The sequence below is a fragment of the Hylobates moloch genome, unplaced genomic scaffold, assembly GCF_009828535.3.
Source record: "Hylobates moloch isolate HMO894 unplaced genomic scaffold, HMol_V3 SCAFFOLD_1, whole genome shotgun sequence".
Classification (NCBI taxonomy): domain Eukaryota; kingdom Metazoa; phylum Chordata; class Mammalia; order Primates; family Hylobatidae; genus Hylobates; species Hylobates moloch.
In genome coordinates, this window is record NW_026652276.1 from 113,636,731 (window position 1) to 113,708,819 (window position 72,089).

Here is a 72,089-nt window from a genome sequence, read left to right on the forward strand (position 1 = left end):
ATCCGGTTTATTCTGCCTCGGCAGGGTGATCCTGAGGGTGGTGGGTGTCACCCTCTCCTGGGCGTAGGGAGGGCCAGCGGGCCAGTTAAGCCAATAGTGGGAGAAGCGCTGGTGGGGGGCGGGATTTAGGGGGTCAGGGGTGTAATCCCGAGAATGCGGTGAAACCAGGCCGAGGCCTGGAGGCAGTTGTGGTAGGCCAGGGCAGGGTGGAAGGCAGTGGACTGGGACTGGGCCAGGGCGATAGGCCCGAGGACCCAGGCCACACGGGCACCCTGGGAGGTGGGGCACAGTGTCACATGACGCAGAACATGAATCACAGGCCCAGGGATCACAGTAAGCACATGGACAAGGGGGCACAGACTCACAGGCCAGATGGACATCCAGTCAAGACCGGGCCAGACGAGTGGACACAGAGCTGGTGTCACATACAGACCACGGGGAGACATGGCCCTAGGGGACACACAGACTTGACGTCACAATGCACAAGGCAGGTCACAGAGCTCAAGGAACCTGGGCAGGGGCCGCTTGGCATTTCTGCACTGGAATTCTGTGAGACAAGTGTGGTGGCCGCTCTGGAGGTGCCTGGGGTGGTCCCCTCAAGGCCCCTCCCGGCTTACTCCGTCTTCCACACTGTTGAGCAGCTTTCCTACCTCATGGCAGAGGATAAACACTGTGGTCACATCCAGGCAGACCCGGCCCAGGTGGGGGACAATGCCATTGTAGAAGGCCTTGAGCCCTTCCTTCCTCAGGATTTGCAGCCGCAGTCCCGTGTGTTCCGCATTTGTGCTTTCCAAGCCCCGCATCCGGGTCTCGATCCCGTGCAGTGGAGCGTTTCCCAAGACACTGGCTGCGCCCGCAATGGCTCCGAAGGCCCCAGCGACCAGCGGGTTCATGGGCTTGCTGGGGTTGTCCCCTCAGTACCAGCTATGCAGGGGGGTCAGGAGAAGAAGCGGATGACCTGTTCCAGCCCTGCTTCAGCGCGGGGGCCGTGAGGCCCCGCTGAATCCCCTTGTTCCCGCACAATCTCCCTAACCCCGGTGGGAGACTCCTCTGCACTGGACGTCTGGGGAGGTCTGGCGGTGGATGAACTTCACCTTGATGGCGTCCATGGGAAATACGACCACCACGGCCTCGGCCACGCGGACGCCCCAGCTGCACGGCAGCCTGCGCTGTTCTAAGGCAGTCCCTGGGCATCCCGCGTCTGGCTGCTGAGGAACTGGAACATTCAGAACCCAAAGCCGCCTTGGGGATAGAGTCGCAGAGCAGGGAGCCGAGGCCGCGGTGCTGGCCCGGGATGCCGTGGCCGCGACAGTGTACTCGCGGAATTCATGCGCTGTGTCCCGCGGGTGCGAGCGGTCGTCGGGCTGCCGCTGCGTCCTCCCGCGCTCCGTGGGCAACGGACGCCGATTTCGATGTCGCGGGCCTGGCCGCCCAGGGTCGCCTTCCCCGGAGCCTCTGCTGGGCCTTCTTGGACGCGGTCGGGCCACGGCGGACGGGAGGCGGGCGCCCAGCATGGTCTGAGGTCCCAGCCTCCTGAACTCTGCACTGGGACCTTAATTCAGTTTTAACACAAATAAATACCTCACTAAAGATAAAAAGGGATGTCTTGGCTTCTAATTTTTGTTAAAAGCAATAGCATATGTTGTATATGTATATGTTGTATAGGATAGTGCATTGGGGTAAGTGGGTTTTTTAGTCTTTTTATTTTTTTCATCAGCCCACTGACATTGAAAGGGGATCGTTTTTAGGTTATCGATGAGCAATTTTCCCTCAGATAGGCCTTAGTGTAGGGGTTTGTGGTCATGTAGATGAGAGGTAGGCTGGGATTAAAAGTCTATATGGCAGTAATAGCCTTCTGAAGACGAGGAAATTCAAATCCCTCTCATGATACTTTGCTAATATCTCCCGGATTTGCTGTGCCTTCCCTTTGTGCCTCTTCCCACACATGGTTTCTTGCACTTGGCCCAGCTATATTCCACTGTTCTTTCGACTCCATGCTTCTTAGCCTAGTAGCAGCGGTGAGGGAGTGCTCCTCCAATGTTCTGAGGAAGCCTCAGACTCAGCACTGTCAACTGGGGTGTGGGGTTACTGACATTTAAAGAGTTTCCTGCCCCTCCTGTAGATGCAATGCCAGGGCAAGAACACATTCCTGTCCCTACTTGTCCATGGTAGGGGAGAGATACTCCTTCTCCATGTTCTTAACTCCCAGTTGAAGTGGGCCTGCAACAGTGCCCTGTAAGTTAATCATTTATTTTCTTTATGGGAGATGCATCTGTGCAAAAATGTAGGTGTTGGCCTTGTTTCTCCACCCTCAGTTCGGGAGTTTTTCCCCAGTGCCTTGTGACTCAGGTTTGGATGCTCTTTCTCTGTAGATTAGGCCTTGTGTCATATAGGGGAGATAGGAGAGCTGTGTCTCCAGAGTTGTAGCAGTGGATGGGATAGTGGTCCTTCCCCATCAGCACTGTGTGGGAGCATTCTCAGGATTCTACCCTATCTTCCCTGACAGGCCTTGTAGGGTTCCTAGAAAAATTATACACCACTTTGGGAGGCCGAGGCGGGCGGATCACGAGGTCAGGAGATCGAGACCACGGTGAAATCCCGTCTCTACTAAAAATACAAAAAATTAGCCGGGCGTGGTGGCAGGCGCCTGTAGTCCCAGCTACTCGGAGAGGCTGAGGCAGGAGAATGGCGTGAACCTGGGAGGCGGAGCTTGCAGTGAGCGGAGATTGCGCCACTGCACTCCAGCCTGGGCGACAGAGCGAGACTCTGTCTCAAAAAAAAAAAAAAAAAATTATACACAACGGTGTAAACCCTATGTCTGTAGACTCCAAGGTTTCACATTCTCCTCACCCTCCCATACACAGCCACTAGGAACTAGTTCAAAAGTTCTGGCTTAATTTTACCAGTTTTCATGGTTTTCAGGGTGCACATAAAACCTGGGGCCTGTGTGACCTGCAGGCTTCTGCATTCCCTGATGTTGCGTTTGTAGTCTGCCCCGTGACCTCAGTTCTCTAAAGGGCTCAGGAGAAACCATCCATTCATTTGCAGTTTCTCCAGGGTTTTGTTTGCTTGTTTAATGTGTAGGAGCAACTCTTTGTCAGGTCTCTATATCTACAAACTTAACTCAGAAACTAATATTTTTAAACACATTATCATACTTTTAGTTCTCCTCTATGCTAATTGTTCTTCAGTATTTTTTATATTTGTATGTCTTTATCTACTTTAAAACCAGGTTTAATCTAATTCATAACTTAATCTAATTCATAATCTTAATCTAAGATTAATTCATAATTTTAATTTAATTCATAACTTTTCTTTCATGTATTCCCGTGTAACTTTCTTTTCAGACATTTAAAGTATTGTTGTGTGTTTCAAGTGGAGGAGGTCAGATTATAACTGACATTTGTCCTTGACTACTAGACATATCACTTCAGCCCTGATGAGTTATACCTGAAGCCAGATCTACCCTTACCATGTATTTATTTTACTATTCAATAAATATTAACTTATCATGAATGGCATATTTTGTTACAGTTGTAGGTTTATGAACCTGAACAGACAATAAAATAAATAAAAACCAAATTACATGGCTTCAGGAGGGTATAATTTTTTAAGTTTTTGGTTCATTAAAACATTTTTGTCTTTTTGTGATTTGCAACCTTGAGTGATTTCCTTGAAACAGGAACCAGAGTTAAAACTGAAGTAGTAGGTGTTGGTGAGATTTTGATGGCTAAGACCATCGGGCTCATTTTGTAACTAAGAGGGAAATTAGAACACATCACCAGTTCCATGTGATCACAGTGCATTTGGAATTATCACCATGGCAACCCATGACTTGTATTTTAGGGGAGAATTGGAAATAAAATGACCAAGCATAAAGCTGACCCAGTCTAACATGGATCTTTGTCTTTAAAACATATCTGCAATACTCATGTAGGCAGTGTATAAATAACTTGTCAGAAATATCATTTATGCCAAGGTTCTTCTTGAATTTTCAGGATTTTGTTTCTCCAGTAGTGTGTGTGTTACTGAGCAAAAGGGGCTTTCTATCCAAAACACCAGAACCCAAAAACTGTGGCACTGGGTTTTTCTTTTTAAGAAAAAAAAGCTTTTTATTATAATTTTTGTTTATAATTATATAATTTTAATTTTATTATGGTTGTTTTATTATAATTTTTATTTTAGTATCATTTAGGGTACAAGTGGTTTTTGGTTACCTGGATGAATTATATAGTGGTGAATTCTGAGATTTTAGTGCACCTGTCACCTGAGTAGTATATATTGTACCAAATAGGTAGGTTTTTCACCCCCATCCACCTCCCATCCTCTGCTTGTGAGTCTCCAAAGTCCATTACATCACTCTGTATGCCTTTGCATACGCATAGCTTAGCTCCCACTTATAAGTGAGAAATAATGGTATTTGATTTTCCATTCCTGAGTTATTTCACTTAGAATAATGGCCTCCAGCTTCATTCAAGTTGCTGCAAAAGACATTTCATTCCTGAGGTGCTGGCCTTGGGTTTACTGGACACATCTCAGAGACAGGGCAGAGGATGAGGGCAAGATCCCTCTAAGACACTCCCCCACGCCCTACCACTCCTGCTCTGGAAGGACCCCTGAAGGGCACTGGAGGGGTTGGAGTTCTCAGTGCAAGCCAACACCCACACCTGTGAGTACCAACAGCCCCAGAGAGCAGCAGGAGCCCCTCACTTCTGAGAACCCCTCCAAGGATGTCAACACTTAATTAAGCCAGGGAGTAGAGAGAATCAGTCTCTCAGACCCAGAGAGGATTCAGGGAAAGGGCACAGGAGGCCCCAGCCCAGAGCCAGAACACAGTTCAGCTCAGTGTGGGAACTCACAGCATGGAGCGGATGGCCCTGCACAGCTGAAGAGACCAGTGTGCGGGGGCGTCTCACCTATTGTGGAGTCAGGCCCTTATATTAGGTGGCCAGAGGGTGAGGTGAGAGTTACGGCCTTTCCCAGCTGAGTTCTGGACCAGGGCTGGAGCCCAGGCCAAATATCCCTGGGGAAAGGGCGTGAGGCAGGAAGCCTTCAGCCAAGTTGAACACTGGGGTGCTGTCCCCGGAGCAGCCTGGGGTGCCCTGACAGCACTCATGCCATAGTCTGCACACACCCCTTACTCTGAAATTAACAGCCTGCAGGGGTGTCGTCAGTATCAGAACAAGTGGGCCACACAAAGCCCTCGAGGACTCCAGGAACCCAATTCCATGGGGTGCAGCCCTGCAAGGGCCAGATGGGCTGGGTAGAAAAGCTGACCAAGTCTTCCTTCCTTCCAGCCAAATCTGGAAGAAAGGCCCCTTGCCTGGAGCAGTGTTCCTGGTATCCAGGCCTCTGTGGGCATCCCTCAGCACAAAGACCCTCTCCAAGGGGGATGGGGCGGCCTTTCCAGGACCATCGGCCCAGCTCTGGAAGCCCACGGGCCATCCCCACGGTCACCTGACTGAGCTGTCCCTGAGGCTAAGGCCCAGCAGCATGAAGGGACTTCCACAGAAACCAGGGCAGTAGGCTGCTCTCTGGCGGCACTGGGGGAGCAGGGTCTGGCTAACCTGTCCCTGGCTCAGGACACATGCCTGGAAATTAGGGTTTTCTCCTCTGCTCTTAACATCTCCTGGGTAAACCAATAATTACCCTCCCTTGTGTCTCAAAATTCACATCTATGTAAAAGTTGCTGGTGAGGGTGACATTTCCAGGAAGCCACAGCCCATGTCACCCCCCCTGCAAAGTTGTGACCTTATCCGCGGGCAGGTCAGGTGGCAGAGTTCTCCCAAAAGCGGGTGAACTGGCGCTCTGGTTGGAGGGCGTGGAGGACAGCAGCACAATGGACAGCGTCTGGGACCTCAGGCCAGTTCCACAGCAGCTTAGGAAAGCATGCGGCTCCCTCGGCTGGAGAAGGCGCGACGCTTTTGAGGGAAACCGAACTGAGCAGCGGGAGGTGGAGTGAGGCTGAGACCCGTCCTATTTGGGCAAAGGCGAGATGCCCTTCGCAGCGTCACACCCTCCTCACTGCCCAGCATAGACCTGCCCCTCAAGTCCCTCTCCGGACTCAGTCTCCTTAGCCAGGGTGGCACAGAATGAGGGGCCAGCATAGGTGTGGAAGCAGAGAAGTCCACACGGCCCTGCACCTCCCTCTGAGGCTGCGCACCACCCCCGAGCCCGGCGCTTGCTGGGACTGTAAGCCGGTAGCCGTGCGACAAATAGCTAAAAGTGGTTAAGAAACTACTCCTCCCAAGCTTGCAGTGAGCCGAGATCGCGCCACTGCACTCCAGGCTGGGCGACAGAGCGAGACTCTGTATCAAAAAAAAAGCAAAAAACAACAAAAAAAGAAACTACTCCTCCCATTATGCCTGACGCGGCGCGCACCGCCCTCTCCAGGTATCATCACCAACCCCATTCCCGTTGCATGCTGGGATTGTAGTCCCGCAGCCCTGCGAACAACGGCCGAAAGCGGTTAATAAACTACTTCTCCCAGCATGCCTGGCGAGGCGCGCCCCGCGCTCCCCCCTCCAGGTGTCCTCACCAACCCCACTCCCGTTGTATGCTGGGATTGTAGTCCCGCAGCCTTGCAACCAACGGCCGGAAGCGGCTAAGACACTACTCCTGCCAAATGCCCTGCAGTAGCGCACCGCGCTATGTCTCCCTCCAGGGATCTGCACCACCCACAATCCTGTTTCGTGCTGGGATTGTCGTCCTGTAAGCCTACAACTAACACCTGGGTGCGGATAAGAGACTACAGCTCCCATCATTCCCAGCAAAGGTCCGTTCGGCACCGAGCTCTTTCAGGATTCCAGTGCAGTTCCGCCGTGCGGAGGGAAGCTTGGCTGTTCACAAACCCTCCTGCACTCGAGGAGACAGCTTGGCCTGGCCAGCTGATCTCACCTTGTCATTATGACACGGTGTCTCCCCAACGTGCTGACTTCACGACTTGTGCCCAAAGTTTACTTTCTCGCAGAACACGTAGAGGCCAAGAACTTCTCAGAGCTTCCGCCTCAAGGTTGCCATGGTAACGCTCCTTTCACCACCACCACCCCCCCCACCCCCACCCGGGTCGACCCCACCCCCTCCCACTGAGGGGCCTCTCTTTTTAGCCCCGCCCTCTACTGTCCCTCCCCCTGGCCACATGCGCAGTGCTGCCCCTTGGTCCGGCGAGGGAAGAAGCTCCCTCGTGAGTGTCCTAAGCCATTAGTTTGCTGCCTCATGTGAAGGCAGGTCTCTGCTAACCTGGCACTTCACTTTTGAAAACCACCTTTTTTTCTGTCTCCCTTTGCTCCCCAGATGCACGTATTGGACCCCGGGCTGGCTGCATGGCCGGCGTCTGGGTCAGGCCTCGCACACGGACGCTCCTGCCACTGTGATAAAGAGGAGAAAAAGTCCCAGGAGAAAGGGACCCCCTAAACTACTTTGAGAGCCACATCCACCACTTCTCTGCCCCCCACCCAGGCTGGTTCCCAGGCCCTGGGGTCCTGGTGTGGACCTGCCTGCCGTGATTAACGCAGGTGCAGGACCTGAGCGCCTTGGTCCCTCCCAACACATGAGAGAAGTTTGTGTGGTGAGGTTTGAACAGTGTCTGTTTCTGCCTTGAATAGGGTTCCCTGGAAAATCTTTATCCCTTTTTAAATACTCCCTTTGGTACCGCTTTTAAGACTTTGCCGGTGGAACTTAACAGTGATCATTTTTTTGAATCCATTTTTATATTTGCTTTTTTAGATTAACTGTTACGTACTCCACGCTTCTGAAACGGGCGTAGGCACAGCGTCAGTTCTGTACAGTGCAGACGCAGCATGACAGAATCTCCCTGGGCATCTTTCTGGAGCATCAATTTTACTGCAAGATTTTGAAGAAACAAATTTAATTGATTTCCAAGTTAAGAAATTAAACCTTGAAAACTAGACTAAAAAGTCATCTGCACCTGACGTAACAGACTTTCTGCAGGAAGAAAACTGTAAGGAGAGCATATTGTCTATTATTATAAATAGTGAAAATGAGAAATCATAGCAAGTCCTTTGAAAACCCTGCCTTGCCAGTCTTCTAATAGAGCCTTGGTATGGTTTTATGTGTATTTTTTTTTGAAGTGTGCTCACCTTTTGAATATACAAATTTGGGGTTTTGACCAAATTTTGTTTTGGTCTATTAGTTGTTTATTTGCTTTTGTATCATATTTAATTTTTCTGTCTCTCCCTCTCCTTCTTGTACTCAGTCATTCCACAGGTCTCTAAGGCACTTTTCATTTCCTTCAAACTTGTTTCACTCTTCAGATTGGATGATTTCTATTGCTGTCTTCTGTTTCTACTCTTGTTTATAAACTCAAGGGTCTTTTTAATTTTTCATTTCATTATCTCTCTATTCCATTTTTTTTTATCATTTCCATTTCTCTGCTGAGGCTCCACATGAGTTAATTCATTTTGAGGATGTTTTCCTTTATCCCCATGAACATACTTACAATAGCTGCTCTCAAACCCTTGTCTGCTGATGACATCGCCTTGGACATCTTAGAATTAGCTTCTGCTGCCTGCTTTTTATCTTGTGTATAGATTACATTTTAACGTTTCTTCACACATTTCATGAATTTTCATATTGTGTACTAGAAATTATAAATAGTAGTTATAGAGACTTTAAATTCTGTTGTATTCCTTTGAAGAGCATTTTTATTTGAAGAGGGGTTAATCTGACTGGATTCAAACAGCAATACCTACCTCCCCTACAGTGGACACAGTTGAAATCTTCATTCAGTTACCACACACACATGCATGTATTGTATATAATTGTGCATTTCTGTGTAACTATATATATTTTATCCAGATTTTATCATTGTTACCTGTGAGAGTGTTCAACAAGCTACTCTAGCATTACTGAAAGTCAGAACCTCAGTTTTGTTTATTGGATTTGAATACATAATGCCTTTGTTTTCTTTTGTAACATTTTTCAATTTGAAGTCTTATTTTGTCTGATATTAATATAGTCGACCCAAATCTCTTTTGCTTATTATTTGCATGAAATATCTGTTTTTCTCTTTTCACTTTCAACCTAGTTGTGTCTTTCAATCTAATGTGAGTCTTGTACAAACAAGTTGCATCATGCTTTTTAGTCTGTTCTGCTGATCTCTGCCTTTTAATTCGATAGTTCAATCCATTTACATTTAAAATAATTATTCATAAGTAGATTTCTGTCATTTTGCTATTTGCTTTCTGTATACCTTATGTTTTTTTATTTTACATTTTCTACATTATTTTCTTCTTATTGATTTTTTTTAGTAAAATATCTTAACTTTTTATTTCCTTTGTGTATATTCTATAGCTTCTTTTTGTGATTACCATCATGGTGATGACATTTAACATCTGAATTTATTTATTTTAATTGCTGCATAGTACTATATTCTATTATATGAACATAGTATAATTTTTAAATCTATTCTACTTTTGATAGTCATCATTGGGATATTTAATATGACTTATTTTTTAGATGAGTATTGAGTGTACACAAACATTGAGTGGAACGTACAGAGTTCCCATGTATCCTCTCCCCACACCCAGCTTCTCCTCTATTGTTAACACCTTACATTAGTGTGGCATATTTGTTACTCTTAATGAACTAATATAGAAAAGTTATTATTAACTAAAATCTAGAGTTTGCATTCAAATTCATGTTTTCTGTTTTACATTCTGTGGATTTTGACAAATGCATGATGACATGACATGTATCCATTATTGCATTATACAAAATAATTTTATTGTCTTAAATATCCACTGTACTCCATCTATTCATCTCACCCCTTTTCCCCCCAAACTTTTGGAAAGCACAAGTCTTCTTACTATGTCCATGGTTTTGCCTTTTACAGAATGTCATATAGTTGGAATCCTATAGTATGTAGCCTTTTCAGACTGTCTTTTTCACTGCCATATGTATTTAAGGTTCCTCATGTCTTTTCAAGCCTTGATAGCTCATTTTTTTAAACCAGTGAATAATGTTCTGTTGTATGGTTGCACCACAGCCAGTTTATTTATTTACCTATTGAAGAACATTATTTACCTATTAAGAACATTATTTACCCGTTGAAGACCATCTTAGTTGGTTCCATGTTTTGGCAATTATGTATAAAATTGCTCTAAACAGTCACCTGCAGAGTTTTGTGCAGATGAAAGTTTTCACCTCTTTGGGATTAAGGCCAAAGAGTGTGATTGCTGGATTGTATGTAAGTGTGTATTTAGCTCTGTAAGAAACTGGCAAACTGTCTTCCAAACTAGTCATAGGTCTTTGCATTTTCACCAACAAGTTCTTGTTACTCTACATCCTCACCAGCATTTAGTGTAGCCCCTGTTTTGGATTTTAGCCATTCTAATATGTGTGTGGCAGTATGCCATTGTTATTTTCAATTTCCCGATGACATGCTGTTGAGCATATTTTCATGTGCTTATTTGCCATGCTTATATGTTCTTCAGTAAGGATCTGTATCTTTTGCCATTTTATAATTGGGTTGTTCATTTCTTATTCTTGGGTTTTCAGAGCTCTGGAATTTTTTTGCATATTTTTGATACCAGTCTTTTATCAGTTACGTGTTTTGCAAATATTTTCTCCCATTCTGCGGCTTGTCTTTTTATTTTTTAACAGTGTCTTTGACAATGCAGAAATGTTGTTTTTAATATGGTTCAACTTAGCAATTTGTCCTTTCTTGGATCATGTTTTTTGGTGTTTTTGTTTTTGTTTTTGTTTGTGACAGAGTCTCGCCCTATTGCCCAGGCTAGAGTGCAGTGGTACAATCTTGGCTCACTGCAACCTCCTCCTCCTGGGTGCAAGCAATTCTCCTGCCTCAGCCTCTAGAGTAGCTGGGACTACAGGCACGTGCCACCACTCCCAGCTAATTTTTGTATTTTTAGTAGAGACGGGGTTTCACCATGTTGGCCAGGATGGTCTCGATCTCTTCACCTCGTGATCCACCTGACTTGGCCTCCCAAAGTGCTGGGATTACAGGCGTGAGCCACTGCACCTGGCATTTTTGGTGTTTTATCAAAGGAGCAAAACCTGAGGTAATTCAGATTCTGCTCTTTGTTGTCTTCTAGGAGTTTTGTGGTTTTTCCTTTTATATTGGTCTGTGATCCATTCTGAGTAATTTCTGTGAAAGTTGTCAGGTCTAGGTTTAGGGTTTTTTTTTCCTTTTTTTCTCTTGCATGTGGATGTCCAGTTGTTCAGTACTGTTTGTTGAAAAATTATTCATTCTCATTTGAATTGTCTTTGCTCTTTCCTCAAAGATAAGCTGACTATATTTTTATCGGTCAATTTCTGAGCTTTCTCTTTTGTTTTATTGATGTTTCTCTATTATTTTTTACCATTACCATGTTGTTTTGATTACTGTAGCTTTATAGTAGTGCTTACAGTTGGGCAGTGTCATTCCTATAACTGTCCTTTTAAAATATTTTCTTGGTTATTCTGAGCCTTTTGCCTTTCCATATAAACTTTAGAATCAGTTTGTCAATATCCACAAACTAACTTTGTGGAATTTTGATTGGGATTGCATTGAATATGTAAATGTAGTTGGGAAGTACTGACATTTTAACAATGTTGAAGCCTTCTTTACTTGAATATGGATTATCGCTCCATTTATTTAGATCTTCTTTGATGTTTTTACAGTTTTGTCTTTTTCTTCATATAGATTCTATGTTTATATTTATTTTGTTATATTTTTACCTAAGAATTTCATTGTTATTGGTGCTAGCCTAAATGTCACTGAATTTTTAAATTTCAAATTCTAACTACATTACTGATATATAGGACAGTAATTGACATTTGTATATTAATCTTATATTGTGCAAATTGCTATAATTTCTCATTAAAATTGGTTATTCTAAGATTTGGTTTTGTGATCTTTTTGTATTTCTCCATAGGCAATTACATCATCTGTGTAAAAAGACAGTTTTATTTCTTCCTTCCCACTCTGTACCTTTTCTATTCTTGTCTTATTGCATCACCTAGGGCTTATAGTATAATGTTATATAGGAATGGTGAGAGGAGACATCTTTGCCTTGCTCCTGATCTTAGCAGGAAAGCATCTAGTGTTTCAACATTCAGTATGAGGTTAAGGCCGGGCGCGGTGGCTCACGCCTGTAATCCCAGCACTTTGGGAGGCCGAGGCAGGCAGATCACGAGGTCAGGAGATCGAGACCATCCTGGCTAACATGGTGAAACCCCGTCTCTACTAAAAAATACAAAAAAATTAGCCTGGCGCGGTGGCGGTCGCCTGTAGTCCCAGCTACTCGGGAGGCTGAGGCAGGAGAATGGCAGGAACCTGGGAGGCGGAGTTTGCAGTGAGACGAGATCACGCCACTGCACTCCAGCCTGGGAGACAGAGCGAGACTCTCTCTCAAAAAAAAAAAAAAAAAAAATTCAGTATGAGGTTAGATGCAGGGTTTATTTGTTTTTTTAGATGGAGTCTCGCTGTGTCTACAGGCTGGAGTGTTGTGGTGCGATCTTGGCCCACAGCAACCTCTGCCTCCCGAGTTCAAGCAATTCCTCTGCCTCAGCCTCTCAAGTAGCTGGGACTACAGGCACGCTGCACCATGCCAGGCTAGTTTTATGTATTTTAGTAGAGATAGGGTTTCACCATGTTGGCCAGGATGGTCTCAATCTCCTGACCTCATGATCAACCCGCCTTGGCCTCCCAAAATGCTGGGATTACAGGCGTGAGCCACCGCATCTGACCAGATGTAGGTTTTTTATAGACATTATTTATGAAATTGAGGAAGTTTTCTTCTATTTCTAGTCTGCAGAGAGGTTTTCTCATGAATGGGTTTTGGATATTGTCAAATGATTTTTCTGAAAGTATTGATAAGATCTTACCTTTTTTTAACTTAATATGATGAGCTAATTTTTTTTAAGACAGAGTCTTGCTATGTTGCCCAGGCTTATCTTGAATTCCCGGCATAAAGTGATCCTCCCTCCTTGGCTTCCTACTGCATTAGGATTACAGGTATAAGCCACGACACCCAGCCTAATTTATTTTCAGATGTTGAACCAGCCTGGCATGCCTGTAATAAATCTCACTAGGTTGTAGTAAATAATTCTTTTTTTACATTTTTGGACTTGATTTCTTAATATTTGGGTGAGGGCTTTTGCATCTTTGTTCATGTGAGATATTGCTCTGCATTTTTTTGTTGTACTGTTTGTCTAAATTTGGTATTATGGTAATTCTGGCCCCATTGAATGACTTTGAAAGTATTCACTCTGCTTCTGTTTTCTGGAGGAGATTGTAGAGAGTTGGAATAATTTCTTTAAAATATTTACATAAATATACTAGGGTTTGGTACTTTCTGTTTGGTAAGGTTATTTATCATTGACCCAATTTCTTTAATAGATGTAGTACTATTGAAATTGTCTGTTTCTTATTGTGTGATTCTGGTAGGTTGTTTCTTTCAAGGAATTTGTCTATTTAGGTTATGAAATTTGTGGGCATAGCGTGGTTTATGTTTATTATTCTTTAATTCTTCATGTGCTCAGTAACGATAGATCCTCTTTCATTTCTAGAATTAGGACTGCGTCTTCTCTCTTTTTCAACTGAAACTAAAAAGGAACATTTTAAAAAGTGAAAGCTATTTTTGATGAACTATCTAATTTCTCATGATCTGCAACTGTGGGTACGTAGGAAGTACATGGAAAAAGATGTTTGGCAGAGCTTGCCAACAAATTCTTTCCTGTATCAAGAAGGCATGCCACTCGGCATGACACTCTTAAGAGGGAGGAATGTGACAAAAGAAGGATGTGATCTGCTCTTGGTGAAGAGCCACCTGACTCTCCCTCAGCTGCACACGGTGGCCTTAATGTGCATCTTGCTAGAAGGGGCATGCAAGCCAGGGGCTGCCAGCCAAGCCATACAGGCCAAGGGCAGTCTCAAGTCCATCTTTTACTTCATCGAACTGTTCTAGTAAGCAGCTAGAGTTTTATGAACACTGTACTCTTTATCATATTTCTTTGCTATTTCTGGAGGATTTGTTCTAGGAGTCCTCTTGTATACCAAAATGCATGGATGCACAAGTTCTTTATGTATAATGGCATAGTATTTACATATAACCTATGCATATTCTCCTGCATACTTTAAATCTTCTCTAGATTACTTCTAATACCTAAATTGTTGTTATACTGTATTGTTTAGGGAATAGTGAAAAGAAAAATAAAATTCTGTAAATGTTCAATACAGAAACATTACTAAAAATATTTTTGAGGCTCATTTGTTGAATCCAGGAATGCAGAACCAATAAATAAGGAGGGCCAGCTCCACCTATGTTTGGAGTCCATGAATGTATCCTCTTCCTGTGTTTGTAAATGGAAATTTATTTCACAAAATGACACGACTGCTTCTTCACTGACATGTTCAAAAACTTGCAAGAAGCAGCCAGGCATGGTGTCTCATGCCTGTAATCCCAGCACTTTGGGATGCCGAGGCAGGTGGATCACTTGAGGTCAGGAGTTCAAGACCAGCCTGGCCAACATGGTGAAACCCTCTCTCTACTAAAAATACAAAAATTAGCCAGGCATGGTGACAGGTGTCTGTAATTCCAGCTACTCAGGAGGCTGAGACAGGAGAATCACTTGAACCAGGAGGCGGAAGTTGCAGTGAGCCGAGATCGTGCCACTGCACTCCAGCCTGGGTGACAGAGCAAGACTCTTGTCTCAAAAACAAAATGAAACAAAACAAAAAAATATATACTGATAAAGATATTTTGTATTGGCAAAGGGTAAACTCATCAGGAAAATATAAAAAAATTATTCACATATATGCAGTTATCAAATAAGCACAGAAATACATGAAGCAAAAATGACAGAAATAAAGGGAGAAATAGATAATTCAACAGTAATAGTTGGAGACTTTAATGCTCCACTTATATTAATGGATAGAACAAGTAGACAGAAGATAAAAAATAGAAAACATGAACAACATTATAAAACAACTAACCCTAACAAACATATACACAGCACTGCATCCAACATGAGAATATATATTCTTCTCAAATCCACATGGAACATTCTCTAGGACAGACCACCTGCTGGGCCATAAAACATCAGTAAAAATGGAGATTGAGATAATACAATGGCTGATTTCTAATTATAATAAAAGAGAATCAGAGATCAATGAAAGCAAGAAATTTAGGAGACTCATAAGTATGTGGACCTTAAATGGCAAAATCCAAAATAATTTATGGATCAAAAGAAAACCACAAATACTTATCAGAAAGTGTCTTAACATAAATGACAGTGTAACCAAAACGTAAAACTTATGGAAATTGGTGAAAGCAGTGTTTTGAGGGAAACCTATATCAGTGAATTTCTTCATTAAAAAAGAAAGACAAATCTCAAGTCAACAACAAAAAAACTCAATAACAAAAAAAACTCAAGTCAATAATAATAAGTTCTCCAAAACTTTTGTTATTTCTTTTTTTTTTTTTTTTTTTTGAGACGGAGTCTCGCTCTGTCGCCCAGGCTGGAGTGCAGTGGCGCAATCTCGGCTCACTGCAAGCTCCGCCTCCCGGGTTCATGCCATTCTCCTGCCTCAGCCTCTCCGAGTAGCTGGGACTACAGGCGCCCGCCACCACGCCCGGCTAATTTTTTTGTATTTTTAGTAGAGACGGGGTTTCACCGTGTTAGCCAGGATGGTCTCGATCTCCTGACCTCGTGATCCGCCCGCCTTGGCCTCCCAAAGTGCTGGGATTACAAGCGTGAGCCAGCGCGCCCGGCAAGTTCTCCAAAACTTTTAAATGAATATACTACCTGGCTTTCCTGGGACAAAATATACTAATAGAGGAAAAAATAATCATGCTAAAAAAAAAAGCCCTAAAAGGAAAGACTGGGGAATGGGACACTTTGGGGACTGGGCTGTGATAATAGTCTAGGAAATTTAGGAGGTCATATGGAGGCTCAGGGCTAGGTATGCGGTCTAGAAAAACCCAGGAAGAGGGCCGGGCACGATGGCTCACACCTGTAATCCCAGCACTTTGGGAGGCCGAGGCAGGTGGATCACCTGAGGTCTAGAGTTCGAGACCAGCCTGACCAACATGGAGAAACCTCATCTCTACTAAAAATACAAAATTAGTGAAGTGTGGTGGCACATGCCTGTAACCCCAGCTACTTGGGAGGCTGAGGCAGGAGAATCACTTGAACCCGGGAGGCAGAGTTTGTGGTGAGTTGAGGTCACGCCATTGCACTCCAGCCTGGGCAGCAAGAGTGAAACTCCATCTCAAAAAAAAAAAAAGAAAAGAAAAAAAAATCCCAGGAAGACCCTCAGTATTCATCCTTGTTTGACCATCAAACTCTGTATCAGCAGAAAGTAAGGCAAGAACCAAGTTGTAACTTTCTGGCTGATTAGTAAAGGCATGCTCCAGCACACACACACACACACACACACACACACACACACACACAAAAGAGAACATTATAAAATTTATTTGGAGGAAGTGGGGAAATAACAAACATTTAAGAAAATCTCTGCAAATCACTAGCTTACCACCAAGCTAATGGAACAGAGATGTCAATGTACATGCATGACAGAGCGCACATCACAATAGGTAGCAACAAAAACACAGAAGAGATGATAATCTGATTTCAAAATTACTATATTATAATATTCAAAATGTCTTTTTTCAACAAAAAGTTGCACGATATGTAGGTATATATTATTTGTTGGTTACACTTGAATTTGTAGTTTCTGTTTTGATTTCCAAGCTGAAAATATATTTTCTATCTGTAAATTTTCTAGCTGTAGGATTTCTGCTTTTATTAAATTAGTGAGTCTTTTGGAGCCTAAAATTTTGCAATTTTCAATGATTTTTTTCTCTAGTATTTGAAAATGTTGTATATTCTGCTTACTTGTTCATTTAATAATTGTTTTCTAAGACCACAAAAATATTCTTTTTGTTATTTAATACATCATAATTTATACTTAAAATTTGGTTTCACCACCTGTACAAAATAGGTTTGTTACATGGCTAGTAATGTAATTTTTTCCAGTAAGCTAACAAAATTTAATTTATTCTGAAAATCTTGTCTTAGGGTTATTTTTATTTGCCATCACTTGTCATTGCCCCACCCAGATTAACACCACCTCACACTCAGAGCTGACTTTTTTGTGAAGACTGTGTGATTCTTTCCGTTTCTTTCTGCATTTTTCAGTTTTTAGCAATCTCACAACACCAAACAGCCAAAGTAGTGCTGGTGTTAAAAAATCTTCAGTTGACTTTTTTATTGCTCAAAGGATAAATTACTTCCACATTTTATTTTATTTTATTAATTTAAAAATGTTAATTGACAAGTGAGGTTTGAGTATATTCGAGGTGTGCAATGCGATGACTTGATACATGCACACATTGTCTAATCATTTTCACAATCAGTTAAATTAACATAACTCCTATTGCTCAAATATTTGTGTCCCTCCCAAATTTACTTTAAAACTTAATCCTCAATACAATAGTATTAGACTTTAGTTGGTTGCTAGGGCGTGAAAAATCTGCCCTTAACAACACAATTAGCTGCCACTGTAAAATGGCTTGAGAAAATTAGTTTGGCCTATTTTGTCCTTCTGCTGTGTGAAGACACAGCAATTTAAGGTGCTATCTTGAAACCAGAGACCAGACCCTCACCAGACACCTAGCCTGCTGGTGCCTTGAGCTTGGACTTCTCAGCCTCCATACCTGCGAGAACTCAAGTTTATATTGCTTATGAATTATCTATTCTAAGGTATTTTATTACAGCAGTTGGAACAGACTAAGATAACATTCAGTAACATCCATGCTGTGCAGTAGACCACCACAACTTGTTTATTTTATGCCTTAAAGTTTGCACTTTTTATTAACAACCCTCCATTTCTCCCACCCACCATCTCCTGGGAACCACTTTGTACTCTCTGTTTCTATGACTTTAACTTTCTAGGCTTCATATATAACTGAAATCAAACAATATTTCTCATTCTCTGTCTGGCTTATTTCACTCAGCCTACTCTTCTCCAGGTTCATTCATATAGTTGTAAATAACAGGATTTTCTTTTTATGGCTGAATAATATTCCATTATATAAATACTCCACAATTATTTTATCCATTCATTTATTAATACTTAGGTTGTTTGCATATCTGTCATTGTAAATAATTCTGCAATAAATATGGGAGCACAGATGTCTCTTCTAGATACTAATTTTATTTCCTTTGGTTATATATCTGGAAGTGGAATTGCTGGATAATGTGGTATTGTAAGTTTTTAGAAAGCTCCACAATGTTTTTGATAATGGTTTTACCAATATTTCTGTATTTTTAAAAAAATGGGCCGGGCATGGTGGCTCACGCCTGTAATCCCAGCACTTTGGGAGGCAGACACGGGTGGATCACAAGGTCAGGAGATTGAGACCATCCTGGCCAACATGGTGAAACCCTGTCTCTACTAAAAATACAAAAAATTAGCCAGGTATGGTGGCACGCACCTGTAGCCCCAACTACTCGAGTGGCTGAGACAGAAGAATCACTTGAACCCTGGAGGTGGAGGTTACAGTGAGCCGAGATCACGCCATCCAGCCTGGGTGACAGAGCAAAAGACTCCATCTCAGAAAAAAAAAAAAAAGTTGTACTCTGTTGGGAGACAATTTTCATAGTCCTGTCAGTTTAATTTTTAACATCCTTTATAAGCTTCTATTTGGACAATCTTTTCGATCCATAGGGGTGAAAACTATTGAAGGCTCCATTGCCAAACCATGGCCTTTCCTCAGTGTTGTAAGGCCTACGCCAAGGAGAAAGGAAGGTCATGCCTTTGGGTGCCCCAGGCACACACCTTTCTGAAATCTTTCTCCAGCCAGCTGCTGCAAACAAAAGATGACATTTCTGGGAAGATGAGGACTTGTTTCCAGACCAGCACCCCAGTGGCCATGAGCTCTTATGGCCCAAAGGCTATGCTTACCTCCACCTGAGTGCCTGGGATGGACCCTTTCTGCATCTCCCCAAGGCTTGGGTGCTGAGCCTGCCTTCCTCACCACCTAACCATAGTCTCGAACCTGTGAGGAAGGAAGAGGACAGATAACTGATTTCTGTTCTTTTGATTCTGTTTTAAAGTTTTCTTTCTAAAAAAAAAAAAAAACCTATCTGAAACTGGAAAAAAAAAAAAAAAAAAAACAAGGAAAAAAAGATGTCATAACCAAAGTAGGGGCAATATTTACATAGGTGAAAACACGTAGATATGTCTATAGGCAACAGACATGTGGCTAATTTACATATAAATTAAACATCTTATTGTCTTAGAGTGTACAGAGCTAAAAAATTATTCAATTCATAATATCAAGCATTAAATGCAAAAATACAATTAACTGATCTGAGAAATCATACCCCCCAAAAAACACAATAAATATAGAATTGAAAATAAGAAGAGAGATTTTAATGCATAAAATGCTGAATACAACATAGATGTACTATGAAAAATAATTCTTTAGATATCTGCAGTTTTTAACTGTGTGTTCTCATGAAGGGAAGACATTGTGAATCATTGGTATTCAATGAAGAGCAGTAAACTTTCATAGAAAATACATTACAATCATTAATAATAGACTAATGAGAAAATTTTCAAATAAGCATTAAAGAGACAGTAGGAGAAGTTTTTATCATGTTCTCAATATATTGGTGGTATTCTTACACAAATATACTGGCTATAAGATGGCATTTGGGAGCTAATAAAAACTATATTTTTAAAATGAACAACGTAAATTTTGCAAAATATAATCAGCATTACTGAAGTATAAAGTAAATATTTAAGTTATTTATTTATTTATTTACTTTTTGAGACAGGGTCTCACTCTGTCACCTAGAGTGCCGTGGCACCATCTTGACTCACCACAACCTTTGCCTCCCAGGCTCAAGCAATTCTCCTGTCTCAGCCTCCTGAGTAGCTGGGATTACAGTTGCCCACCACTACCGCTTGGCTTTTTTTTTTTTTTTTTTTTGGTAGAGATGGGGTTTCACCATGTTGCCCAAGCTGATCTTGAACTCCTGACCTCAAATGATCCACCTGCCTCGGCCTCCCAAAATGCTGGGATTACAGGGGTGAGCCATGGTGCCTGGCTTTAAAGTAAATATTTGGAATTAAAATATACTGGCATTTAGAAACAGATTGAAAATGAATATAAATTTTAATGATATCTTTTTGCTTCCAGTGAGCTTAAAATTATAACGAAATATTGTAATAAATATGTGGGCACCTACTGGTAATTTAACTTACATCTTACATAATGTGTAACTTTTGAATCAAAGTCACAAACGACATTCATTTCAGAAAGTGAAGTGTATAGGAGAGTAACATAAGCAAGATAATGGAACAGGAGGTCCTGCAGGCATATCCCCCACAACAGAATGTAGAAGCCATGCCAAACAAAACTGCATCGATAAGAGCCTTGGGATCCAGGTCAGTTTGTGACCTGGAGGCAAAGACCAAGGGGAACAATTTGAGAGAGTAAGCCCTTGATCAAGTGGCATGCTTGCCAATCATGGTCCCAGCTCCAAAACAAAATACCGCCACATCCCACTGTAGATTTAGCTATAGCTCACTAGGCCTTGGTCCTGCCACTGCAACCATCTGCCAAAAACCCAGGAGAATTTATACTCACCTGAGACTTAGGTGACAGGCCTGCAAAACTTGGTTCTGCCTGTAGTCCCTGAATCAGACAAAACTCACCTTCTTTACTTCTCAGGCATGGTCAGGGAGAAATCTTGTCCACACAGGGACCCTCAGGGAAAAACATCCATCTATTTCCTTGGATGTAGGACAATCAATATTGAACTGAATGTGGATCATGAAATGGTTGGGCCGGGCACGGTGGCTCAAACCTGTAATCCCAGCACTTTGGGAGGCTGAGGTGGGTGGATCACCTGAGGTCAGGAGTTTGACCAGCCTAACCAATATGGTCAAACTCTGTGTCTACTAAAAATACAAAAAATTAGCCAGGGTGGTGGCGGGCACCTGCAGTCCAAGATACTCGGGAGAATTTTATTTCTGTTTGTCGATAAGAAATGTAAGAGTGGAATGTTAATAAATTTCAGTTTAGTTCTGTAATGTCAAGAATTTAAGAATTAAAAAAACAGATTGGTTAAAAAAATTGTGATTCCTTGGACATTCACTAAATCTTCAAGGAAAAACACATTTTTACATTCTTTTTACATTTATTACTTTAGTGAAAGACCATATGAAAAATCATTTTTAATATTGTTAATATTGTTACATACTTTGATCCATTTTACATCATTTTTATGTTCTCGAGGGAAGGAAATTAGGGTTCATTTTATCATTGGATATTCGGGAGGCAAGTCAATCTTTTTTATTTCCTTATAAAATTAACATCTTCAAAAGCTATTAAACAGAGGGTTGTCTTAATTTTTATTGCAGTAGAGGAAATATATTTAAAATATTTGTAGATTTCTAGCAAATAGATACTCATTATTTAAAGGTTAAATAACAATATTTTCTTTTGTTATTTTTGCCAGTTTAAGGCAGTAGCTGCATATGTCATATAAATGTCTTCCTACCACATCAAAAATGTTGCTTTTAAAATGTTTAAAATTGAGAAGGAAGGAATTTTCTCTGTAAGTTTCTATCATCGAACATGCCACCATCAAAAAGAATATTAGAATCCAGCATGAAGATAATGACTAATAAAAATGAGGTACATACTTTCTAAAACCATAAATCAGATTTGAATGAGGAATGCTTTCCACATCCTTGAAAGAAAAACGGTGTCTTGGGTTTTACAGTGTTCTGAGAATGAAGTATTAAGATCCTATTTCTATAGGCAAGATCATACTTACTAAGTATGGCACAACTAAGAGCTAATTCATTCATTCTATGTGTGCCACTAAATAAAGAGATTGAGCAAGTAAAAAAAAAATCAAACAGAAATCCTGGAACCGAAATAAACAACGGCAGAACTGAAAAAATATAATAGAAATGTTTAACAGGAGAATCAATCATAAAGAAGAAAAATTCAGCAAACTCAAAGACAGGCTATTTACAAGTAACCAACCATAAAGTGAACAAATATACACATTTCGGAAATTTCAGAAAAAGAGAGAGGAACAGAGATTTAAATATATAATGTCCTAAAACTTTCCTAATCTAGAAAAGAATATGAACATCAACCTTTATGAAGCTCAAAATACCTTCAGCAAGAAGAACCTAATAAAGATTGCCCTTGGACACATTATGATTGTCAAAATACAAAGATAAAGCACAAATCTTGAAAACTGCAAGAGATAAATTCTTCACATAGAAGGAAACCTTTATAATGGTATCAGTGGATTTTTCAGCAGAAGCTTTGCAAGCAAACTCGGAGACCATATATTCAAATACTGAAAGGAGGAAAAAAACTGACAATTAAGAATAGTTTATCCAACAAGGCTGTTCTTTAGAAATAATAGAGGTCAAGACATTCCAACATTCCAAGACAAAAAAGAAGGCGAGGGAATTTATCACACCTCAACCTGTCCTGCAAGAAATGCTAAAAGGAAGTCTTTATATTGATATGACCGAATACTAATAACATGAAAAATATTAAAGTATAAATATCAGTGAAAATGGTAAATGCATAGTGAAATTTAGAATACTCTAATACTGTAGTGGTTTTGCATGTCACTTTGAACTTTAGTATGAGATCTATAAAAAATATTAAAAATAAAATAGCTACAATAATTTGTTAATGGACACACAACAAAAAATTGTAAATGTGACATATATAGTATAAATGTGTGAAAGGGAGAAAATGTGTAAAGTTTTTCTACACATAGAAGTTAAATTGTCATAATCTCAAATAAGATTGTTAAGATACAACATGTTTTATGTAAGTCTCATGATAACCACTAGGAAAAAACTTCAGTAGATACACAGAAGGAAAAGAGAAAGTAATTAAAGCATGTAAAAACAACAAAAATGAAACAAAAATTTAAGTTTGTTAAATCTGGTGGTGGCTCATGCCTGTAATCCCAGCACTTTGGGAGGCCAAGGTGGGAGAATCATGTGGGAGCCACAGCTAAGGGCTCTGTTGGGTGTCTGCCATAGAATCTCTATGTGTCAGGTGCCTAATAAGTGCTGAGGCAGGTGAGGCTCCTGGGCAGACGGGTGGGTGACCTATAGACCTGCTTGCACCTCAGTGAGCACCTCCACCAACAAATGGGCCAGGCCTCCACTTTTCTTCCTATCTGTCCCATCTCATTTGATGTGCCCAGTCACTCTTTGCAGTTGGCACTGTTTGTTTCTCATACCCATTGTCTGCATGTGGACAGGGAATGCTGGTGGGTGAAGAAACTCATCCAGGTCACACAATCAGTGAAACGTGGAGCTGGAATAAGACCCAGATCACTGGACTCTAGTCAGGGAATGGCTGGTCTAAGACAGCTGGTGCCAGAGGCATGGCCTGACCCTGCCCTGCCCTGCCTTGAAGAGCAGAGCTGCTCACCCCTTCCATCACAGTCAACAGCTCTGCCAGCAGCTGAGGAGGGAACTCCATGTCAGGCAGCTCTGCACTGGGCTGGTTTCTTGCAGTCACAATGCCTCAGAGGAGTGCGCAGCTGAAACCAAAATACCTAGACATGGACGGTGTGTCTATGCTATGGGCCTGTTACTGGGGAGCATAGCCCCCCCCTCAGTGGCTGCAGTGGAGGCTGACAGCTGTGAAACAATGTGGCCCACTTGCCACCTCCCTTCCTCAAAAACAGGGTGGATTCCACTGTCGGGGTGCAGGAAAGTGCCTGGTCTCCACACTTCCTCCTTGGCCTCATGGCAGCAATAGCAGTGGCAGTAGTGACTGTGGCAGGAGCCCTAGGGTGGTCCACTGGCCTCTGGGGCTGGGCTTTCAGAAGAATGTGGGCCACAGTGGAAATGCATATCATATTTTATCAAAAATGTATTATTTTTCCTGTGAGAGTCTAGTTAAACAAGCTACTTCACTCTTACCTGAAGCCAGAAACTCAGTTTTGTTTGCTTTTTATTTTTTTCATGAATGGAATTAGATACTATGCATGCTCTTTAATCTGGTTTCTTGTATGCAACATTGTGATATTCCTTCATCCCATTGTATGTATGTATAGTTTTTTTTTTCAGTAAGGAAATATTTGGTAATCTGACAGGAATATGTAAAGACGGTTTGAAGTTAGAATTATTCTTTAACATCTGTTTTGTTGACAAGGACTGAGAGGAGGCAATTCACCTGTGCAAGGTTACCTAGGGTCAGTGTGTGTGGCGCACAGGGCCCCCGATGCGGGCTCAGTGTGTGTGGGGCGCAGCGCCCTCGATGCGGAGGTCGCTGTGTGGGGGGTGCAGGGCCCCCGATGCAGGGTGTATGTGGGGCGCAGGGACCCCTCATGCCCAGGGCACTTTGGTACACTGTCCAACAAGGCACCCTGTCTCAGAGGAGGGGTCCTGGCAGGTAGCGCGGCAACTCCCTTCTGGAACCCACCTTCAAGCTACCTGCCCACAGCAACCCCACAAAGCCAAATCCCCTGCTGCACCCGGCCTGCAGGGGTGTTCCAGGACAAGCCCAAGTCAGTCCAGCGTGCAGCTGCACTCCTACCCTGAGGATGGGAATGGGCTTCCCAGGGGACATAAAGACGCCAGGCCTGGACCTCCTGAGCGGGAAAAGGAGCGGGTCCTGAAGGCCTGTGCCCCACAGCCCCAGCACCAGGTGGACCGCAGCGCAGTGGGTGGGCCAGCGGCAGCTGGGGAGAAGCCCCCCCATCAGCAGGCTGGGGTCTGCCCACCAGGGCCTCCCCACGTCTGCCTTTGAGGGTGCCTGCCATGCCCTGGGGGATCCTGGCATCTTTACAAGACTAGGAGCAGGAGACAGAACAGTGTCTGTCCCAGGGTGATTTCATCAGGAGACCACCCACATAGAGCTGGACCCCGCAGCTAAAGCGGAAATATGAGACAGGCTGGCATCTCCGGAAAAACTGCCTCTCAGCCTTGGTGTTCCATGCAATGTGGAAAAAAAAAAAAAAAAATAGGTCCTCCAAGTTTACAGCTTGCAATCAGGCTAGTGTGTGACCCTGCAGACCACGAGGGGAGAATTTAAAGTGGCCCCGGCTGGCAGGGTCTAGGTGGCTGGCAAAGGCACATGCACACCCTGCCTGGAGCCCGCCCTAGTGGCGCTGGGCGAGTCAGTCTCCTTACACAATGTGAGCAGCATCCCTGGCCTCTATCCACGAGGCACCACTAGCATGTGCAGGTACATACAAGTGCGTGCACACACAGTTGTGACACCCAGAACTGTCTCAGGACATCAAAATGTGTCCCTGCGGGCAGAAGTGTCCCTGGTTGAGAATCTGCCCCAGAGGAACACCACACCAGGCCTCAGGTTTTGTGTTGATCAAGTTCCAAAGAAAATGAATATCTTGGCTGGCTGCGGTGGCTCATGCCTGGAATCCCAGCACTTGAGACCAGGAGTTCAACACCAGCCTGGGCAACGTAGTGAGAGACTCCATCTCTACCAAAAAAAAAAAAGAAAAAAGAAAAGAAAATGAGATCTCTAGTTTTAAAATTCATAAAAACCACAAGAAAACAATACACTATGAGACCCAGCAGAAACAACAGGTAGACTCTGTAGACACAGATACTGGAATTATCAAAGAGAATATAAAGTAACAGTGTTTTATATACCTAAAGAAATAAAAGAGATTTCTGGAAATATGAAAAAAAAATCTTGTTTTATCACTTATCATTCAAACTGTCCTTAAGTATTAGAAATACACTACAGCATCTCCAAACTTAAATAAACCCAAAGTAGTATAATTACATCACTCTGAATTGGTACAGGTTTGTAGTGTCTTAAAATGTAAAGATTTGCATAAATGCATAATTTGTTGTACTAATTTATTAAAATGGAAAATAGTCAAAATTCAAATTCAAATATAATTACATAATTTCAAATTTTCTTCCACAAATCGATACACTTATATATTCATAATATTAATATTTCATCTAGAAACACCTACTGATTAGTAATAATTCAGTGAGACGTAAGAACAAATCGTGAGAGAATTACAGACATCGTCCCACCTGAGTCTTAATCACTAACTGGTAATGAAGCTGAGAAACAGACGCTCACCCGGCTGAGTCTTGGAGTGAGTCTGTGTGTGAATTGTGGTCCCTGAGCCATGGTTATAAGGAAGGGATGCTGTCAGTTCATCTCCCTCAGGCCCATAATTGTCATGTCACCTGTAGAAGCAGGATGGCACTGGCCCTGCGATTGTTAGAAAGGGGGGCCACCAAGGAGAAAACTAAATGTACCTAATTCCTGAAAACAGCAGAGTAGCCATAGCTGGGTTCTGAAGTTTAGAATGAGTGCCCCACACACACCCCGCATCGGGGGCCCTGCGCCCCACACACACTGACCCTGTATCGGGGACCTTGCGTCCCCAACACACTGACCTCTCATCGGGGACCCTGGGCTGCAGAAACCATCCATGATGTTGCCGTGCCCTAGCTCTGGTGGCACTGGGGCCCTCCAGGCTGGGCTGAGTAGGGGGTCCCCACCAGTGCGTATCCCAGCACCAGCGGGAGTGGGCCTGGGCAGGGGGGCAGGGAGTGACACCAAAGGGGAACTGCCCCAGCCTCCTTCTGTACCCTGGGGGGTTCTCCTTTTCCTTGGCTGAGGGAAGTGGCCTCTCCCCATAGAAACCTGGGGTCAGGCTGGGCGTGGGAGGAAAGGAGGGTGAGCAGGACCCCAGACCTTGGGAATCCTGAGTGGGGGGTGACAGACTCTCCCTATGACGTTCCTGGGAACTGTCTGGAGGCCCAGGCTGACCCGCCTCCTGGGGACAGGGCCCTCCTGGGGAGCCAGGCTCACAGGTTGTTCTGTGGGACTCAACGTGGGGCAGCGTTCTGGCCAGGATGAGGAAGGCCATCACCCCGGGGTCTGCGGGAGGCACACGCAGGCCAAGCTGTCGTTCTCCCGGCTCCCTGATCCGCTGCAGCCAGTCCCTCAGCCTTGGCCGGGACCTGAAGTCCGACCGCCATCCCTGGGGCTCCCCTGCCAGGCGGGCACCCCCTGCTTAGAGGCCATCCCCACCCCCTCCATCTGCTCCCGTCGGAGCGACAGCCTTGTCCTGGTGCCCTGGGTTGAGATGGGCGGGAAGCTGCACTTGTACCCCCAGGTCTCGGGCGCAGCCTCCGCGCAGCATCGGAGCCGCCCGGCGCCCTCTGCTGGCCATTGTCGGAAGTGCAGCCTGGCTTGAGTAGTGCCTTTCCCTGGAGATGGGACCCAGGGCAGCACTGCTGGAAACTGGGGCGGCCAGAGATCTGGTAACCCATGGAGGGGTCCCCCAGTGTCCACTGAGAGCGGCAGTAGTAGCTTCGGACTATGCGAACTCAAGAGAGCCCCAGCCCATGTCAGCACCAGGAGCCAAAACCGGGTCAAGGGCTCCGTGTGGGACCCTGCCGGGGGCAGGCCTGGGGAACCCGGATGGCAAGGGGTGCAGGAATGCGCCCACCCCGGGACTGTCTGGGCCTGCCGGGGTCTCCAGCCAGAGAGGTTGGGTGCGATAGGGCGCCCGCCCTCGAAGGGCTGAGTGCCAGGCCGGCCCTGGGGGCCCGCTCAGCCCACGTGGGCTAAATGAAGGTGGAGTCCAGAGGCCCACCCCGCCCCCATCCGCACCGTCCAGCTGGCTCAGGGCTTGGGCCTCAAACAGCTGCTTAATGAGCGCCGACTTCTGCGCCAGCTGCTGAATGCGCTCACTCTTCTCGGTCATCTCTTGGGTGAGGAGTCAATTCTGCTCCTTCAGCATGAGGATGATCTGCTGCTGCCAGCCCGGGGACGAGGTGGACGTCAGGGCAGGGCAGGGGGGCCCGGAGGAGGACGTAGGCAGGGCCCGGGTGGCACAGGCTGCAGCCAACAGCTCCCCCAGGCACAAGGCCACCTCCTGTACCTTGGGCAGTAGCCGCCCCGGTGGGTAGGGGCTCCCCACGTCCCCAAAGTCGGCGCTGGCTCTGCTCTGGCCGAGGCGGCACTGGCGCTCCTGCACTCGTTGCAGCTGCTGCTGGTACCAATCGCGGCCGCGCGCCATTATCTCCAAACCCTGCAGCAGCACGTCCTCCTCCTGCTCCAGCTCCTTCATCTGCTTCAGCAGGCCGCAGTCCAGCCGCTGGTGATGATGTGCCTCCGGTGTTCCCTTCCGGCAAGCGGGGCCCGACGGGCATCCCCTGAGTCCGCCTCCAGGGCCCTGCAGGCCGCTGCACCTGCGTCGGCGCTCAGGCTCCGTTCCAGCGCCGCGCTCTGGGACAGCTCGGGCTCCGCGGGGCAGGGCGCCGCCTTGGCAGGGGCGCACAACTGCTCCTGCTGCGGCCGCGCAGCTGGGACCGGCCAAAGGGGCGCGCACGCCCAGGGGCAGGGGCTTCCTCTCCAGGACCGTCCGCGGCTCGTCGGCCCGCGCGAATACCAGGCCCCGCGGCGGCGGCTGGTCCCCGGGCCGGCCGGGGCACGCATGGGGTCCCGGGGGCCGCCGTCGGCGCTCAGCAGAGAGGTGCGCAGGCCGGTCAGCAAGCGCTCGAAAGTCGGGCAGCCACTGGCCGGGGCCATCTGGCGCAAGCCCTCCAGCACCACGCTAGACAGCTCCCGCGCGTCGGCGCCCTGCCGGCGGGACTAGATCTCGCGCAGGTGCACGCAGCGGCGCCGTCGGTCGTCCAGAATGTGGAACAGGATGGGCAGGCTCTGCAGGAAGCCGCGCAGCAGCCCGTCCCTGCTGCGCGCAGGCGCGGCGGGAGGCACACGGCCCTGCTCCGCTGTCGCGGCCCGGGCCATTATGGGTCCCAGCGTCCTCTTGCGTGCGTCCCCACGCGGCCCCACGACGGGGCCAGCCCAGCGCTCTCCCAAGATTTTTAATATACTTAACATTAAGATTTTAGATGACCATAATAAAATTATGTTTAATCCTATTATACTAATCGCTAATAGGGAGTTTTTTTTACTACCACAAAACTATCTGAAAAGAACACCTTCTGCTATGTATCTGCTATATAATTTTTATAGGATACATGCAACGTTGCATGCATGAATGTGATACTCAGCATGATGTCAGAGTGATGTGATATGACAGCCACTCAATGCATAATTTTTTTCCAAAATACTTTAGGTGATTGCTTTTCCCATTAGCACAAAATCTACTTCAGTTCAGTTCTACAAACACTCATGATTTATTTCTATATACATGTCACAGTACTTGGTGGTGACAATTAAATGAAGGATTGCAAAAAGTGAAAACTAAGTGCTTAACTAAAAAAGTGTGGAGGAGCGCCTCTGCCCGGCCACCCATCGTCCGGGAAGTGAGGAGCGCCTCTGCCCGGCCACCCATCGTCTGGGAAGTGAGGAGCGCCTCTGCCTGGCCGCCCCGTCTGGGAGGTGAGAAGCGCCTCTGCCCGGCCGCCCCGTCCGGGAAGAAGTGAGGAGCGCCTCTGCCCGGCCGCCCCGTCCGGGAAGAAGTGAGGAGCGCCTCTGCCTGGCCGCCCCGTCTGGGAAGAAGTGAGGAGCGCCTCTGCCAAGCGAGGAGCGCCTCTGCCCGGCCACCACCGTCCGGGAAGAAGTGAGGAGCGCCTCTGCCCGGCCGCCCATCGTCTGGGAAGTGAGGAGCGCCTCTGCCCGGTGAGGAGCGCCTCTGCCCGGCCACCCATCGTCTGGGAAGTGAGGAGCGCCTCTGCCCGGCCGCCCCGTCTGGGAAGTGAGGAGCGCCTCTGCCCGGCCACCCATCGTCTGGGAAGTGAGGAGCCCCTCTGCCCGGCCGCCCATCTTCTGGGAAGTGAGGAGTGCCTCTGCCCGGCCACCCATCGTCTGGGAAGTGAGGAGCGCCTCTGCCCAGCCACCTATCGTCTGGGAAGAAGTGAGGAGCGTCTCTGCCTGGCCACCCCGTCTGGGAAGTGAGGAGCGCCTCTGCCCGGCCACTCCGTCTCGGAGGTCTACCACGAAGGCCAGAAGCAATGTGGGGGCTGGACGTGGTGGCTCACGCCTGTGGTCCCGGCACTCTGGGGGGCGAGGCGGGTTGATCACTTCGGGCTAGGAGTTCGAGACCAGTCTGGCCAACATGGCGAAACATGAAAAATACAACAGACAAACTAACCAACCAACTCAGTGACAACAAAACAGGTCTACCCTGGAGTCATACTCTAATTTTTTCTATTTTCCTCCCTTTCTGATCCTTTATCCCACTTTCTTTTTCTTCCTCTTCCTTCTCCCTCTTCTTTGTCAAATAGAGGATTGAGTTTTTTTTTTTTTTTTTTTTTTTTTTTTTTTTTTTTTTGAGACGGAGTCTCGCTCTGTCACCCAGGCTGGAGTGCAGTGGCGCAATCTTGGCTCACTGCAAGCTCCGCCTCCCAGGTTCACGCCATTCTCCTGCCTCAGCCTCTCCTAGTACCTGGGACTACAGGCGCCCGCCACCACGCCCGGCTAATTTTTTTTTTTTTTGTATTTTTTTTAGTAGAGACGGGGTTTCACCGGATTGAGTTATTATCACTGATCCATATAAAGTCCCTCTCTCATTTATTTTAACTCCCACCCCCCATTTCTATTCCCCGACTTCCCATGTGCAACCTTCCTAATATGTTTGATACGCATCTTTTTGTTTGTATGTATTATTAGAAAATGTTTATTGTTTTTGTGTGCAAAAAAAATTAAAAAAAAAAAAGTGTGTCCTTGGTACTATAGGAGTACGGATAATGTGCGCCCTCTACAGGTGTGACTGTGCATGTGTGGGTGTTCCCTCAACTATATTAATAATTTGGTTTATCATATAATGATCAGGCTGTAGGTTTAAGAATTTATGTGATAATCAACATTAATCAAAATTCATGGGTGGATTTAAAATGATGATAATTTTGACTCTGAAGTAAATTGATGATGGAAGTTCTATTGGTTGTTTTTTTCAGGTACATAAAATATTTCCTCTTTGCCATTAAAATGAACACAGTTTCCACTTGTGTTATCATACAAAAGTGCCTTCTTTGCCCAAGCTGGTGTTGGAGTCTCTACCAACATCCTTCTCTTTTTCTCTTGTATCATGACGCTCCTTCTGGATCCTGAGCTCACTGACCTGACCACCAGTCACTTGGCCCTCGTCCACATCATGATGCTGCTCACCATTGTGTTCTTGGTGTCTCGAGACCTTTTTGAGTCCCTTCATTTTCAAGATGACTTCAAGTGTAAGATGCTTTTCTAGCTGAGCAGGGTGCTGAGGGACCTCTCCATCTGCATCACCTGCCTCCTGAGCACGATCCAGGCCATCACCATCAGCCCCAGAACCTCCTGGTTGGTGAGGTTTAAACATAAATTCACAAATCACATTTCACATGTGCTTGTCTTCTTATGGTCCCTCAGTTTGTCCTGCAGTAGTTACATAATCTTCTACACTGCTTTCTTTCAATAAGACTCAAACCAGTTTTCTGACGCTCAATATATACTGCCTCATTTTCCCAAGGAAGTCCATCATCAGGAGCCTTATTTTTCTTACTCTCTCATTATCCAGAGGTGTGTCCTTTGTGGGAATTATGCTGCTCTCAAGTGAATACATGGTGACTGTCTTGTGCAGGCATCAGAGGCGATCCCAGCACCTTCACAGCACCAGACTCTCCCCAAGAGTCTCTCCAGAAAAAAAGGGCCGCCGAGACCATCTTGCTGTTGGTGAGTTTCTTTGTGGTCATGTACCAGATGGATTTGAGCCTCTCATCCTACTTGATCCTGATATCAACATATGATCCAGTCGTCCCGGGTGTCCAGAGGCTTCTGACCAGTGCCTATGCCACTGTGGGCCCTTTGGTGCTAATAAGGTCTGAAAAAAGGATAATTGATATTCTGCAAATGATGAGACAGAAGTATCTTTTTTTTTTTTTTTTTTTTTTTCTGAGACAGAGTCTTGCTCTGTCACCCAGGCTGGAGTGCAGTGGCGCGATCTCGGCTCACTGCAAGCTCCGCCTCCCGGGTTCACGCCATTCTCCTGCCTCAGCCTCTCTGAGTAGCTGGGACTGCAGGCGCCCGCCACCATGCCCGGCTAATTTTTTTGTATTTTTAGTAGAGACAGGGTTTCACCGTGGTCTGGATCTCCTGAGCTCGTGATCCGCCTGCCTCGGCCTCCCAAAGTGCTGGGATTACAAGCGTGAGCCACCGCACCTGGCCCATATATTTTTTTCTATGAAAATAATTATCTGCAAAGGAGATTCTAACATCAGTTAAATTGTTCAAGTATCAGACTCTGAAAAGGAGATTCTAACATCAATTAAACTATGAATAATTTAATACTTGAAAGTATCAGAGCATTTGATATTTTATTTCATTGCAAACACTGTTATTTTATGTAAATCATTTGGAAACTGTTGCTACCAAAAACTTGATGGATCCTTTAGTTGATTGTCCACCATGATTTCATAGCCCAATATGTTTGCAGTTTCTTGCATTTCATTTTGATTCCTTAAACTTCATTTTAAATTTTGTTTTCTTTTTGAAGTGTATTCTTAATAAGCTCATATTGGTAATAAGATTCCTCATTTTCTTTTACTTTTGGAAATCAGTTAGGGCATCCTTACTTATTCAAAATATGTTAGTGAAGTATCTAATTATTGGTTGAACAGTAACTTCTCTCAGCACTCTTACTTATTTCTCTGTTTTCTGAGTGAACTCAGGCTGCGGAGACTTTGCTCTCACCTTCATTGGTTCTCCCTGCTTTTCTCTCTCACGGTTTTAAATATTTTTTTCTTTTCTTTGATGTTATGCAGTTTGACTTTTATTTCTGTTGAGTATTTTTTCATTGGTGGTCACTTTTAATCACAATACACTTCTGCATTCAAGGGTTCCTATCTGATATTCCGTTTCAGAAATTTATAAATATTTGTTATTAGTGTGATTTGTTATTTGTATGTAAGCTAGTGAAACCAATGTGTTTGATTTCATCTCCTTTTATTCTTTGTACATGTACAATCATATTTGTATTGTGATCATTTTGTTTTTCTGTAGTTGTTTTATTCATTTCAGTATTCTAGTTCGCTAATCCTGTTGTTATTAACTTGGTCTAATTTAATAACTAAACCATTCATTGTATATTTATTTAAGTTTCAGTTGTTCAATTTCCATTTAAGTCTGAAAAACATGACTGTTTAGTGTGTGTGTGTGTGTATAAGGATCTGTCACCCAGGCTTGAGTTCAGTGGTGGTCATAGCTCACTGCAACCTCAAATTCCTGGTCTCAAGAGACCCTCTCACCTCCACCTCCCCAGGAGCTGACGCTACAAGCACATGCCACTGTGCCTGGATTATTTTTTCATATCTGTTTATCGTAGAGACAGCTTTTGCTTTGTTGCCCAGGCTGGTCTCAAACTCCCGTCCTCAAGTGATCCTCCTGCCTTGGCCCCCGCAAAGTGCTGGGAGTACAGGTATGAGCCACTGCCCCCAATGCCCACTTTAAAACTTCATGTGTTTTCCAAATTATTTTGATATTCTCTTTCCCCATTTGTGTTACTTAATTAAATATGTTTCCAATCTGTGAAGTTTATGTGATGTATAACTTCTTCTTTCCCCTTTTTGGGTAGTTTAGTTTCTGTGCTTCATAATTTACAATTTGGTTCTTACATTATAGATATCTCACATTTGGGATGGCGCTGGTTAGTAATTTTCTGTTTATTCCAAGGGGCAGAGTGGACGATCCTCACAGGCTTGAGATCTGTGTAATCAGCCCTGCAATCAGAGCTGTGCCAGAAGGCGGCTGTAACTTCTCGCTTTCATGACTCCTGTAAATTTGCCTCTTAATTCACTTCTGGTCCTGGAAAGTTTCCATATTTTTTTATCAGCTTTGCTGGGGAGTTTTAGAATTCTTGTAAACTTTAAATATTTTTAATTTACTACATTAAATGACCTTTGAGAATATGTTATTCTGTGCTAAAACATCAAATGTCCACATGCATATATGAGTAAAAAATGTTACATAAATATTTTGTGTAGAACAGTGCCCCATGAGAAATTGCAATTTTTCTCATTTAAAACATCTCAATGCCCATGTATTATACACTAACATTATCTGTGAAGTATAAATATTTTCTTTTTTCTTTTTTTTTAGTATCCAAAAGATTTTTAAAGCCCCAGTTATTACAGAGTTAATTTTTCTTTTTTTTTCCACATGTATAGAGTGTGCCTGAATATTTTTTTTTATTATTATACTTTAGGTTTTAGGGTACATGTGCACAATGTGCAGGTTTGTTACATATGTATCCATGTGTCGTGTTGGTTTGCTGCACCCATTAACTTGTCATTTAGCATTAGGTATATCTCCTAATGCTGTCCCTCTCCCCTCCCCCCACCCCACAACAGTCCCCAGAGTGTGATGTTCCCCTTCCTGTGTCCATGAATTCTCATTGTTCAATTCCCACCTATGAGTGAGAACATGCAGTGTTTGGTTTTTTGTCCTTGCAATAGTTTACTGAGAATGATGGTTTCCAGTTTCATCCATGTCCCTACAAAGGACATGAACTCATCATTTTTTATGGCTGCATAGTATTCCATGGTGTATAGGTGCCACATTTTCTTAATCCAGTCTATCGTTGTTGGACATTTGGCTTGGTTCCAAGTCTTTGCTATTGTGAATAGTGACGCAATAAATATACGTGTGCATGTGTCTTTATAGCAGCATGATTTATAGTCCTTTGGGTATATACCCAGTAATGGGATGGCTGGGTCAAATGGTATTTCTAGTTTTAGATCCCTGAGGAATCGCCACACTGACTTCCACAATGGTTGAACTAGTTTACAGTCCCACCAACAGTGTAAAAGTGTTCCTATTTCTCCACATCCTCTCCAGCACCTGTTGTTTCCTGACTTTTTAATGATGGCCATTCTAACTGGTGTGAGATGGTATCTCACTGTGGTTTTGATTTGCATTTCTCTGATGGCCAGTCATGATGAGCATTTTTCCATGTGTTTTCTGGCCGCATAAATGTCTTCTTTTGAGAAGTGTCTGTTCATGTCCTTCACCCACTTTTCGATGGGGTTGTTTGGTTTTTTCTTGTAAATTTGTTTGAGTTCATTGTAGATTCTGGATATTAGCCCTTTGACAGATGAGTAGGTTGCAAAAATTTTCTCCCATTCTGTAGGTTGCCTGTTCACTCTGATGGTAGTTTCTTTTGCTGTGCAGAAGCTCTTTGGTTTAATTAGATCCCATTTGTCAATTTTGGCTTTTGTTGCCATTGCTTTTAGTGTTTTAGACATGAAGTCCTTGCCCACGCCTATGTCCTGAATGGTATTGCCTAGGCTTTCTTCTATGGTTTTTATGGTTTTAGGTCTAACTTTTAAGTCTTTAATCCATCTTGAATTAATTTTTGTATAAGGGGTAAGGAAGGGATCCAGTTTCAGCTTTCTACAATGGCTAGCCGGTTTTCCCAGCACCATTTATTAAATAGGGAATCCTTTCCCCATTGCTTGTTTTCGTCAGGTTTGCCAAATATCAGATAGTTGTAGATATGAGGCATTATTTCTGAGGGCTCTGTTCTGTTCCATTGATCTATGTCTCTGTTGTGGTACCAGTACCATGCTGTTTTGGTTACTGTAGCCTTGTAGTATAGTTTGAAGTCAGGTAGTGTGATGCCTCCAGCTTTGTCCTTTTGGCTTAGGATTGACTTGGTGATGCGGGCTCTTTTTTTAATTCCATATGATCTTTAAAGTAGTTTTTTCCAATTCTGTGAAGAAAGTCATTGGTAGCTTGATGGGGATGGCATTGAATCTATAAATTACCTTGGGCAGTATGGCCATTTTCACAATATTGATTCTTCCAACCCATGAGCATGGAATGTTCTTCCATTTGTTTGTATCCTCTTTTATTTCATTGAGCAGTGGTTTGTAGTTCTCCTTGAAGAGGTCCTTCACATCCCTTGTAAGTTGGATTCCTAGGTATTTTATTCTCTTTGAAGCAATTGTAAATGGGAGTTCACTCATGATTTGGCTCTCTGTTTGTCTGTGATTGGTGTACAAGAATGCTTGTGATTTTTGTACATTGATTTTGTATCCTGAGACTTTGCTGAAGTTGCTTATCAGCTTAAGGAGATTTTGGGCTGAGACAATGGGGTTTTCTAGATATACAATCATGTCATCTGCAAACAGGGACAATTTGATTTCCTCTTTTCCTAATTGAATACTCTTTATTTCCTTCTCCTGCCTAATTGCCCTGGCCAGAACTTCCAGCACTATGTTGAATAGGAGTGGTGAGAGAGGGCATCCCTGTCTTGTGCCAGTTTTCAAAGGGAATGCTTCCAGTTTTTGCCCATTCAGTATGATATTGGCTGTGGGTTTGTCATAGATAGCTCTTATTATTTTGAGATACGTCCCATCAATACCTACTTTATTGAGAGTTTTTAGCATGAAGCGTTGTTGAATTTTGTCAAAGGCCTTTTCTGCATCTATTGAGATAATCATGTGGTTTTTGTCTTTGGTTCTGTTTATATGCTGGATTACATTTATTGATTGGCATATGTTGAACCAGCCTTGCATCCCAGGGATGAAGCCCACTTGATCATGGTGTAAAAGCTTTTTGATGTGCTGCTGGATTCGATTTGCCAGTATTTTATTGAGGATTTTTCCATCAATGTTCATCAAGGATATTGGTCTGAAATTCTCTTTTTTGGTTATGTCTCTGCCAGGCTTTGGTATCAGGACGATGTTGGCCTCATAAAATGTGTTAGGGAGGATTCCCTCTTTTTCTATCAATTGGAATAGTTTCAGAAGGAATGGTACCAGTTCCTCCTTGTACCTCTGGTAGAATTTGGCTGTGAATCCATCAGGTCCTGGACTCTTTTTGGTTGGTAAGCTATTGATTATTGCCACAATTTCAGAGCCTGTTATTGGTCTATTCAGAGATTCAACTTCTTCCTGGTTTAGTCTTGGGAGGGTGTATTTGTCGAGGAATTTATCCATTTCTTCTAGATTTTCTAGTTTATTTGTGTAGAGGTATTTGTAGTATTCTCTGATAGTAGATTGTATTTCTGTGGGATCAGTGGTGATAACCCCTTTTTCATTTTTTGTTGCATCTATTTGATTCTTCTCTCTTTTCTTCTTTATTAGTCTTGCTAGTGGTCTATCAATTTTGTTGATCTTTTCAAAAAACCACTTCCTGGATTCATTAATTTTTTGAAGGGTTTTTTGTGTCTCGATTTCCTTCAGTTCTGCTCTGATTTTAGTTATTTCTAGCCTTCTGCTAGCTTTTGAATGTGTTTGCTCTTGCTCTTCTAGTTCTTTTAATTGTGATGTTAGGGTGTCAATTGTGGATCTTTCCTGCTTTCTCTTGGGGGCATTTAGTGCTATAAATTTCCCTCTACACACTGCTTTGAATGTGTCCCAGAGATTCTGGTATGTTGTGTCTTTGTTCTCGATGGTTTCAAAGAACATCTTTATTTCTGTCTTCATTTCATTATGTACCCAGTAGTCATTCAGGAGCAGGTTGTTCAGTTTCCATGTAGTTGAGTGGTTTTGAGTGAGCTTCTTAATCCTGAGTTCTAGTTTCATTGCACTGTGGTCTGAGAGACAGTTTGTTATAGTTTCTGTTCTTTTACATTTGCTGAGGAGAGCTTTACTTCCAACTATGTGGTCAATTTTGGAATAGGTGTGGTGTGGTGCTGAAAAAAATGTATGTTCTGTTGATTTGGGGTGGAGAGATCTGTAGATGTCTATTAGGTCCACTTTGTGCAGAGCTGAGTTCAATTCCTGGATATCCTTGTTAACTTTCTGTCTCGTTGATCTGTCTAATGTTGACAGTGGGGAGTTAAAATCTCCCATTATTATTGTGTGGGAGTTTATGTCCCTTTGTAAGTCACTCAGGACTTGCTTTATGAATCTGGGTGCTCCTGTGTTGGGTGCATATATATTTAGGATAGTTAGCTCTTCTTGTTGAATTGATCCCTTTACCATTATGTAATGGCCTTCTTTGTCTCTTTTGATCTTTGCTGGTTTAAAGTCTATTTTATCAGAGATTAGGATTGCAACCCCTGCCTTTTTTTGTTTTCCATTTGCTTGATAGATCTTCCTCCATCCCTTTATTTTGAGCCTATTTGTGTCTCTGCACGTGAGATGGGTTTCCTGAATACAGCACAATGATGGGTCTTGACTCCTTATCCAGTTTGCCAGTCTGTGTCTTTTAATTGGAGCATTTAGCCCATTTACATTTAAAGTTAATATTGTTATGTGTGAATTTGATCCTGTCATTATGATGTTAGTTGGTTATTTTGCTCGTTAGTTGATGCAGTTTCTTCCTAGCCTCGATGGTCTTTACAATTTGGCATGTTTTTGCAGGGGCTGGTACCAGTTGTTCCTTTCCATGTTTAGTGCTTCCTTCAGGAGCAGTGTTAGGGCAGGCCTGGTGGTGACAAAATCACTCAGCATTTGCTTGTCTGTAAAGTATTTTATTTCTCCTTCACTTATGAAGCTTACTTTGGCTGGATATGAAATTCTGGGTTGAAAATTCCTTTCTTTAAGAATGTTGAATATCGGCCCCCACTCTCTTCTGGCTTGTAGAGTTTCTGCCGAGAGATCAGCTGTTAGTCTGATGGGCTTCCCTTTGTGGGTAACCCGCCCTTTCTCTCTGGCCGCCCTTAATATTTTTTCCTTCAACTTTGGTGAATCTGACAATTATGTGTCTTGGAGTTGCTCTTCTCGAGGAGTATCTTTGTGGCATTCTCTGTATTTCTTGAATCTGAATGTTGGCCTGCCTTGCTAGATTGGGGAAGTTCTCCTGGATAATATCTTGCAGAGTGTTTTCCAACTTGGTTCCATTCTCCCCATCATTTTCAGGTACACCAATCAGACGTAGATTTGGTCTTTTCACATAGTCCCAAATTTCTTGGAGGCTTTGTTCGTTACTTTTTATTCTTTTTTCTCTAAACTTCCCTTCTCACTTCATTTCATTCATTTGAAATGACTGATACCCTTTCTTCCAGTTGATTGCATCGGCTCCTGAGGCTTCTGCAATCTTCGCATAGTTCTCAAAACTTGGCTTTCAGCTCCATCAGCTCCTTTAAGCCCTTCTCTCCATTGGTTATTCTAGTTATCCATTCGTCTAATTTTTTTTCAAAGTTTTTAACTTCTTTGCTATTGTTTTGAATTTCCTCCCATAGCTCGAAGTAGTTTGATCGTCTGAGGACTTCTTCTCTCAACTCGTCAAAGTCATTCTCCATCCAGCTTTGTTCTGATGCTGGTGAGGAACTGCGTTCCTTTGGAGGAGGAGAGGTGCTCTGCTTTTTACAGTTTTTCTGTCCTGGTTTTTCCCCATCTTTGTGGTTTTATCTACTTTTGGTCTTTGATGATGGTGATGTACAGATGGGTTTTTGGTGTGTATGTCCTTTCTGTTTGTTAGTTTTCCTTCTACCAGACAGGACCCTCAGCTGCAGGTCTGTTGGAGTTTGCTAGAGGTCCACTCCAGACCCTGTTTGGCTGAGTGTCAGCAGTGGTGGCTGCAGAACAGGGGATTTTCGTGAGACCACAAATTCAGCTGTCTGATAGTTCCTCTGGAAGTTTTGTCTCAGAGGAGTACCTGGCCGAGTGCAGTGTCAGTCTGTCCCTACTGGCGGGTGCCTCCCAGTTAGGCTGCTTGGGGGTCAGGGACCCACTTTAGGAATCAGTCTGTCTGTTCTCAGATATCCAGCTGCGTGCTGGGAGAACCACTACTCTCTTCAAAGCTGTTAGTCAGGGACATTTAAGTCTGCAGAGGTTCCTGCTGAATTTTTGTCTGTGCCCTGCCCCCAGAGGTGGAGCCTACAGAGGCAGGCAGGCCTCCTTGAGCTGTGGTGGGATCCACCCAGTATGAGCTTCCTGGCTGCTTTGTTTACCTAAGCAAGCCTGGGCAATGGTGGGCGCCCCTCCCCCAGCCTCACTGCCACCTTGCAGTTTGATCTCAGACTGCTGTGCTAGCAATCAGCAAGATTCTGTGGGCATAGGACCCTCCGAGCCAGTTGCGGGACACAATCTCCTGGTGTGCCGTTTTCCAAGCCCATTGGAAAAGCGCAGTATTAGGGTGGGACTGACCCGGTTTTCCAGGTGCCGTCTGTTACCCCTTTCTTTGACTAGGAAAGGGAACTCCCTGACCCTTTGTGCTTCCCGAGTGAGGCAATGCCTCTCCCTGCTTCGGCTCGCACACAGTGCGCTGCACTGACTGTCCTGCACCCACTGTTTGGCACTCCCTAGTGAGGTGAACCCGGTACCACAAACGGAAATGCAGAAATCACCCGTCTTCTGTGCTGCTCATGCTGGGAGCTGTAGACCAGAGCTGTTCCTATTCGGCCATCTTGGCTCCCATATTTTCTTAATACTTGGGAGAATTTTTATGTTTTGGACAAATATCTGAAGTGATCATGTTCCACTTTAATGCATAACTCCTGTACGTTGGCTGAATTGCTGTTCTTCTATAAAATTAAGAATGTTAATTAGTAGAATTGAATATATAAATTCAGGTCTTTTGGTTTCAGTCACAAAGCTTCCTCAGCATTTCACTGGTGCTGTAAAAGTAATCTGTTTGAATTTTCTATTTAATCTAGATGTCATTTAAAACAATCTTAGGAATAAAAGACTACGCATTGGGTACAGTGTACACTGCTCAGGTGATGGGTGCACCAAAATCTCAGAAATTACCACAAAAAAACTTATTACAGGCACAGTGGCTCATACCTGTAATCCCAGCACTTTGGGAGGCCGAGGCGGGCGGATCAGGAGGTCAGGAGATTGAGACCATCTTGGCCAACACGGTGAAACGCCGTCTCTACTAAAAATACAAAAAAATTAGCCAGGTGTGGTGGCGGGCACCTGTAGTCCCAACTACTCGGGAGGCTAAGGCAGGAGAACGGCGTGAATCTGGAAGGCAGAGCTTGCAGTGAGCCGAGATCTCACCACTGCACTCCAGCCTGGGAGACAGAGCGAGACTCCATCTCAAAAAAAAAAAAAAAAAAAAAAACTTATCCCTGTAACCAAACACCACCTGTTCCCCAAAAACCTATTGAAATAAAAATTCACATAAAATTAAAAAATAATAAAACAATCTGAAAAGAAATTTGCATGTGGCTACATGTTACTTGTTGGTTACACTTTTAATTTTTATTGTCATTTTACAGTGTTCAAGAAACATTGCTTATAGGATTTCTGCCTTTGTGAAGTTAAAGACACTAATTTAGGTTTAAAAGTTTGCAATATTAAATGATTTTCTTGGTGCTGGAAAATTATGTCCATCCTCTTTTTAGTGCTCAAAAATGCTGATCACTTCTCCACTTAATTAACTTTCCAATAAAGTTTCAAACTTCCTATTAGTCACTTAAGACTCCTTATTTTTTCTATACCAGACAGTTGATTTCCCTGATCATTTTAATATCAATTAATATTGTAAATGTATCAATTTTTTATTTAATTTCTGTGTACACATTAAGCTCTTTGGTATTAAATCTATGTGTACATGGCTTGAAATTGCACATAACACATCATTAATTATATCTAAGCATTAACCACTCTGATTAATCAGATTTTCATCTCTTTCTACCATTTTGCATTTACTATGTCATTTTGTGTTTATTAAAATTTGTAATTCCTTTTCCTTAAACATATTTCCAATATATGAAGTGTATATGATGTACAAGTACTAACACTTAGGAGGTAGTTTCAGTTTGTCATTTAGACGATATCAAGTCTAATGATGCAGTTTTCCAATTAACTTTATTCTTTGTTACCTATTTATAATATTTAAATTTAATGAGCCCATAATTATATATATATATATATACATATCAATGATGACTACAGTAAAACAATTTAACATGTGCATGAACTCATGTAGTTTCCTTTTGGTGTCAAAGCACCTAAAGTTTACCCTGTTCAAAAATTACCGGTATATCGTATAAAAATAGTAACTATAACCTTTAAACTGTACTTTAGTCCTCCAGATTCATTTATTTTATGTAACTGAAATGTTGACTTGTGTCTCTTTTCCCCCCAGTCATCATTCTATCCTGTCTCTATGTATTTAATCTTTTTAAAGATTTTATATATAACAAAAATTATGCAGTATTTTTCTCTCTCCCTATTTCCCTTAGCTTAATATCCCCCAGGTTCATTTATGTTATTAAAAATGGCAGTATCTTCTCCTTTTTAAAAGCTGAAAAATATTATATGATATATTATACACACACACACACACACACACACACACACAAACACCTCCCCCACATTTTTTTTCTCCACTTGTCCATCAGTGCACAGCAACTTGATCCCATAGCTTGGCTGTTGGGAACGATGCTGTGGTGGGGCACAGAGAAGAGGGGAGTGCAGATATTTCTACAAAATGCTCATTTCATTTCCTGTTGATATATAATTTATAAGAGGCATTGGTGAGCCATATGGTAGTTCTAGTTTTAGATTTTCAGGAACCTTCATACTGTTTTCCATAATGGCTGTACTAACTTAAATTCTAACCAGCAGTGTACAAAGGTTCCCTTCTCTCCACACCATCACCAACACTTGTTATCTCTTGTCCTTTTTATAACAGCCATCCTAACAGATGGGAGGTGATATCCCATTGTTATTTAACCAAAAACTATAAAACCCCTGGAATAAAACACAGGGCAAAAGCTCCTTGACATTGGTTCAGATAATAATTTATTAAATAGGACATTAAAAGCACAAGCAAAAAAAAAAAACAAAAATACAAGTAAGAGTACATCTAACCCTAAATCTTCTGTACAGGAGAAATCAATCAATGAAATTTAAAAGCAGCTTATGAACTTGGAGAAAATATTTGCTAACAATATCTCTCATAAGGGGTAATATCAAAATACATAAGAAGCCCAGACAACTGAATAGAAAAGAAAGAGAGAGAAAACTCACCAAAATCTAACAACCTAATTTAAAAACAAGGAAAGAACCTGAATAGACATTTATCTTTTAAAAAAGATATAAAAATGGCTAACAAGTGCTTAACATCAGTAGTCATCAGGAAAATGCAAATCAAAGTCCTCATTTACTTTAGATTCTATATTTCACACAATAAATATGAATGTGTACAGCAGGTACAGTAATCTCCATCCTACAACAGAGGACCCTGAGACTGGTGACTCGGGGATGCATCTGCATGGAGTCGGCCGGGGGTGGGGGAGGATGGTAGTGAAGAGGACAGCAGATGACATAGAACCAGGGGCAGCGACTCACCTGGGACGCCCTCAGCAGAGGAGTCTGGGTTGGTCCCCAAAGCTCAGCAGCACCCTCTGGGAACCTGCTCCCTGCTGGCTTGGTCAGCACCATGGACAGAGGACACGTGGGCGAGGCTGAGTCAGAAAAGAACAGAGGGGACAGCCAGGTGCCCCAAGCCAGGGCTGCTGGCTGACAGCCCTGAGAACCCCCTGAGGCTAGTGATGGGGTAAAGGGCCAGGCTGGCCACCTGTGGGGCCCTCAGTCACCCTCACTGCCTGTCGTGCCACCCCAGCAGTGCACAGCAAAGCAATGAGTAATTGGACCAGGCAGGCCTGTGGATGGATCTGGGGAGTCTTGCTTAGGAGCTCTGACAGGACAAGGGTAAAAGAAGGGCCACTGTGGCTGGAGAGAGGGTCACAGCCTCTGGGTCAGATACAATGGAGAAATGAGGAAAAGGGAAGGCATGGTGGCCGATATGCAGGAGAGGCAGGTGGACACGGGACGGTCAGAGTCTATTAAGACAGGATGGGCTCCAGGTGCATCCTCGGTGTACTGGGCACTTCTCAGCCTTCCTGGAACTGAGCCTGGTGATGTGGTCACTTTTGGGGAGACTGTTGTCAGGGCCCAGCCACACACCCCTGGGCAGCACTGTCCCATTTCAGGACTGGACTTTCTCAGCTCCCATAGCGGATGCTGCCTGCAGCCCAGGAGGGGCAGCCCCATTGTGCAGCCTGAGCCCCCATGGATCCTCAGCAGCCCCTGCCTGGCCCTGCGCTCCCTCTGCTCTCTTGCCCCGGCCCCTCCTGAGTGTCAGCCAGCATGGAAGCTCTGTCTGTCCTTTCTTCCCTATGCAGACTCCTGGGCTGAGACCTGGGTTGGATGAGGATGGGACTGGTCCTTCACTGAGGCCTGCTTGGGAAACGGGATGGCCCCCAGCCTGGTCCGGGTCCTCGGCTCTCCTCATTGCCTTACAGTGAGACAGAGCTGCCCCTGTCTGTGCCCTGGAGGTGGAGGTAAGAGCCTGACTTTGCTGCATGGGAGCTGCTCCATGGATGCGTGACTTGGCAGGGGTTTGGTTAGGCAGAGGCCGTGGCCTGTGGGCATGGGTGCTGGTGAGTGGGAGTGACACACCGTCACTGGGAGAGCCACAGCTCCTGCTGGATCTCACACTAAACTCCAGCCCTACAGGTGTTTTACCACAGCCACCACCGAGAATCACAGTAGTGTCTCAGGAGTCGCTGCCTACTGCCCACCAGGCCCTACCTGGAGGCCAAGACCCAACCAAAGCCCAGGGTGTCTGTGCCCTGGGAACACTGTGTCCTGTGGTCATGAGGCCAGACTACCAGTGCCCACTCATCAGGGGTTGGGTTCTGTCCTATTCTCGCTCCTTCCAGTTCAGTCCCATTGAGGCCCCTAAGCACATGACCCAGCATCCAAGAATCACTTCAGGAAGCCTGGCAGCTCAGCTCATTCCATCACTTATCTACAGCAAAAACATTAGGGCATGAGATGCACAGACAAATGGCTATGAATGCTTAACAAGTGAAATAAATCTAGGAACAGTGAGAAGGCACAACGGTGAATGAGGGTCCCCCGTGACCACTCTTCAAGGTTTCCTTGAAGGCTTGGAATCTTCCCCCATTTGATGGTGAGTCTGCAGCCATGACAATCAATGTACAATGTACATTTCCGCAGCCTGCCCTGTGGAAAGCTGATGAGAGCACACTGCTGTCTCTGCACAACAGTGACCATCCGAATCTCGCCAACAGGTAGAGATCATTTCTTAAATCTGTCTCAGTAATTGTATCCCCCAGACCATCAACATAGACGGCGGGCAGACTTCTCTGCCAGTGGGTCCAGGTGATGCATGGTTGAAGCCTGCTCTAGAAGCTTATCTGCTACGGGATCATTGTTTCCATACATCAGTCTTTAATATGCTGATCAGCAAGGGAGGTCATCTGGATCTGCAGGCTTCTCATGTCTGTGCGGACACTCCTCTCCTCTCTCACCCTCTCCCTTTACCCAAAAAGAGCAAATGTGGGGCTTATTCCTTAGGTAGTAGAGTGTGGTCTGGGCCAGGTTAGGCAGCATGTCACTGGTGGATGCGGCTTTCCCCAGCAGGACAGCTGGTCATGTTCTATCAGGGTTAGAAATCCCTCTCTCCATATCTGCAGTCGCCTTTTAAAGACAGTTCTGCATCATGAACCTAGATGGGCAGTCATACTCCACGTGTGAGACGCAGGTTTGACGGACATTTCCTGCAGGCTCAGCACCCTTCAATCTTCTTGGAATGTACGTACACCCCAGAGCCCCAACCAGACACTGAATGACCTGGCACAGATTTTGCATTTTTTCTCATCATTTTCTTTGGTCATTCAGATATACAGGTTTTCTCTAGGACATGTGTGACACAGAAGAGAGAAGCATTCTCCCAGTTTTGCCTGTTTTAGGTGCTGGAGACCAGAGAGGTCTTTTCTTGAGAGGGTCGGCAGGCAGCAGTAGCTTTTCAAGTGGGAGAGAGGACCCCCACAATCCCACCAGCCCCAGCTCTTCTTTCTGGCTCTGTTCTTGAGACCCTGGGCAATTGCTTTTGACCGCGTGTGATTCGTCTTTCTTGACTAAAAATGAATCTCGCTTCCAAGGAATCCCCATTCTTTGAGGAAACTTTTGGCTTCCTGGTCTCTCCAAGTACTGGCCTGGAAGAGACAGAGAAATGTGGATGTACCTTGAAATACTCACAGTGTATACTTGGTGCTTTACAAAGACCCTCCCTCTACACCGACAGAGCTTAAGGAGATCTTGTGTCTGCTGCTAGGAGATGGCAACACCTTAAATGAGAAGGTCAAGAACGAGGATCACTGGAAAAAGAAATGTCCAATCTCTAAACTCATAGACGTGTCGGGAAACATCTGTGTATCTGGATATTTATTGTGTCCAATGATGGATAAAGACTCAAAAACTCGCCAGGCACAGTTGCTAATGCACTTGATCCCAGCACTTTGGGAGGCCGAGGCAGGCGGATCACCTGAGGTCAGGAGTTCAAGACTAGCCTGGCCAACATGGTGAAACCCCATCTCTATTAAAAATACAAAAATTGTCGGGGCACGGTGGTGTGAGCCTGTAAACCCAGCTACTTGAGAGGCTGAGGCAAGAGAGTCATTTGAACTCAGGAGGCAGAGGTTGCAGTGAGCCAAGATCACCCAACTGCACTCTGGCCTGGGCCACAGAGTGAGACCCTGTCTCAAAAAAAAAAAAAAAAAAAAAAAAAAAACCAACCAACAAAAAGAAACCTCAAAAGCAAAAAGATTTTGGCTAAGTACTCCTGGCCTGGAAGGGCTCTTCCTTTGTTTTAGGCACAGGTGATCTGTCCTGAAAAGAGGCCTGTGGCCCCCTCCTGGTCACAAAGTCTTCCTTGGTAAGAGCCCCAAGTACACAGAGACACAGGCCCATCATCCATGGAGCTGCCTCTGCTGACCAGGATGGAAACTCAGGGTAAAAGTGACTGAGGCTAGAACAAAAAGATTAGAGAGAAAAAAATGAAAACTAATTTTAAAAAATTAAAGAAAAATACTCTAACATGAAGTAATTCTTTTATTAAAGCCTTGTCTGTGAATAAGTTAAATATGGCTGATCACAGTACTGTACATGATAATCTAAAATTTTAACTATTGGCCAAGCACAGTGGCTTATGCCTGTAATCCCAGTGCTTTGGGAGGCCAAGGTGGGAGAACTGTATGAACCTAGGAATTGGAAACTAGCCTGGGCCACAGAGTGAGACCATGCCTCTACCAAACAATAAAACATTAGCTGCACATAGTGGCATGGCCTGTGAAACAATAAATAAACATGAAATTCTAACTACCACAAACTAAGCTACAATATTTATGTCATCACAAAGTAATAGTCAATTTATTTCAGCCCAAAAGAAATAACCAAGAATTGATTTCAAAATCAATTCAGAGCTTTGCCTTCTCTGTATGGTGGAAGAGCAAGAAACAGACTCCTTCTGGCACCAAACACATAGGAAGCCAGACCAACCACATGAACCAGATGTTTCCAAACACTAGAAGCATCTGCAACGAGCACAGGACTGAGGTCTGGAGGCTGAAAGTAAGAGAGGGGACCGTGTTGCTGCCCCAGCTTAGAGCCTGCAGAGCCTCCTGGCAGTGCATGGTGGGAGGATATAGGAAACACATGGAAGTCCACACGTTAAGGAGACAGGGTTGAGAATGTGAGGAGAGAAAAACACGGGGCTGAGTACCAGAAAGTAGGGAGGAGGGGCTGAAGTATGGTACAATTGGAGAGTAGAAGACAGGGGCTCATTGAACCATTGGCAGGTATAGGGGTAAATACCAATCAAGATAAATAATGTCAGATACTACAAAAGGAAAAGGCACCCTACACTTCTTTTTTTTTTTTTTTTTGAGATAGAGACTTGCTGTGTCGCCCAGGCTGAGCACAGTGGTGCGATCTCGGCTCACTGCAACCTCCACCTCCTGGGTTCAAGTGATTCTCCTGCTTCAGCCTCCTGAATAGCTGGGACTACAGGCACACACCACCATGCCCAGCTAATTTTTGTATTTTTAGTAGAGACAGGGTTTCACCATGTCAGTCAGGCTGGTCTCAAACTCCTGACCTCGTGATCTGCCTCCCTTGGCCTCCCAAAGTGCTGGAATTACAAGTGTGAGCCACTGTGCCCAGCCCACCCTACATTTTTTTCAGAGCATTTTCACAAGAAAAATTGTCATTATGAGTTTAATACTGTCCAAAAGTAGAAGAAGAGAGAACATTTCCCAATATATTTTAGGAAGCTAGTATTACTCTCCAATAGAATCAGGGAAAGGCAGTACCAAAAAAACCCTGTGAAACAGTATGCCTCAGGAAACTCGATGTGGAGATCTCCAACAAAACATTATTCAACAGAACCACATGCTTCACCCATGGGTGCATTTCTTCTAGTAAGGGAGGAGACCACCCCTCATATTGTCTCATGCCCAATTTCTGCCTCCAAATAAGAAGTAAAAACTAAAAGGCAGAAAAGAAATCCACAAGCAGACAGCCCGGCGCCACACCCTGGGCCTGGTAGTTAAAGATCGACCCCTGACCTAATCGGTTATGTTATCTATAGATTACAGACACTGTATAGAAAAGCACTGTGAAAATCCCTGTCCTGTTTTGTTGCGATGTAACTACTGGTGCATACATCCCCTAGTCACGTACCCCCTCCTTGCTCAATCAATCACGACTCTCTCAAGCGAACCCCCTTAGAGTTGTGAGCCCTTAAAAGGGACAGGAATTGCTCACTCGGGCAGCTCGGCTCTTGAGACAGGAGTCTTGCCAATGCTCCCAGCCAAATAAACCGCTTCCTTCTTTAACTTGGTGTCTGAGGGGTTTTGTCTGCGGCTTGTCCTGCTACACTAGGAATCATAAAGATGTGGGGAAATCAAAGGGAATCTTTTATTAAGAATTAAAATTGTAGACTCCTATCTTGAGTTGATTACTTTGAATTTTTGGTCCCAAAATACATACAGGACCAGGTCTAATTCTATGATCTTTATCACATGCAGCCAGATGCTGAAGAGAAATAGATACAACAGCGATATGGGAGTTATCCTCTCTAAAGCCCAACCGGAAAAACCCAGAGTCAGAAGTTTTACAAACAGAAAAACAACATACTTATTCTGAACCAGGGAAGGGGAGGTAATTCAAACATTTAAATTTAAATTGATATGAGAATACTGACTTGTTAGAAACTGAAGGAGCGAGCAATGCTTCTAAACTCCACACTTTTCCATCAGAATACAGAGCTAGACAACCTCAAAGTGCAGTTTCTTCACAATCGTCTTTATCTAGTCATAACATTAATTTCTCTATGAATCAAATCATAAAATAAATATTAAACTCATGACATATTCTCTGACTAAAAGGCGGCAAGATAAACTGAGCAGTTAGTTATCAGTGTAATAAGTTATGTACAAGAATCTTATTGCTGCATTTTTTAATAATGATGAAACTAGAAATAATCTAAGTTTCTATCAAAGAATAAACAGTGAAACAAGTCTTGTATACCCATTCTTTGGAATATATTTAAGACATTAAAAATAGAGGCCAGGTGCTGTGGCTCATGCCTGTAATCCCAACACTATGGGAGGCCGAGACGGGAGGATCACTTGAGGTCAAGAGTTCGAGACTAGCCTGACCAACATGGTGAAACCTCGTCTCTACTAAAAATACAAAAATTAGCCAGGCATGGTGGCACATGCCTGTAATCCCAACTACTTAGGAGGCTGAGGCAGGAGAATCACTTGAATCCAGGAGGCGGAGGTTGCAGTGAGCTGAAATCGTGCTATTGCACTCCAGCCTGGGCAACAGAGCAAGATTCCATCTCAAAAAAAAAAAAAAAAAAAAAATCTCATGCACTGATATGGAATAGTGTAAATGATATATTGCTTGTGAAATAGCAAAATAAAAAACAATATAGTATGATATAATGTGTTCAAAAACTGTACAGGTATTTATCTCCTCTTTATTTTTTATTTTTTTGGAGGCAGGGTCTCACTCTGTTGCCCAGATGGCAGTGCAATGGCATAATCACAACTCACCGCAGCCTCAACTTTCTGAGCTCAACGGATTATCCCCAGTCAGCCTCCCAAAGTGTTGGGATTACAGGCATGAGCGACTGCACCTGGCCAACTTTATATGTATTTATAAATTTATAGAAAACATCCAGAAAAATAAACACCAAGCTATAATAATTCCTTCTAAGAAGGGAGTGAGTTTGGAACAAAGAGGAAGACATGGGAGATTTTCACTATGTAAAGATCTCTATGATCTGATATTCTTAAAACAGTATGCATTTCTTTTTTTTTTTTTTTTTTTGAGACGGAGTCTCGCTCTGTCACCCAGGCTGGAGTGCAGTGGCACGATCTCGGCTCACTGCAGGCTCCGCCCTCCGGGGTTCACGCCGTTCTCCTGCCTCAGCCTCCCGCGTAGCTGGGACTACAGGCGCCTGCCACCTCGCCCAGCTAATTTTTTTTTGTATTTTTTAGTAGAGACGGGGTTTCACTGTGTTAGCCAAGATGGTCTCGATCTCCTGACCTCGTGATCCGCCCGCCTCGGCCTCCCAAAGTGCTGGGATTACAGGCATGAGCCACCGCGCCCGGCTGCATTTCTTTTATAATTAGAAAAAGAGGAAAAATGTAAGCGTTGTTACCATTTGGTAGGAGGGCAATAGTTTTATTTTCATCAGTATTTGTATTGCATGCTAGTGCACAGCACAAATCTAGAAGAGAAAGCCCAGAGGAATAATTAGAAGAAAAAAAAATCACACCTAAAAAAGTGAGAGGTAGTTATCTTTACAAAACAACAAGCGTTCCAGGTGAGGGCTTTACATAACAAGTGTTCCAGGTAAGGTACTGCTGCTCCAGCTCCCTCAAATCATCTATGCTCCGCCAAGGGGAAGGTGGAGGACAGGGAAGGCCAAGTCCCAACGAGTGCTCTCCCCCAAAAATGCCTGTTTCTGCAAGTTTCCTCTTACTAAGAAAATGGAGTCCTCATGAGATTTGGACCCCTTTGGGATGCTGGCAGAGAAACAAAGTAGAATATGCCATGATCATGCCTTAGAGGAAGACTTCTAGGTTGAGACTTGAAATTCATCAAAAGCTTGTGTGAAGTAAATAAAACTACTCTACCTCTCTGAGTGTCAGTCCACACCTATAAAATGGGGATTGCATGCCAACTTCATCGAGTTGTTGCCAGAGTTAAATTCACAAAGATATTTAAAAGTGACTGTTACTGCTAGGGTCCACATTGTTTTTTTTTATTAAAAACAAAAAACAGCATCGGACTTCAAAATACAGAAAAGTAACAATGTCCATGTGTCCAAAGACGAGATGATCAGCTTTCTAATAAGCCTGAAGCACGTAAGAACGAGATCTATCCCTAACTAGAACTCTTCACAGCTCCACTTAAGAGGACACATGCAGGGCTCCAAGAAGCTAAGTGCATGGCCAGTGTAGAGTGACTGGTGTAGTGAGGGTAGAATCTCTTAAGACCCTCTGAAATGCAGTTACATAACAGGGTCCCAGGACACTGGAGCAAACCAGGCAGCTGAGCAGATACTACCAGGAATGGCAGAGCAGAGGAGGGTCGGAGCCATAAATCTCAGCAGAATACACCAAACCGCAAAGAGCTCCTGGCTCTGTGAACAGCAGCTGCGGCTACATCAGGACCAATCTTCTAAGACAGCTGCTGGGGACAGCTGAGATCACGTGTTTTGGCAGCAACATACCCAAAAGCAGTGCCTCTTGAACACAGACCACAAAATCCTCTCCGTTTATCTTTAAGGTGATGGATGATGGATGCCTTTACGTTACAACATCCCCACCAACACTTGCGGACAAGTGTATTTAGAAACTTCCACCTAAAGAGGGAACACTCAGGAGTGGAATGAGAATATTGGGCGATGAGGGAGAAACGCAGGTACTTGACCCCACAGACTCTATCGAAAACAAGAGAAGAACCGCTGCGCTGTGGCTCTTCCTCATCTCGCCACATCCACAGACACCACATGGTTCTTGTTCCTTTGTTTACAAAGGTGCTGATGAGCCCGTGTGCAATTAATCCTGAAGGAGTAAATTCTTCACAAAGTACAATAACAGTGTCTAATATCCATGACCAGGGTTTTTAGGGTTTTTTTTAATAGTAATCCACATTCAGGAATCACAAATGAAGCCTGTTGGAATGTGCGATATGAACAAGGTCTTATTTTCATGTAGATTAACACCTTGGTTTTTACAGATTAGACATAAAAGCATAAAAGCTGGCGCCATTCCAGAATCAAAGGGACTGTCCCTGAGGACATACGGAAATTAGGGACATCAATTATTAGGAAGCTACACGAAACTAGAAGTGATCCCAGAAGTTTCCACTGTCTAGACAGAAAAAGTCAACAGATCAGCCCGAGAGAGTACAGGTACCTCCGGGAGTGCCGGAGGTGATGAGCTTTCCATTCAAAGCAAAGATGTGAAGCCTGAGGAGTTACAAAGACTCCCCAAGTGGTCCACACCTTGAAAGTCGCTCCCACAAAGCTGGAGCACTACCCGTTCCTGAGGATCAGGTTGCCATCTGTGTTTGAGACACTGGCCAGTCAGACATCTGTTGAGATGTGGCCAATGATATCACGTGTAAAATGCCTAAACCATCCTAATCTTTAGGTAGCTATTTGGGGGACTTTCCACCAAATGGGTTGGTGAAAAATGGCGCACCAGAGACACACGCCTGGGAATTGAGATTTTCTCCTCTGCTTTTAGCATCTCCTGGGTAAGCCAATAATGGCCCTCCCTGCCCCCTCAATATCCACATCTGTGAAAAAGGCGCTGGTGAGGGTGACATTTTCACGAAGCCACAGGCCATGTCACCCCGTGCAAAGCTCTGAACTTGTGCACTGGCGGGCCAGGCGGCGGATTTCTCCCCACAGCGGCGCAACTGCGCTCTGGCTGGAGAGAAAAGAGGGCAGCGGCACAATGGACAGCTCCTGGACCTCAGGCCAGTTCCCACAGCAGCTTAGGAAAGCAGGCGGCTCCCTGGGCTGCAGGAGGCGCGATGCCCAAGAAAGACCCTGGGTGCAGGTGGGAGAGGGAACCCAGCTGAGCAGCGGGAAGTGGGGTGAGGACCACACCCGTCAATGTTGGACAAGGGCGAGGTGTACATTGCGGCGTCACACCCTCCTCACTGCCCAGCCCGGACCTGCCCCTCCTGTCCCTCTCCGGACTCACCTTCCTTGGCAAGGAAGTGCACGCGATCAGTAGCCAGCATCGTTGTGGAAGCGGCGAGGTCCACACTGCCGTGTCTAACCCTCCTGGGCTGCCCGCCTCCTCGCATGTCGCGTGCTGGGATTCCAGTGCAGCCGCCTTGCCACCAACGGGCGGGGAACCGTTAAGAGCTACTGTTTCCAGCCTGCCTAGTCAGGCTCTCACCGCCCCGCTCCTCCCACGAGACCTGCGCCCCGTCCCCGAGCCCGGGTTATGCTGGGATTGTAGTCCCGAAGCGCCTGAAACAACGGGCAGGAGCAGTGAAGAGACTACAACTCGCAGCATGCACAGCGAGGTCAGCACAGCCCGGCTTTCCTCTTCAGGACTGCGCGCCGCCCCATGTTCATGCAGGTTGGGATTGTAATTCGGTCGCCCTGCAATTAAAAAACTGGAAGCTAATCAAAGACGACAACTCCCAGTATGCCAGGCGTAGCTCTCGCCCACCTCCCGACGTCCAGAGCAGTACTGCCATGTCAAGGGGAGCCTGGCTGTTCCCAAACCTCTCCTGCCTGCCAGGCGACAGTGGGACCAGGGCGGTTGGTCCTACCTTGTAATTATGTCACTACCTCTTCCTAAGATGCTTCATGCTTCGTCAGTGCCTGAAGTTTGATTTCTCACGGAGCGTTAGGGGACCGGGGGCTGCTCACAAACCTGTCAGGGTTACCACAGTAACGCTACTCTTCCTGTAGCTGGACTCGCCCCACCCTTTCTCGCACGCTTCTTCCCTTGGCCGGGCCTCTCCCCTCAGCACCTCCCCTTCTCGCCCCGCCTCTTTTCTCGGCACCGCCCCTTATCCTCGCTCCGCCTCTGACATGCCCCTTCGGACACGCAGCAGTGTAGTCCCTGCGTAGGAATGGGGTTAATGGCCAGATGTCTGACAGTTCTCGGACTTTTTGTGACCCCACGCGGGAAGCTCCCTCCTGAGTGTCTGAAATTGTCAGTTCACTACCAGAAATGGATATAAGCGATCCCTGATAACCTGGCACTTGCCTTTTCAAAGCCGCCGTTTCCTCCAACCTCTGGGTTGTCACAAATCCTCCTTTGCACCCCAGGAGTGCCCCTTGGACCCTGAGCTGGCTGCAGGCCCACACCTGGGTCAGGCCTCGCACAGGGACGCTCCTGCCACTCTAATAAAGAGTAGAAAACGTCACACCGAAAGACCTGACCCTGCTGCATCCAGTCAGAGGACCAGCCACAGGGAAGGGAACCCCCTAAGCCATTCTGGGAGCCACATCCACCACTTCTCTGCCCCTGACCCAGGCTGGTTCCTAGCCCTTAGGGTCCTACTGCGGACCTCCCGGCCATAATTAACGCATGTGCAGGACCAGAGAGCCCCTTGGTCCCTCCCAACACATGAGGGAACTTTGTGTGGTGAGGTCAGGTACAGTGTCTACGTTTCTGCTGTGAATAGGGCTTTCTTGGAAACAATTTTAATTTCCCTTTTTAAATATCCCTTTGGAACCACGTTTAATAATTTGCTGGTGGAACTTAACAGTGATAATTCTTTGAATCCATTTTTCTTTTCTTTTTCTGACACACAGTCTCCCTTTGTAGCCCAGGCTGGAATGCAGTGACTTGATCTGGGCTCACTGCAACCTCCACCTCCCGGGTTCAAGCGATTCTCCTGCCTCAGCCTCCTGAGTAGATGAAATTACAGACAACCACCACCACGCCCGGCTAATTTTTGCATTTTTTAGTAGAGATTGGGTTTCACCATGTAGGCCAGGCTGGTCTCGAACTCCTGACCTCAAGTGACCTGCCTGCCTTGGCCGCCCAAAGTGCTGGGATTACAGGCGTGAGCCACTGAGCCCGGCCTGAATCCATTTTAACATTTAGTTTTTCAGATTAACTCGCAGTACCCCACAATTACACGCTAATGAAACTAGAGGAGGCACAGCCTCAGCTCCATGCAGGAGGGATGCACAAGAGCAGAATCTCCGTGGGATGCCTTTCTGGAGCATCAGTATTACTGCAGGATTTGGAAGCAACAAGTTCAAATAATTTTCAACGTTAACACACTGGAAATTTAAGAGAAGTCGGGAAAGTCATCTACCTTTAAAAACTGTCAGTCATCTGTGCCTAAGTCAGACTTTCTCCAAGAAAAAAAAAAAAAGAAACTCTAAGGAGAACCTATTTTTCATTCTTCTAAGCAGTTAAAATTAGAAATCACAGCAAGTCAATAGGAAGCTATCCTCTGCCAGTCTCCTAAATCACAATATGGCCTTGGTAGGGTTTTATTTGTATTTTTCGGAGGGGTTTGTTGACATGTTGGGTATAAAAATTGGGGGGGGGGGGTTGACCAATTTTTGGAAGTTTTCAGCCATTAGTTGGTGATTAACTTTGTACCTCATTTAATTTTTCTGTTCCCTCTCCAACTTGGACTCAATCACTCTACAGGTCTCTAAGACTCTTCATATTCTTAAAGCTTTTTCACTCTTTTATTCGAATGGACAACTTCTATTGCTCTGTCTTCTGTTTCTAATCTTTGAAAAAGCTCAAAAGTATTTTTCAAATTTCCTTATCTTCCTATTGTTTCGTAATTTCCATTTCTTTGCTGAGGTTCCACATCTCTTCATTGTTAGAATATTTTCCTTTACCCCCATGAACAGATTTATAATAGCTGCCTTTAAACATCCTGAATTACAACATCTTGAATATCTTAGGATCACTTCTACTGCCTGCTTTTTTAATTGTGTATGGATTCTATTTTCGTGTTTCTTCACACGTATCATGAATTTTAAAGTTGTGTACTAAAACTGTAAAGAATCATTATAGAGACTCTCACTTCTGTTGTGTACCTTTAACAGCAGTATTATTTTTTTACAAAAGGTGTTAATTGGGCTGGATTCAAACCTCAATACCTATCTCCCCTACAGTGGGCACAGCTGAAATCCTCATTCAGTTCTTATTCACACATAGGTCATATTTGTATTAAGCAGCTGTGTTTCTATAACAATATATATTATGCAGGTGTCATCATTATAATCTGTGTTAATTCAACAAGCGAATCCAGTATTACTGAAAGCCAGCACCTCAGTTTTGTCTGCGTATTGGATTTTTTATAAATCAAATTATATAGTATGTACACTTTTTTTTTTTTTTTTTTTTTTGAGACGGAGTCTCGCTCTGTCGCCCAGGCTGGAGTGCAGCGGCGCGATCTCGACTTTTACATCTACTTTCTTTTATACAACATTATGGAGTCTTGCTCCGTTGCTGAGGCTGGAGTGCAGTGGTGCAGTTTTGGTTCACTGCAACCTCCACATCCCGAGTTCAAGCAATTCTCCTGCCTCAGCCTCCCAAGTAGCTGGGATTAGAGGCATGCACCACTGTGCCTGGCTAATTTTTGTACTTTTAGTAGATACAGGGCTTCACCATGTTGGCCAAGCTGATCTCAAACTCCTGACCTCAGGTGATCTGCCCACCTCCGCCTCCCAAAGTGCTGGGATTACAGGTGTGAGCCACTGTGCCCGGCCAACAATTTTTTTTTTCATTTTAACAATTTTTAAGTGTGCCAGTCAAAGGAATTAAGTATATTCACACTGTTTTACCAGCATCCTCCACATTTATAGGGAGTGTTTTTGCAAAACTCAAACTCTGTACCCATTAAACACCGCACCTACCTTCCTGTAGCCCTGGGAACCAGTCTTCTACTTTGTATTTCTCTAAGTACCTCGTATGAGTGGAATTATACAGTATAGTGAAGAAATCATGAAGAAGTATAATACACACTATATAACATATGTTTATTCATTTGAACACAATCACTAACAGAGATCATTAGTACATGGTGATTATAGAGGAAGATAGATTAAAAAAAAGGATTGGATGAACACATTAAATTTATGAAAACGATGCCCAAATACTACAGCAGTGAGTCCCCTGCCCCAGCCACAGGGCTGGTCACGGTGGAGCTGGGAACCCTGTGCAGCTGTCTGACTCACAGAGCCCATGGTCAGCCCAAACTTCACTGAGCCCTGAGGCACTCTGCCCCTGCCACCCGGGCACTCAGGGGACCTGAGATTCTTCATGGCCTGGTCTTCTTGGCCTTGAAGGCGTGGCTGGCTTACTGGGATGGGGCTTAGCGGCAGGATAGGTTGTAGCTCTAGGACAGAGCAGCAGCTGTGAGACTCCAGGAGCCACACCTCAGGCCTCCCTCCCAGTTCCTGCCCAGGGCTCCCATTCAACAGGGCCTGCTGCTGACCAGGGAGCCATGGCCACAGGCTGTCTGAAACTGACCACAAGACAGCCTCCACCCCCTCTCTGTCAATCTGCTAAGCTCTCACTTCTCAGACTGTGCCGCTCCACAGACTTGAAACAAACCCCATATTCCTCCTGAGTCTGAAGGTAATTCCCTCTTGTCACTGAAGCAGCTGCATTTTTGCAGCGTGGGAGGGTGTGGGCATGTGGGCAAGTCATGGGCCAGGGTCCTTTCTGAGGGTCTTTGGCTGGCTGTCTTCCAGGGAAATGTGATCAACACCCGGAATGGAAAAAGGGGAGCAGCTGGGGCCCTCACTTTGGGGAGGGTGAGGATGTGGAAGTCAGAGACCCCCACCCACTTACCCTGGGTAGAGCACTCCCTGGCTCCATTCTCCGCATCCTAGATTTATTGGGAGGGTTTGATACACAGAGGAGGAGACCCATCCCAATTGGAGGATGTGGGTAGGGAACAGGAATCATGGACAAATTCCTAGGGGGGCTGTTTATCTGTTTATATTCAACTCTGAGAAAAGGGTGGGACTGCATGGGATTGGAGAAGAGGGGGCCCATTAAGAGAAAAGCCCTAGAGATTAGCCTCAGTTTACTCCCTCCCCAAGGGCCCTTCAGCGTCTTCCACCCAGACCCTGTCAGCTTCCTGTCCTTCCCTCTGGCTCCAGGAAATCAAAGTACTCCAAAAATGCAGCTGCTTCAGTGACAAGAGGGAATTACCTCCTCCCAAGCCTCAGGATCCCGGTACCCGACTTGCCTGCCCCAGGCTCACTCCCATTCACACAGTCCTTCATGGCAGTGTCCAGCTTCACCAGGTCAGTGAGAAATCTGCCCAGAGAGGGCACATCCCCCTGGGCCATTAGGGTAGTCGTGGTGGTGAGCTCCTATTGTCAGGTGCCCACCCAAGACCTGCCCCCTGAAATCTCACCAACCACTTCTGCCTGGAAACCCCCCTCCCCAAGTCTCCCACTTGGAACAGCCCAGGACCCTCAGCTGCCTCCCTCAGCCCTCCTCCTCCTCTCCCCATCTCCCCAGCTGGCCTCCAAGGCCACTAGATAACCCCAGTTATTTCTATGTTGGAATTTTAACAAGTCATAAGGTCATGGGGTCCCCTGTCCCGTCGTTCCCCAAATCTACACTGAGCCCAGCTCGCCCAGGCAGTTTCTCTGGTCTCTCTAATGGAGGCATTTCAGGCCCTGTGGCCACAGGAGGGCAGGGCTGGGGGAGGAAGACCCCCCTGTTCTCTTAATGTGGAGGCCTCCAGCTGAGGGGAAGAAGCCTGTCCTCCGACTCCCTGGAGCCCCTCCCACCACGAATCCACTCACTGCTGCTCCCACAGCCCCATCTAGGCTGTCTAGGGATTCGTCTCCAGCATGGCCAATTTGGAGGTCCCCACCTGCCAGGGTCAGCCCCCCTGACCTCAGATCCTGGATAACTGGCCTGAGTCAGCTGTTGCAATGCTCCCACCACCTCCAGTGAGCCCTGATTCTAGATTCTAGATTCACTCCCAGCTCCAACACTCACTGCCTGTGTCACCTTGGGCAGGCAGCCGGGCCTCCCTGACACCGTTTTCTCAAAAGGGAAGTGTGATGGGAACCACACCTTCCTCACAGGGCCTCCTGAGGACTCAGTTTCATGTGGCTCTCAGCATTGCTCTCACCATCATCCTTTGTGGGAAAAGCCAGGCACAAGCACCCTCAAATTCCCTTCCTCCCCAAACCCCATCATGACCCTGTGGGGGCTGCACAACCGGCTCATCATTTATTCATTTGCCAGATGAGGAAACAGAGGCCCAAAGAGGGCAGCTAATTTTTTGTATTTTTAGTAGAGATGGGGCTTCACCATGTTGGTCAGCTGGTCTCAAACTCCAGACCTCAGGTGATCCACCCACCTTGGCCACCCAAAGTGGTGGGATTACAGGCGTGAGCCACTGTGCCCGGCCCTTGAGTCATCTTTCAATTGCTTAATACATATGTTTTCCCTGAATCATCTGCTCAGATTCTTGGCCCTTTAAATGGGCTTTCTCCCATCCTGGACTCTCCCAGCATTTGCCCCCTTGTCATGTCTAGAATTGTAGCTGTTTGACAAGGTTCCTTCTAATGTTAAAAAATTGTGTTGCTTAAAGTCAAAAAGATATTCCTAGGCTGTCTTGCCATGTGCATTGTCTCTAATTGAAGGATATTTCTTGCAGCCCTTGCTGTTTACAGTTCTCAGTTTTGACCCGTGTGCTGTTGAGCAGACATCTGACATTGCAAAGCCTGTGTTTTCCCAAATCTACAAGAAGGACATTTTTTGAGGACTCACTGGGATAATTCTCTTCATATAGGCTATTAATATAGGTGGGTGCTGTTGCTCCACAGATGACAAAGTATCATGAAGATGCCTTGAAGGTGTTAATGGCTTAATTATTCTCCACCCCCACATAAAACTTTGTTGTCATTGTTTGTTTTTCAGATGGAGTTGCACTCTTGTCACCCAGGCTGGAGTGCAATGGTGCGATCTTGACTCATGGCAACCTCCATCTCCTGGGTTCAAGTAATTCTCCTGCCTCAGCCTCCTCAGTGGCTGAGATTACAGGCACCCACCACCAGGCCTGGCTAATTTTTAGTATTATTACTGGAGACGGGGTTTCTCCCTGTTAACCAGGCTGGTCTTGATCTCCTGACCTCAGGTAACCCACTCACCTCGGCCTCCCAAAGTGCAGGGATTACAGGCATGAGCTACTGCGCCTGGCCCACATAAAACTTTTGAAGCCTAGAACCTTCTTCACCATGGACACTGTATTGTGTCCTCCACATGCACGAGTCTCTGAAAAATAGGAGCTTTCTGATATAAGCCCCAGCCCCCAATCTGCCAGTGGTGCACAGTGCTGTCATTGACCATATGTCTCTTCTTGTTCCCCTGCATATGAAAATAAGTCTACCCTAAACCTTGAGATGAGAATAATGTCGATACTCCCAGCCAGGTACAAGAGAGAAGCTGAATGAGCTTCTGGTACTAGACTTCCAGGTTGAGCCATCTTCTCCTTTACCACACTCCTAGGCTCCTACCAGGACTTCACCACCAATCCACAGTTCCTGGGTAAGCTATTCAGTAGGTGTCTGTCTCCTCCAAGACACAGCGGTGACTCTGCAAGCTACCAGGTGGGTACTAAGGATATCGCTGCAGCTCTCTGTGCCTGTCTATGCCTCTGAAAAGTGAGAAGATGAACCTCATAGAGTTCTTGTAGGGACTAAATGGCATAAGACACAGCAAGCAGATGCCGAGTGCCTGGCTGCTTAGAATGCTCTGGTTGCTTATATATATTGTTTCTGTCTTTTTGCCCAAGAAGTTCTCCTGCCTTACTTGCCTGTGTCCCTCTACATTTGAAATAGCACCTAGAAAGCAAAGCTGTGTTTGCATTGGTAAACCACATTTGAGATTTATTCTAGCTGGATTTTGTCCTTGACACAGAATGAACAAACTTCCTAGGATGCTGAAAGAGGAGTCCCTACCCAACTCAGATATCTGAGGAGGTTCTTGTTGAGGTTTGTTTTTTCAATACATATATTTTCGGCACAATGTGTACATCAGTTTTCTAGATGCTTGGCATAATTCAGTGAACAAAGATGACAGTCCCTGGGCCTCTGCATTTTTACTAATTATGGAGCTTCTCTTACACAGCGAGCACTGCCTTGTATGTGTTCATTTCTGTGCCAAAACAGCCTCATGATGTATGAAGGCTCCTACTGTTTACATAAACAAATTGGCTCAGTAAACTTGATTATGTCCATTACAAAAAGAACAATCATGAAAGAAAAAGTGGCTTAAATGGAGTTCTCCAATTAAAAGAAAAAGGATGGAATGTAACTTAAAACACTCGCTGTAGAAACACTTTCATCTAAAAGTTATTTTCTGAGCATGATTAAATTTCATAAAATTTATATAATCCCATATTATAATCCAATAATAAAATTATCAAATAATAAAATTTCATTAAATTCTTATAATCCCAGAGGACATCATATAAAGAACACTTTATGAACCTTGGAATGAAAAAATTATATAGTAGGTCCAGCATAAGAAACAGGCAAGAAAAAAACAGAGGATTTCCATGGAGATTCTGAGCCAAGGGGCCATAGGATTTTAGATAAATGAATTCAATACAAAGCGGAGAAAATAGATTTACTTTCAGAATCTTTGAGGTTTTGATCTGCCTAGTAAATTATCAACACTTTTAAAAATTATCTGTATTGATCTAATGTTTGTCTTTTCTTCTCAAAATAGGTACACACTCACGCACAGTTACATTCACCACAAATCTCTTACACCTGAAATTTATCTATAATGTGATAGATTTGTATATGTAAACCCATGTAAATCAAAACTAAAAATCTGTTTTGCAGACTGGAGTGGGCACATTCAGAAAAATATAGAATAAAATTTTAAAATACTCATTCAGAATTCAGAAGTATGTGAATATATTTTATTATAGTCTCATGTAATATTTATTATAACCATAATGATCCTGCAGTTACAAAAAGAAGAAAAAATAAATGTATTATCTCTGGTAACAATATTCCACTGGGAAAAGTGATTACAAAAGATGTCATTGTACTATGTTATCCTCTACTCTGCTATCCAGTAGTATATTGTGACCATCAGTTACCTACAACATGGGGTAAGGTGGGATAGGTTAGTGTTGGTGGTAAGATGCATTTCATTCAATGGAAAATAGTCTTAACATACTAAAAACAATTTTATTCCATTAAAATAAATTAAGCTTAAACATTATCTCAAAAAGCATTTTAAACTCCACTACATTTTATTATTTTAATGTGTAACTGGCAAAACAATTTACTTCTAAGATTCAAAATGCTTCTCTTCTCCTACAATGCAGAATCATATTACCCTGAACACCTACCTCATGAATCACTTACATTTTTATAAAGGGCCTCTCCACTTAGATTTTCTTTATGCATCTTACATTCAAGTGTCCTTAGTGTTCCATGGAAAAGTGTGTTAATGGTCCCACTTAATAGAGAAAGATGTCTCAGAGCTCTGATGCAGAACCATTAACCATGTGCTTTTACACGAGCACTAGAAATGATGATATAACATCAAGAAATTTGTGAGTTTAATTTACATAAATATTTGCTTTTCAAAGTAACTATAATTATTTCAATTCCAAAAAGTATAATTTGAATGTAATTATAACTGTCCAAAAAATAGAAAATCAATCTCCTTCTCCATTTAAACTTACATACAAGTAAGCAACCTATTTTACATTATTTCCTATAATCAACACTGATTAGAGTCATGCCTCAAACTGTTACTGCCTTGGTGCTTTCTACTGTCAATCTATGACATTTACTTTGGCTTGATTTCTAATTTACTTTTTCACATTTCCTAAATCTGTATAATAAATTCTAGTAGAAACCCTCCAGTGTTTTCTAAGGTATATGTATGGAACAAAAGTTTTTCCACATTAATTACATCCATAGGGTTTCTCCCCAATATAAAGTTTGAGGAATTCCTGGAAAGTTTCCCTTCAGTATAAATTTTTCAGCGTACAATAAAATCTGTGGTGTAAGTAAGGTATTCTGCCTTTATATTTGTAATGCTTTTCTTCACTAAAATAATCTTGTGCACGTTAAGGGTTATATTTTGTGAATGATCCTTCAACAGTCATTACATTAATACCACTTTTATTTAGTATGAAATCACTGCTATAGATTGTGATGTCAGCATTCGCTAATGGTTTTGCCACATTTTTTACCTTGGTAGGGTCTCTCTCCAGAATGAATTCACTTACAGTAAAAGTTGAGCACAAATTAAAACCTTTGCTATATTCCCTACAACTGTAGATGTTCTCGATCACATGAATTATCATATATTCAGTAAGGATTGAGCATTGATCAAAGACTTACCACATTCTTCACATTTCTTGAGTTTGTCTCCAGTATGAATTCTCTTATGTTTAGTAAGGTTTGAGAACCAGTTAAAGGCTTTGCCACATTTTTCACATTTGTAGGTTGCTCTCAGGTATGAATTCTCGTGTCCAATAAGGTGTGAGCTCTGGTTAAAGGTTTTGCCATATTCTTTACATTTGTAGCATTTCTCTCCAGTATGAATTCTCTTATGTTTAGTAAGGATTGAGCCATGCATAAAAGCTTTTGCACATTCTTCACAATTGTAGGGTTTCTCTCCAATATGAATTCTCTTATGTTTAGTAAGGATTGAGCCACGCATAAAAGCTTTTGCACATTCTTCACAATTGTAGGGTTTCTCTCCAATATGAATTCTCTTATGTTGAGAAAAGTATGAGAACCAGTTAAAAGTTTTGCCATATTCTTCACATGTGTAGGGTTTCCTTCAGTATGAGTTCTCTTGTGTCCACTGAGATGTGAGCCCTGGTTGAAGGCTTTACCACATTCTTCACATTTGTAAGGTTTCTCTCCAGTATGAATTCTCTTATGTCCAATAAGGTGTGAGCACTGGTTAAAGGCTTTGCCAAATTCTTCACATTTGTAGGGTTTCCCTACAGTACAAATTCTTTTATTTTGAATAAGGTTTGAGAACCAGTTAAAGGCTTTGCCACATTCCTCACATTTGTATGGTTTCTCTCTTGTATGAATTCTCTTATGTTGAGTAAGGATTGAGCACTGGTTAAAAGCTTTGCCACATTCATCACATTGAAAGATTTTGCTAAGGGTAGTTGATAAACATTGGTTAAGTCCATTATAACTTTTTTTCTGTCCCTTACAGTCACCCACACATTCCCAGTCTTTTCTTAAATTTAAATTTTCAATGCCATAGCTTTCATATCTTCTCAGTATCACTTTTAGGAATGTTTTATGCTCTGCTCAGGCAAAAGTTCTGGAGTAAAATGAGACAACAAAGCTAAAAGAAATAAAAATACATTATACCACTTATTAGACTCAGGTGTATATACTTTACAAATACAAAATATAAAATTATACCAAGCACAATAAGATGGCACAACACTACAAGCCCAAATTCCTTAATAGACGTGCAAACTTAACAAAAATATATTGACCAAAATGCCTTTGTAAGAGCTCTAAAAACCAGTTAAGAGATTGCAGTGCCATAGATGAGAATGATGCCAAGAGCCACAGAGAAGACAAAGGAGCATTTGTTACATTTAACCACCACAGCCATACTTCCTCCTAAATACAGAATAATGCCTTTAAGTGTAAACTCTCAACTCCTGGCTTCTGTCTCAAAAGTGAAAAAAAAAAAAAAAAAAAATAGTGGCACATGTGTCCATACTTCTGGCTTTGAGGGATCTTTCCAAAGACTGGTTTCTGTTTACTGTGACACAGAGTGCTGAAAGAAATGGTGCTGTACTTTGAATGACAGGTTACTGTCTGTGAGACAAAAGGTAAATGATTGTTAGGCCAGCAGAGAGACTGTAGGACCACAGAGAAACAGCAGGTGTACCAACTAATTACAGGCTCTTAAGGAGAAACATGGGCAAACCCACACAACTCTGTAAGAGGAACACAAATCTAGGGAAGAGACATCTTAAGAATGGTTTGAGAAATTCTCAATATCTATCCTGGTAAATTGCAGGGAAGAAATCCACTTTATACAGACTGTGATGGGTGGCTTTATTTTTAATGCACATATCTCAACCAAACACTACAATATATACAAAGTATCAGACTAACACGGCCTAATCAAAGAAACAAGTATGCTTAAATCAACCCTAAAGAAGTGAAGATGTATAAATTATCTGAAAAAAATCAAAATAAACATCTCGATTATGCTCAATGTGTAACATGGGAACACAGACAACTAAGTGTAATCAGAAAAATAAGAATATCAACAAAATGACAAAAAGAAACAAGTTTTGGAGAATACAAAAATGACTGAGAAATTATCCAATGTAAGAAAAAAATACTAAAAACTGAAGCTCAACAAACTCCATCTTGGATAAAAAGACCCATAACAAGACACAATATAAGCAAAGTTTTGAAAGTCACAGAAAAGAAGATAATCTTGAATGCAGAAAGACAAGAGGGATGTATCACCTATATGCATGCTCCTGCAAGATTACCAGTGAATTTTTGAAGAAAAATCCTGCAGATAAGAGGAGAGTTGGGTTATACAGTCCAAGTGCTGAAGGAAAAAAACTTTTAGCAAAACTGTCCTAGAAAGTTTTAAAAAATAAAGATTTTCCAAGACAACTAAATGCTGAGAAAGTACATCACCAGAATAACTGTCCTACAAAAATGCAAAAAGAAGTCTTTCCCACTGAAAATTTAAAATGATAGAAAACAAACCAAATCATATAAAAATACACAGCTCTCTGAGAAAGATATGCACATACACAAAAATAATACTTTGTAGTATTATAATAGGCAGAAAACAATTGTGCTTTAAAATTTGAAAGACAACATGAAAATTAAAACACCCATTAATATATGATATACTTAGTGACACTAAGTTGAGGGCAGATGTAATGAGCAAGAATTTTTGTATGCAACTGAGCACAAGTTGTTACTAGTTTAAAATATACAGTTGTAACTTTAAGATATTTTATGTAATTTACATGGTAACCATAAAGAAAATGCAGATACACAATAGAAAATAAAAAAGCAAAGCATGTCACTGCAAATATCAACAAGACACAAAGGAATACAAAGTAAAAGTAAACAGGGACAAAACAGCTACAGGGGTCAAATAAAACAATAAAATGGCAATTGCAAGTCATTTCCTTTCAGAAAAGTATTAAAATATTCATGGACTAAACTTTCCAATCAAAAGGCAAATATTAAATAAAGGGATTTTTTTTTTTAAATTTAGAAGACAAAATCCACCTATGTCATGTTTCCAAGAGACTCACCTCAGAAAATAGACTGAAAGTGGCAGGATGAGAAAAGACATTCCATGCAAATGTTAACCAAATGAGAGCTGGAGAACTAATTATATTAAGTCAAAAGCTGACATATTTTATAAAATATAGTTTAAGTCAAAATTCACAATAGACAGACAAGGACATTAAATTATAATAAAATGGTTCATTCACTGGGAACCTATTTATATCTCCTATCAGGGTTCCCAAATATATAAAGCAAGCATTGACAGAAATGAAGTAATGTAATACTGGGAGAATAATACTTTCAGTAATGAATAATAAAGCATGACAGAACATTAATAAGGGAACAAAGGACTTGAAAGCAATGTAAAACAATTACACCTAAAAGACATACAAAGAATATGCCACACAACAGCAGAATACACAATCTTTTCAATAGCTCATAAGAAAATTCTCCTGGATACAACACCTGCTATCTCATAAAACAAGTCTTAATCCATTTTTTAAACTTGAATCTTACACACTATTATTTTTGGCCAAAATTGAATGAAACTAAAAATCACTAAAAGGAAAACCAAAAAATTCGCAAAATATGAAAATTAAACAATACACTCTTAAGCATGCTCCTGTCCAAAGGTTGGAAGACTTAATACTGTGAAGATGACCACACTGACCAAAGTGATCTATCTACACATTCAATACAACCCCTTTCAAATTCCAAATTTTAGTTCTCCAAAAATAGTAAAACAACCCCCAAATTATATGGAATATTAAGAAACCACAAAGAGCCTGACTATTTAAAAAAGAAAAACAATATTGGAGGCATCATGCTTAATGATTTCAAAATACAAAATGAAGGTAGGGTAATCAAAGAACTTTGGTAAAACCCTACACCAACAAAACAGTATACAGCACAGAAAAAAACTGTCACATGTATGTTCAAATGAGTTATTAACACCATGTATTGTGGCATTATTCACAAAAGCCAATAGGTAAAAGCAATCCAAACTTCCCTCAACAAATAAATGGATAAATATAATTTGGAATATAAAAATAATGGAATATTACTCAGCTTTAAAAAAAAAAAAACAGGCCAGGTGCAGTGGCTCACGCCTGTAATCCCAGCACTTTGGGAGGCCGAGGTGGGCTTGTCAAAAAAACAATTCCATTGAAGCAGAGCTTGCAAAACCACATTTTGAAATCTGGTTTCATCATTGACCTTTGGGCCTCTCACATATGTTATCTCCTCTGCTCACATTCCCACCAATCTGGGTGTATAGCTATTGTCCTCTCCCTTTTACATTCCAGGGATACTTCCATTGCTGCATGCTTAAAGGCTGTTCACCACATCCCTTCTTCTTTCCCAGAATAGCAATTAGGTTCAGGAAAAAACAAACAACTCTCAGTGTCTCCCTCAGGAGTGACCTAGAAGAGTGAAACACACATTCAAAGTTTTGGCATTTTAAAGAACTGTCTGGTGACTACATTCTGTCCCCGTTAACAAGGATTGTTAAAGGAAATGATGGGGTAATAGGATAACAGTTTGTAGCTGTTGAGAAGAAAAGTGGGTACTTATTATTATACTAGAGAAACTGCTAGTAACACTAGTCAACCAGGGAAGCAAAAGACTACAGAATCTGGAAATGAAATGAGGAAAATTGTTTTTAACTTAGAAAATACAAACATAAGTCCAGAGAAGACACATCTGGGAACATGTTTGTGAAGCCCCCAAAGTCTATAGCCTGATTGACTGCTGTCAGTACACCCCTGTGGTAGGCCTGTCTTTAAATACTACATTAGATGGCTGCTTATAAATTTCCAAATGTCATCAAAGGAGCTCAGGACATAAAGAGAAGGCAGGAAACATGTCCCTCTTGAAGGAACAAAACTTTGCACTATCTGACAGCGACTTCAAAATAATTATATTAAATATGCTGAATAAGCAAAATTAGAACACAAACAAAATAAAGATGCAAAAGAAATGAGATAACAACAAAGAGCTAAAAACTATGAAAAACAACCCAATTGAAATTGTGGAGCTGAAGAATAAAATAATAGTTGAAAAATTTACTAGAGTCAAAACAGCAGACTTAATAAAGCAGAAAAAAGAATCAGAAAGATGTATCATTTATAAATATTAAGTCATGGAAATAAACTTAAAAAATGGAGAAACATGAAGATATAATATGGGACTTATTGGAGGAAACATGGTAGAGCAGTTATTTGAAGAAAAAAGGGCTAAGAACGTCCAAAATCTCAAAGTGATTAAAAATAAAATACTATCAAACAAGAAGTTAATTCACTTAAAATGTTAAGAATGATTATCTATTTTATGGGTAACACTTTCCTGTATTTTCAATACACACACACACACACACACACACACGAAGCTATTTTTTAAGTCCCCATTTCGAGCTCATAACTCCAGCTGTTTTCACAGGCCAGAATCTCACATTATTTTCAAAGCAAGTCACATATCTTCCGCCTAGAGCCTGCCTTTCTCCCTCTGTGCCAGTTAATGATACCCAGTCCTCCCATAAGCTTCAGAGTCATTTCAGCTTGTTCTTCTGTTCCCACATCTTGTCAAAAAGCCTACTGGAAACAATGAATTTCAATCCATGAGAAACAATATTACTGCAGAAGGCTCTAGAATAATAATCTCAAAGCAGCACTAAAAAGCTAGCAGAATGAAAAACCTCCTTTTTTCCAGGTCAGAGATGTGAGGACAATCTGCAAAGAGGAAGCCATGCCCTTGGCATAGAAGCAGCTTGTTCCTGGGATAAAGAGGTGGATTTGGAAGAGTAGGCCAAAGTTGGACAATAAGCCAAGGGGGGAAACTGTGGAACAGAGTCAAGAGGCTGGGGACTTGAGCCTGCATTTTGGGTGGTACCCATAGATGAGAAAAGGAGAAACATGTCATAAACCAGGCTTCAAATGGTGCTTTGGCATAAAGTTGTTTTGCTGCCCAAACTGGCATTTAATATTGGTTGAAATGAATAAGACACACTAACCATCAACTTTTTACCATGTAATTAACCAGCTCGGAATAAGGTCTTTTTTTTTTTTTTTTACTTTAATGCTCTTTAGTATACATATGTAACAAACCTGCACGTTGTGCACATGTACCCTAAAACTTAAAGTATAATAATAATAAAATTTTTAAAAAGTAATAAAAAATATTTATAAGCCTGTTAAATTATAAAATCATGAAACAAGAAAATGGGTAAAAAAAACAAAGAAAGAACAGAATTCAAAAGTCACAAAATAGTATGGACCTTGAGAACTTTGTGCTAAGTGAAACAAACCAGTTACAAAAGGACAAACACTATATGATTCCATTTGCATTAGCTATCCAGAGTAGTCAAATTCATAGAAACAGAAAGTAGAATGGTGACCACCAAGGGTAGGGGAGGTATTAAGTAGTTGTTTAATGTCTATGAAAAAGTTTTGGAGACTGCTTATACAACAATATGAATATACTTAACACTACTGAACTGTACCCTTAAATATGTTTAAGATGGTAAGTATTTTATCACAATTTAAAATTTTTAAAAATTTTGGGGCGGGCGCAGTGGCTCACACCTGTAATCCCAGCACTTTGGGAGGCCGAGGGGTGCAGATCATGAGGTCAGGAGATCGAGACCATCCTGGCTAACATGGTGAAACCCCGTCTCTACTAAAAATACAAAAAAAAAATTAGCCGGGTGTGGTTGCAGGCGCCTGTAGTCCCAGCTATTCGGGAGGCTGAGGCAGGAGAATGGCCTGAACCCGGGAGGTGGAGCTTGCAGTGAGCAGAGATCGCGCCACTGCACTCCAGCCTGGGCGACAGAGCGAGACTCCGTCTAAAAAAAAAAAAAAAAAAAAAAAAAAAAAAAAAAATTTTTTTAAATTTTAAGTCACAAATTAGTATAGAAAGTGTCACCCAATTCTGCCTTCTGGCCACTCAGTTCCACTCCTCAGAGACAGCCAGTGTTAGCATATCTTCCCATCTTTCCAAATATATTTTAACTATATCTAATATATTCTAACTTTATCTCAAATGGCATATATATGCTTGCAAATATATGCCTTTTGAGATAAAACACACCCATACACAAATAGTGACATACTACACGTACTGTTCATGTACTTTGGTCTTTTCACTTAATATATCTTAGAGCCTTTTCTAAATTACTTCATATCCAACTGCCTTACTCCTTTTAAGAGCTGCTACTAATTCACTGTATGACTATATCCATTATTTTACCAGTTCCCTACTTATGGGTAATTAGGTTTTGTATGAACTTTTGTGCTTATAAACACAGTGATGAATACCTTCGTGCTATTTTTAACCCCCACATAGACAAGAGTGTGTGTGTGTGTGTATATATATATATGTATATACATGTGTATATACATATATATGTATGTATACACATATATGTATATATACACCTTGGTCATAAATCAGGTGATTGTGTATACAAGGATTTGCCTGCCTCTTCTATTCCTGTCTTCTATTTGTCTGTCCTTTGCCAGTGACCCATTGTCTTAAGTACTGTATTTTAGTAGTTCTCAAAGTGTGGTCACAGGACTATGGGGTTTCCTGAGACCCTCTCAGAGTGGGGTCTTGGACAGGTCAAAACTATTTTTATAGTAACACTTGGTTGTTTTTTGCCTCACACTCATTTTCTCACAGGTGTACTATTTTTCCAGAGGCCACATGAAATGCAGTGTTGCAACAGATTGAATATAGAAGTAGATAAGAGAACCTAGCTGTCTCTCATCAAGCCAGACATTAAGGAGATTTCCAAAAATGTCAAACAGTGCTACTCTTCTCACTCATTTTTTAAATTTGTTTTGCAAAACAGTTATTTTTCATTAAAGTGTTATTTATGTATATATGTGTATATATGTATATATATGTATATATGTGTGTGTGTGTGTATATATATATATATATGTTATATGCCTAGGATGAAACTGTTAAAACAAAAGTTAAGTGCATTCTTTATGTGTGACTGCATGTATGTACACTACTTTTATTTACATAAAAATGTGTATTGAAGTATAGCATACATTCAGAACAGTACATAATTCTAAAGTTCATAGCTTGATGAATTTTCCCAATATAATCCCACCTAACACACAGATTTAAAAAAAAAAAACAAGATTATAAGCCTCCAAAAGCCCCTTGTCTCAATCCAGTGTGAGCTCCCCAAGAGTAATACTACCCTGACTTCTAACATCACAATTTTGTCTGTTTTTAAACTTATATTTTTGTGCATGGCTCTTTCACCCAACATTATGTTTGTGAGTCATTCATATTAGGTGAATTGGAATTCATTCATTCCTATTGCTCTATAATATCCCATTGTGTAAATACATCACACCTTATCTAAACTTATCTATACTACATAAAATATGTGCATTATTAAATTTTAATGGATATTATCCAACTGCTCTCCATAGAGTTTAGAATCTTACCATTAATATACAGAAGTAGCTATTTTCCTAAACCTAAGCCAACAGCTAATCAAACTTCTTCATCTTGGTTAATTGGATATTTTTTTAAATGCTTTCAGTATAGTTTCAATTTGCTTTTCTCTTATACCAACTGAAAGAGAACCATTTCATACATTTAGAAGCCACCTGTCATTCCTTTAAACTGTCTCTGAATGTGCTCACTTGTCTGTTGAGTTGTTGGTCTTTTCTGTCAGCAAGTGATCCTGCTTTTTAAAGGAAATTAGCCCTTTGAATATGCTGCATGGCAACTATTTTTTCCCAGTGTGTCACTGGAATCCCAATTTTGTTTATACTAGTTTTTGCCAAGCCTAGGTTGTCTGGCTTATGTTTTTGTTTTTGTTTTTTTGAGACGAGGAGTCTCACTCTGTCGCCCAGGCTTTAGTGCAGTGCAGTGGCATGATCTCCAATCACTGCAACCTCCACCTCCCAGGTTCAAGCAATTCTCCTGCCTCAGCCTCCTAAGTAGCTGGGATTACAGGCATGTGCCACCACACCCAGCTAATTTTTGTATTTTTAGTAGAGATGGAGTTTCACCATGTTGGCCAGGCTGGTCTCGAACTCCTGGCCTCAAGTG

At 43.1% G+C, this 72,089-nt stretch overlaps 2 long non-coding RNA genes and 1 pseudogene across 2 annotated transcripts; 1 reads left to right on the forward strand and 2 right to left on the reverse strand.

The window, feature by feature from the left end:
- The first annotated feature begins 7,443 nt into the window (after positions 1-7,443).
- Positions 7,444-22,588, forward strand: LOC131384309 (uncharacterized). The gene is made up of 3 exons (XR_009215032.1): positions 7,444-7,567; positions 7,726-7,960; positions 21,502-22,588. It is a non-coding gene; the product is annotated as an uncharacterized LOC131384309 (long non-coding RNA).
- A 5,022-nt stretch (positions 22,589-27,610) lies between these two features.
- LOC116812243 (suppressor APC domain-containing protein 2-like) lies at positions 27,611-28,799 on the reverse strand (annotated as a pseudogene).
- Positions 28,800-42,611: 13,812 nt separating this feature from the next.
- Positions 42,612-49,040, reverse strand: LOC116812264 (uncharacterized). The gene is made up of 2 exons (XR_009215049.1): positions 48,912-49,040; positions 42,612-45,864 (listed from the first exon to the last, which is right to left on the reverse strand). It is a non-coding gene; the product is annotated as an uncharacterized LOC116812264 (long non-coding RNA).
- Positions 49,041-72,089: the final 23,049 nt, after the last annotated feature.